Below are 72,089 nucleotides of genomic sequence, written 5' to 3' on the forward strand. Positions count from 1 at the left end.
AGGTTACATGTCCCCAAGAATGTTTGTCTAGCAAGAATTCATGGACCAATCTGGCAAACCTAGATCCTGTATTATTTTCGGTAGAATGTATGATGCTACAAGCTACTGCATTTCTTCTGGTATTATGAAATATCAGGCCCAGTCATCCAGCTCTATTAAACATTAAAATCTTTACCCAATTTGCTAATTAAACCTCATGTATTATTTAAGATACATAAATATACTTATGTAAATACCTGCAATACCTCGACTGTGGAAATGTGAAACGAATTTAGGCCCAGATCCACAAAACTCCAACTCAGCTGACCTAATCCCACAAGTGCCTAAACTCACTCACTTAATGCCTAAATTTTCAGGGTAAAAATTCCCCGAGGTGCCTAAATGTCTGCCTCTGGATAGGCGCAATGCTGCATCACTCTAGGCCAGTGGTTTTCAACCTCTCATTTGCAGACCCCTAAAAAATTTCAAATGGAGGTGCAGACCCCTTTAGAAATCTTAGACATAGTCTGCAGACCCACAAGGGTCCACAGACCACAGGTTGAGAACCACTGCTGTAGGCACCTATCTTCCACCTAAGCCCCAGGGCGACCCACAAACCTTGAGAAGACAAGCACTCCTCTGCAACTCCTGATCTGCCTGGCTAAAAGTTAAGGTGGGCATCTTCTCCTCTAGCCATTGTGTGTGGAATGAGACAGGTGCCTAACTCATTCTCAGAAACGTAGGTAAATAAGCTGCCTGACTCCAGGCGAGGGTTCCTGGTTGTGGATTGCAAGCAGAGGAAGGTGCCTCCCTACAGCCTGGAATTAAGTGCCTAGCTCCATGAGAGGAATGGGACTTATGACATACCCGTCTCACCAGCGTCTCCAACTAGATAGCTTAGGTGGCTCCCTACCTAACATGCTGGCTTTAAAAAATAAATAAATAAATTTAAAAAATCACATTCTAAGGCACCTATCTCTCCACATTCATTGTACAGGAGCCTAGGCACCTCACTAAGGCTTTGTGAGTAGCATTGTTGTTCCTGTGACTTCCTAGGTGTCTAAAAGGCACTCGTTGTGACGCTCAGTATTGCGTTGCCTAAGTCCCTTTGTGGACTTTCAGTATCATTTCACTTATTTTCTTGACAAAACTGAAGAAAACATAAATAAGATAGGAAATGCCTGCAGTTTTTTCAGCCTTGGGCCTAATGAAATCTGATGTGATAAACACCTTCTTGAAATAACTGCATGCATTGTACTAATGTTAGCTAATCTATCCTCCCTGATTCCATAGCTTTCTGGACAGGAAGTCTAAGGGTTCATCTCCAGTGAAAGGGCTATAATGATTTCTAGACTTTTTTCTAACCTTATTTCATATTCACATTTTGTCAGAGGAATTCAACCCTCTGCTGTGAATATTCATGGGCTTAAGTCAAGGGAAGAGCTTATATTAATTATTTCCTGTTCTAACAGCATTCTATGCTATTCCTTTTTGTTCTCATTCCAATAACATAAAATTCTAAGATTTCAGTGAGCCCTTTATCATCTGGACTCATTTGACATCAGTGAAGATGTGCCACTTCAGCTATGACAAGAGAAAGGAGCTAGATACTTACTAGCTAGGAGAAGTGAACAAATCACAAGCCTGTAGTAATCAGAAGGCAAATTTTACTAGCCTAATACTGCAGGGAGCTGTCTCAGATTTAAAGGGCCAGCAACCAGTGTAAACCCAAATGAGGAGCTCAGTGATGATGAAGCACTCAGAACGCAGGTCGTTTGTAGGTGAAAGGGGCAAAATTCCTATCTTTTGAGGGCTAGAGATCGGATATCCTATTATGTGAGCTAGGTATATTTTCCTTTGACATCACATAGAATTACTATCCAGATCATTTGTGGATATCATTGATGTCTTTTACTTGAGGCTTACCACCCTAGCATCAGACTTTTTTCTAAACAGTTTTGTCCAATATGAATTAGAGTAAGTGTTTTGTCAACAATCCTCTCATGTGATGATTTCTATCTCGTACAGGTAGTGGTTGCAGTACAGGTAGTTTCAGTAGCATTCAGGCAGAGGTACTGATTCCCATTGTCATTTTTAAAAAAAGTGTCCCTAACATCTTAACTGCAGAGTCTACAGAAAAAAAGTTAGATCTTCACCCAAGGCTATCCCATGGCCAGCAATATCTTTAGATTATATACACTTATATCCTCCTATTAGCATATTACATAGTGCTATTTATCACATCCCAACTAATACAATTTTGCTTCTTTACCATACAAAAACATTTCTATATAGACATATATTCCTTTGATAGTCCCTACCATGTGCAATACTATGTTTATTGACGAGCTGTTAGTCTCAAGTATTATTATAATGGACATTGCAAAGGTGTAGCTCACACTAGTATCTTAACTGTAGAATATTCCCTTTGTTTATTCTCTGAGTGTTGTCTCTTGTAAGATATCACATCTTGTAGAAAGGCTGAGAACTAGGTTACTACTTGTTCTCTTGGCATGCTGGTTTGCTGGAGATCACTTCTTATAGGAAGGCTGTGTGTCCTATCTTTGTAAAGTGTTCTGGTTACATACTGTCGATATATCTCAACTGGATCTTATTTTAGAGAATGTCATCTACTCTTACGGTTGCTAGCTCTTCACTGGGATCTCATTATCCATAATGCCACATTTAAGAAAAGGTCAACAACAAATCAAAACAACATTCAGGTAGATCGATGCCATAAATGAACCTTGAAAAAGAAAATGCACCCTCATACTAGGAGGAAGGAAATTCAGCAGAATTTTTAGGTAATAAAAGTCACCTAAGCCCTGAGAGTGACATTTTTAATTGATTATTTGAAACCAAAGCTTCTAGCTTTATTTAATCTTAGCTGTACCCTCTGAGCTTTGACTGCCGGCACTGAGTATGCTTTAACTACATTTTAAGGTCATTCCTGGACAAAGGCTACCAAATCTAGTGATTACTACTACCATGAATAGGTCCACTGAAATCAGTAGTAAACAGTGTGCTCGGCAGCTATCTGCAAGATAGAAGATGGTTGAATATGACATACTGCAATGAAGACTAATCATCAGAAACAAAATTTCTTAGTATAAGGAAAAAATCTGTGTTTTTAAATTGAATTTCATCTGAACTGCCATCCCTCAAAACAATTTTGTTTATTATTATTTTTAAACTAATTGAGTGTCAGGATCCCAACCAGGGCAATTGGGGTCAGTGCAAGTGCAAACCTCAGGCTGGCAGTAACTGAGGAGTTCATAGTCAGGTTCTTGGCCAGGGTCAATACCAAGGGTCAGAGCCAAAGTCAGGAGGCAAAGTCCAAATCAAACCGAGGTCAAACTCAGGAATTCAGGAGCAAGGTGCAGATACGGTCATGGCAACTACAGGAAATCCACACTGTTGCCTGGATACTTTATGGAATGCCCCTTAGGTTTATATAGGGTAGGGAGCTCTAGATACTGTAATATGTTTAGTGAAGATTTCTATAGGATTAACAATTAGCTCCATGCTGATGGAATTTTACAGTCATATTTGAATAACTTCCACTTCAGTTACTTAAAACTTCACCTTTACTTTTTTATCAATTACTGCTAACATATGCAGAAAAAATCCTTTAGGGAAATTATCAATTGCTAGTGGATCTTTTCATAAGACTCTCCAGTGTCACTTGTGAGCTAGGTCTGCTTAATACAATTCTACATCAATAAGATATAAATGGACATTAATTAAATTCATTCCTGATACCTAAGCTGAGCATATCACTAAATTGGAGTAATTAATCAGATCCTCCAAACATTTACCATTATGGTCTAATTTTCAGCAATCACAGATTGGACTAAAACCATTAAACTCTACACATATGACAAAATAGCTGTGAAATCATTTATGACTTCCCGCAGTTTTTCTGATTGTAAGCACCTGGAAAAATTATACAAACCCAGGCTATATTTATCCTTTTTTTGTTGGTTTAAATAACAGTCCCGGAAAATACTCAGATAAAAATCTGATGGTGCCAAAAGGGGAGATGTTTTGCATCCCACCCCACCAGTCCGGTGGCTACTGACACCTCCCTGTGGCCAGACAACTCTCCACCCCCTTCTTCCTTCCCCTCCCCCAGTGCAGACCCCAGCCCACACAGAGGCCAAATTTGCATACAAATTTCAGAGGTGCATGCTCATGCAAAACAAACGGCTGAAAATTATGCACTAATTTTAATGAAAATGTTTCACTACTTTTGCACATCTACCCTTTAAAATCACACTAGATGGTGAAGTGGTTTATGGGGAATGGGGTATAACAGGCCAAAAGCAGGAATTAGAGCAAAAAATAAGCTGCATTTTGATTCCTAGTTGATGTCTGCTAGGAAATTCCAACAGACACTTATTCTCATTGATACACAAGAACCAAAGGGGAAAGACACTTAGAAGTTCAAACCCACAATAACTAATAAAAAAAGATATTCAGTTTTATCAGCTTTGCATTGGTTACCTGTACACTGGGAGCTGGGGTGTGATTCCCAGCTTGCATAGATGTACCCATGCGCTCTCTGCTCAAATTTGCATGCTAAAAAGAGCAGCGTGGCCAGGCTATCACAGGCAGCCTCTCGGGCTAGCTTTCCAAGTACATATGCGGGGGGTCCAGGGAGGTACTTGCATGGAGAGACTAGCCTGAGCCACCACCCATGCTACCCCAGCTACATGCTACTTTTAGCTTGAGCAGAGTGAGTCTGGGTATATCTATGCGAGCTGCGATTCACATCCCCAGCTCCAGTCTAGACATAGCCATACAGTCACATCTGTTTTGGTGGAAGGTATCCACATACATTGTTAATCCATTGCCAAGGTGCCAAAGTCTACTGATAAAGGGTTAATGCAATTTAACCCAATTACTAAATATGTTCCTGGGGAGAAATCTGGTAGTAACAGACACTCTGTCATGGAGCCCAGTATCGCACTCAACTACCCATGAACTCAAAAGTGACGTAAAGGCATATGTGGATGCACGCAGACCAGCATCAGAAAAGAGACTACACGAGCCACAAAAAGCAACCTCAGCAGACACACCACTTCAGGAAGTTCTAAGTAACATTAGGGCCATACTTATTGTGACAGGGTCGAGCCAGATGGCTACAGGAGAGTAATAGAAGGCAGATATATTAGCCCCAGGTTAAGGAGGTCCCTTTTCCCTGGGTAAGGTAACAGGGAAGGTTCCAGAACAATCAGGAACCTTCTGGAGACAATTAAGACAGACAGGCTGATTAGAACACCTACAGCCAATCAAGAAGCTGCTAGAATTGATTAAGACAGGCTAATCAGGGCACCTGGGTTTAAAAAGGAGCTCACTTCAGTTTGTGGTGTGTGTGTAAGGAGCTGGGAGCAAGAGGCACTAGGAGCTGAGAGTGAGAACGTGGACTGTTGGAGGACAGAGGAGTACAAGCATTATCAGACACCAGGAGGAAGGTCCTATGGTGAGGATAAAGAAGATGTTGGGAGGAGGCCATGGGGAAGTAGCCCAGGGAGTTGTAGCTGTCGCACAGCTGTTCCAAGAGGCACTCTAGACAGCTGCATTCCACAGGGCCCTGGGCTGGAACCCAGAGTAGAGGGCGGGCCCGGGTTCTTCCCAAACCTCCCAACTCCTGGTCAGACACAGGAGGAGTTGACCTGGACTGTGGGTTCACGAGAATGGCCAAACTAAGGGCTGCCGTGAAGCTCCAAGGCGAGCAAATCCACCAATAAGTGCAAGACCCACCAAAGTAGAGGAGGAACTTTGTCACATTATCTAAAGGACACTAAGAAAGTGACAAGAGACTACTTTGTGGCACATGGACAATTAAGCAAGTCAAATGGACTCATGATTAAAGATGATTGCATTGTCATTCCAAATGAAATAAGAAGAGAAATACTAAATCTCATCCATGAAGGACACCAAGGATTAACTAAATGCCATGAGCAGGTCAGACACAAAGCCAGCCTCTTCCCAGTGTTTGTGTTTGGGGGGGCTGAGGTGGGGCAGACAGAAAATTGGGGTGGATGTACTCCCTCCTCCACCCTGCATTTGCCATGAGGCCACACCCTTAGGTTGGAAGCCAGAGCTAGGCAGTGGGGGGTTCTGCCTGCTCACAGACCGTAAGAGTTGCCCTGGCAAGGGGACTGGCTCCAGGGCCGGCAGAGCCTTTGGGAGCAGTGACTGTAGGGAGCAGGGCCCAGGAGCCCAGTCTGGAGTGGGTCAGTCAGGGCCACTGTGGGGAGCCACAGACTCTCCACCTACCCTGGGTGGTACGCCCCCGTGGTCAGGGACACGGGCCACAGGCTGCTCTCAGGCCCCCTGGCCCCCTGCCTGGGCTTAATTCTCCACTGCTGCCAGCAGCCACTCTTTCTACTCTGTCTTCAGAGCTGGGCGGCTAGAGTGTGGCAGCTGCTACAGAGGGTGGGGGGAGCTAAGGCAAATTTTGGGATGGCTACAGCCCCTGCAAGTCCTCTTCCCTCCCCACCCCCACCCCTAGTACCACCCCTGGTGGTGGCTGAGTATCAGCAAGGACATAAAGAATAAAGTACCTGCATCTGAACATTGCAGAACTAACAGACCAACACAACACAAAGAACTTTTAACAGCACCTCTACCACACAGAACTTGGACAAGACTAGCTTTATGTGAATTCAGAGGACATCATTGCCTGGTTGTAATGGACTATTTTTCCAAATATATAGAAATAATATACTTAAAAGACATATTATGTTGCAGTGTTATCGAGGAGCAGAAGTGCATTTTTATTCATGTTGATATTCCAGAACAACTAGTGATGGACAACAGACCACAACTCACTGCAGCAGAATTTAAGTAATTCCAATGATATATGGTTTTGATCATGTTACTGGCAGCCCACGGTACCCACAAATGAATAGAGAGCCTGAGAGAGAGCTGCACAGAGAGTCAAGAAAATCCTACAGCAAGAAGATCCATTCCTTGCTCTTCTGAGCTACAGATCAACCCCACCAGCAGCTACTGGATATAGTCTAGCACAACTCCTGATGGGAAGACAACTCAGGTTCTTTTCCAAAGTTGAACACTAGTTCTGTCTCCAAAGTGGCCAGACATGAAGAGACTGGACAAATTGGATAAAAATGGAAAAAGAGCTTATAAACACTTTTACAACAGATGTCACTCAGTTGGAGAATTGCTGGGTCTAGAACCTGGTGACTGTGTTAATGTCAAACTGGATGGAGAAAAAGGAGAACTCCAGCTGTCGTAAAGAAAAAGAATGATTTGCCCAGATCATGTGTGACCGAGACTGACAGTGGAGTGTTCAACATCTACAGTTTGTTCCTCAGAAAGAACAACCGACAAAGAAAACCCCACAGGAGGCAGATACAGAACAAGAAGAAGATTCAAGGGACTCCAAACCAACCATAGCCAGTCATTGCCACTAATGGCTAGCCAGATCACCAAGTTGTTACGCATTCAGGATGTGTAATTAGAAAACCAGTACAATTCAGAGAAGTTTAACAGACTGAGCCATACTGAATTTCAAAGAAAGTGTAAATTTTGTACATGTTAGGAATATAGGACTTAAAAGGAGGAGATGTAATGGAAAGTTAAACTATATTATGTAGTTCAGCCAATAGGTGGTGCTGTGTGCAACATATATTATTTAAGCTAACCTCAGTCATACCAGGCAGAACATTAAAGATCTTTAGTGAACACATCTGGCATGGATTTCTCTAAGAAGGAAGCTCTGTGGCCACTCCATATGCAGTACAGAAGCCTGACCTGCTAGTAGAAGCATTGCAGCCCACCATATACAAGAAATGAATCACACCCACCACCCTGATAGATTATGGCTGGACAACTACAATGCAGCACGAAGGCATCTGCCCTTAAGATACTCCAGCTAATTCATAACAGTAACACATCTCCTCAGCCACATGGGCTACCATGAGCACATCAAACCTGTCCTCCATTCTCTGCACTGATTTCCCATAGAATATTATTGAGTCAAGTTCAGTCTCAGCCCTTAACCTGAAGGTTCTCAACCTCCTGGGTCCAGCATATCTAACAGCTGCAGGACGAAGTTTCTGGTCAGCAACTCTGCTTCTCTGGCACAATGGAACTTTCCACCACAAGAATAAAGCGTGTTTGTCCAGGAGACAGCTTTCTCGGAGGCTGCTCCTAGACTGTGGAACGAACTCCCATAGAAACTAAAATGACCATGAAACTCACATCTTTGGCTCTAAGCACAAGGCACACTTCTTTGACCCTGCCTTCTACAGTAAAGACACATAACAGTGTGCACATATTTGTTTTTAAAAATCCTACCGAAACGTTACACTGTACACAGAATTTTCCCCCTGGGAAAGGATGAGAGAGAAAACAAAGCATGATTAACAGATGTTAGTCACATTGCTTAATGCCTAATGGAAAGTGCTCAGATACACTAGTGATGAGTGTGATACAAGAGCCTATATATAATACAACATAGTAGAATCTGAAAATAAAATTTGTATGCATCTTTCTGCAGTTCTGAATTTGTTTTTCTTTTTGTGGTTTTGAACTCGATCTTTATGATAACTGATGGGAGTATAGTTGGTTTCAATACTCTCCCTCACTCAGCGGTAGAATTGCTGGGAGAAGATAATTGATGGATTATTGGACAGTGTTACAAGAAGGTTTGCAATGCTCCTTGTTGCAGAGAACCGAATTATTTGCTTGTCCTTTCCCTTATTGTATTGTCTATGGTTTTCTTTGGAAGGTGAGCATGCTGGAAAGAGGGTAAGCACTCTATCCTGGCTTTTGTTTTCTGCATTCCCAGGTTCTCTTACAATTTGCCTGCTCTGAGTTGCTTTTGGTGGCCTTGATCACCCTCTTCCACCCAAAATCAGCACAAAGGGGCCCTCATGTATTCCCCTTCACACCTCTGCACATAAGGGCTGGCTCAGCAACCTTAACAGCAACACCCCCCTCTCCCTCCACTTTCTGAGTCTGGGTTAACGCTGGAGGAGGAAATTAAGTTGAGGCAGGCTAGGAGAAGGCATGGAGGGATGCACTTGGTATCCCCTCCTGTTGCTTTAATCAGAAAAGATAAATCAATCTGTGGCTGTATTTTTTTCCCCACAGAGCTCCCTTTGGTTCCGCAGGGGCAGCCACAGGCAGGTAAAGTCCCTGGTTGAACAGCTTCAATTGAATCACATTGCCCAAGAGCTAGCGGGGACACAGAAGGCTACTGCTGCTGCAGAGTTCCTGGACTACTGTGTGGATAGCTCTGTCCTCATGTAGGTAACACAGAATTTATGGGAGTCCCTGGGGTTCCCCAGGGGGAAGGGGGTGGCCCTGGAGCTTTTTCTGCAAGATAGGGAAGCAGGACGATGGATGGGCAATCTCAGTGAGCATATTATTGTAGAAATGGCCTCTGAAGAAGCCTCCCCTTCGGGTTTCACAATGGGCACGGATGAGCTGGCCCTCTCCGAAGACTGTTTGGGTCTGCCTGTACTCATGCTATCTATGATTATGTATATATATTATAGTTGCATCTAAAGGAGCCAGTCAAGGATCATTACTTCGGACAGATCTGTTTTTCCTCAAGTAATTTCCTGTGATGTTAACAGCAGACTGTTGACATAAGTGTGGCTTTGTAGGCGTCCATTCCCACAGGCGATGGTTCTGTTCCCTAGTCCATAATTTTGGTCACCAAAAAAAAAAAAAAAAGTTCTCACATTACTAAAATTAGTCCAGTGGGTGACTTCTCTTTCCTGGATCTAGTCATTCTGGTGCAGATGCCTCACAAATCCTTACAAGGCCAATTACATTTAGAGACTTGTGACTTCCTACCATGCTAAAAAAGAACAGGATGTGGGGGGAGGGATCAAATTGATGTAATAAAGGGGACTGTATTAGAGCGATGCACATGCGGAAGAATATGTAACCACTCGGGATTTAACCCTAAGCACTAACAGGAAGTGTTTTGGGACATGATTATGAAATTAAATGCCTGATTGTAACAGAGACACAAGGCAGTAAACAGGACTGCTGAGACTTTACTGTAATGTGTCTCAATGTTTGAGCTTCTGAAACCATCATCTCCACCCATACACCCCTAGTATCCACTGTTTGAATTTTCTGGAATGTTTACCTTTTACCAAGTCCAAACACCATAGGTATTGATTCCACTGGACAGGGGATAGAAGGTTCATGAATCTCCTAAAGAACTGGGCACAAGCTACCCTTCTTCTCATCATAAGAATAAGGATTTACCTAGACTGCTTTCAGCACATTCCCAGGATATGGTGACCAGTCAAATATTGATTATGCTATCTTAAATTTTGCATCCTCGGCTATTCTTAAAGGACCTCTAATTCCCGTCACATTGCAGTAGCTGTAAATCCTGACTCCAGAAAAATGTATTTCATGCGAGTGGAATGTCAGCTCAGAGCAAGAAGCAGGAAAGGCTGCACCTAAGGTAATGGGGCCAGACAGAGAACTTGGAAAGAATGAAATAAATCAAATAAAACAACTGAGCAGAAAAAGAGGGAAGAGAAAAGAAGAGTGGAGCAGAAGGTGGTGGATACTGTGAGGACAGGAAGATGGAGGGAAGAGGAAAAGGTGGGGAGAAGAGTTGTCAAGGGGAAAATGTTCATTACAAAGTCAAGGTCAGACACAGGAGCTTTTGGAGAAAGTATGGAGTGGCACAACCCATCTCCTAGGAGTATACAGCAGAACATTTATACAAATGTACACTTCAATCCACGTTGAATGTGTGTCTGACCACTGATGAAATTTGAAAACTCAGCAAGTAACTTTGCAAGTATGGGTTTCTGAAGCTACTGAAGAGCAACAGTTACAAGAAAAAATTATTGCAAAATACTAGCTTTAGGAAGACAAGGCTTACAACACTCAGGCCATGCATTCTCTGTAGAGTTAACACAGGCAATAGGCACCTGGATCTGAGTACCTGAATTAGCTTAGTTCAGGTGTGAGCAGCCACACTGCAGAGCCAGATTCAAGTTACTGCATCTTCACTGGTTCTGCACTCCCCATGTGTATTGCTAGGACCTCTATGGACAAATGCCATGATTCTTTCCCAGTGAATTGTGGGTGAACATGTTTGTCCTTATGGACACATAGGGGAAATCCTGGGAAGACACTGGAGAACAATCTGCGTTTGCGTGATTTAGCCTGGGTCCTCACTGCAAAATGGGTGGGTTACCAGCCTAAGGTGAAAGCAGAACCTGGGCTGTAGCATGTACCCTTGCAATGCCTGCTAGACTGGGTTGAACAATGTCTATCTGCTTTCACTTGGGTTGGTAACCTGCCTACTTTGCAGTGAGAATGCAGGGAATCCAGTGCTGATTGTCCTCCAAGGCCTCCCCGCAATCCCCCTCTCCCCCCGCATGTCTCCAGAAGGACGGACAAATTCTTCCACAATTCACTGGGAAGAAAGACTCACAGAGCAGCACAAACAACCATGGGATGTGTTCCCAGACATCACAGCAACACACCTGGGTGAGTGCAGCATCAGTGAGGTTGCTGTAACTCAGGTGGGTATGGCTTTGCAGTATTGCTGCTCACACCCAGGCTAGGCTAACCCAATTGCTCAGATATGGGTACCAATCATCCGGTCTAACAAACACATATTTTGCCTCTATTTGGCACTGGTGCAACCACTACTGGAATACTGTATTCAGTTCTGATGCCCACAATTAAAGAAGGATGTTGATAAATTGGAAAAGGTTCAGAGAAGAACCACATGAATAATTAAAGGATTAGAAATTATGCCTTGGTGATAAAGAGCTCAATTTAGCTGAGTCTAACAAAGAGGTTAAGGGGAGACTTGATCACAGTCTGTAAGTATCTACATGGGGAACAAATATTTAACCACACCCTCTTCAACCTAACAGAGAAAAACTTAACATGATCCAATGGCTAAAAGTTGAAGCTTGACAAATTCAGACAGGGAAATAAAGGTGTAAATTCGTGACAGTGAGGGTAAATTCGTGACAGTGAGTCAGGTGAGCATTACCTCATCGTGGTCCCAAACTGACCAAGGGAAGAAGGGGTGACTCACTCAAGAATCCAACAGATTCTTTGTTGCTGCCTAGGCCAGTGTCCTTTGTTCCTGTGATGCTGGGCTGGGTTTGTCCCATACCTGCCCTGATGAGGAGTGAACTGACCCTCTGCTTCAGGAGAAGTTTTTCCTGGACTTGTTTTAAGCTATGGAGGACACATTTTCAGCTTCATAACTATATACGTGAAATTACAACCTATAACATCACTATAACAACAATGCTCAGTGCATCATGAGCCTTCTGAAGACACCCGACATGACAAACTTCGCATTGGATACCACACAATCATATTATAAGGATGAACATGGGGGTGCAGGGTGTTCCCCTGAGAGTTCCACTGAATAACAAGTACTCCTTTTCATTTTGCGAATACAGACTAACACGGCTGTTACTCTGAAACCTATATTTTGAGAGAAATTCGTAATCCCTAAATCAACTAGCAAATAAAACATTTTGAGATCTACTAATGAAAAGCACTAAATAAGAGCTAGATATTATTTATTTCACTGCTCTGGTAATCTGATCACTATATTTCATGTCTGAAAGGTCATAAACATTATTTTTAAGAGAACCCAGAACAACTTGTACAATATTTAACAATAGGTTTGCAGTATTCAAATGAACTTGTCATTTGTATGATAATTAGCTGAATCACCTCCAATGGCACAAACAAAGCAGTGAGTATCTGTCTTGAAACTGAACTGTAAACTTAAAAGAGAACAGGTAGTATTCCTCTAACGTCCTGAATGTATTTTAAAAAAATCAAAGCACGGTTTTGCATAACCATTTTAATAAACATGTATCTGTGACATAATTAAATTACACCACACACTAAACACATAAACATCCTGAAAGTGACTTGACACTTCTCAGAGGTCTGATGACATTAGAAACCACTCAAGCTCTATCCTGGAGCTATCATGCTGTCATCAGAAGTTATTTACCATCTAAGTATAGTTCATTTTGGCATGGTCTTAATATGCATAGTTATCCATGCATTACAATCTGTCTCTGCAATTAATTGTGCTATCACAAACATGGCAAAGAGTCCTATGGCACCTTATAGACTAACAGACATATTGGAGCATAAGCTTTCGTGGGTGAATACCCACTGCTTCAGATGCATGTAGCGGAAATTTCCAGAGGCAGGTATAAATATACAAGCAAGAATCAGGCTAGGGATAATGAGGTTAGTTCAATCAGGGAGGATGAGGCCCTCTTCTAGCAGAAGGGAGGAGAAACTGCTTTTGTAGTTGGCTAGCCATTCCCAGTCTTTGTTTAATCCTGAGCTGATGGTGTCAAATTTGCAAATGAACTGAAGCTCAGCAGTTTCTCTTTGAAGTCTAGTCCTGAAGTTTTTTTGCTGCAGGATGGCTACCCTTAAATCTGCTGTTGTGTGTCCAGGGAGATTGAAGTGTTCTCCTACAGGTTTTTGCATATTGCCATTCCTAATATCTGATTCGTGTCCATTTATCCTTTTACATAGGGACTGTCCAGTTTGGCCGATGTACATAGCAGAGGGGCATTGCTGGCATATGATGGCATATATTACATTGGTGGACGTGCAGGTGAATGAACCGGTGATGGTGTGGCTGATCTGGCTAGGTCCTGTGATGGTGTCGCTGGTGTAGATATGTGGGCAGAGTTGGCATCGAGGTTTGTTGCATGGATTGGTTCCTGAATTAGAGTTACTATGGTGCAGTGTGTCATTGCTGGTGAGAATATTCAGGTTGGTGGGTTGTCTGTGGGCGAGAACTGGCCTGCCTCCCAAGGCCTGTAAAAGTGAGGGATCATTGTCCACGATGGGTTGTAGATCACTGATGATGCGTTGGAGAGGTTTTAGCTGAGGACTATATGTGATGGCCAGTGGAGTTCTTTCTTGGGCTTGTCTCGCAGCAGGAGGCTTCTGGGTACATGTCTGGTTCTGTTGATCTGTTTCCTTATTTCCTCGTGCGGGTATCGTAGTTTTGAGAATGCTTGGTGAAGATCTTGTAGGTGTTGGTCTCTGTCTCAGGGGTTGGAGCAAATGTCTCAGTGCTTGGCTGTAGACAATGGATCGTGTGGTGTGTCCGGGATGGAAGCTGGAGGCATTAAGGTAGGCATAGCGGTTGGTGGGTTTTGGTATAGGGTGGTGTTAATGTGATTGTCACTTATTTGCACCGTGGTGTCTAGGAAGTGAACCTCCCGTGTAGATTGGTCCAGGCTGAGGTTGATAGTTGGGTGGAAGCTGTTGAAATCGTGGTGGAGTTCTTCCAGGGTTTCCTTCCCATGGGTCCAGATGATGAAGATGTCATCAATGTAGCGTAGGTAGAGAAGGGGCGTGAGTGGATGAGAGCTGAGGAAGCGTTGTTCCAAGTCAGCCATAAAAATGTTTGCATATCGTGGGGCCAAGCGCGTGCCCATAGAGGTGCCACTGGTCTGGAGGTATATATTGTCACCAAATTTGAAATAATTGTGCATGAGGATAAAGTCACAGAGCTCAGCAACCAGTTGTGCTGTGGCATCATCAGGGATACTGTTCCTGACAGCTTGTATTTCATCTGTGTGTGGGATGTTTGTGTAGAGAGCCTCAACATCCATGGTGGCTAGGATGGTGTTTTCTGGAAGATCACCAACGCATGGTAGTTTTCTCAGGAAATCAGTGTCACGGAGATAGCTGGGAGTGCTGGTGGCATAGGGTCTGAGTAGAGAGTCCACATATCCAGACAGTCCTTCAGTGAGACACACAATAGCAGATTTAAAGGTAGCCATCCTGCAGCAAAAAAACTTCTGGACCAAACTTCAAAGAGAAACTGCTGAGCTTCAGTTCATTTGCAAATTTGACACCATCAGCTCAGGATTAAACAAAGACTGGGAATGGCTAGCCAACTACAAAAGCAGTTTCCCCTCCCTTGGTGTTCACACCTCAACTGCTAGAAGAGGGCCTCATCCTCCCTATTTGAACTAACCTCGTTATCCCTAGCCTGATTCTTGCTTGTATATTTATACCTGCCTCTGGAAATTTCCGCTACATGCATCCGACGAAGTGGGTATTCACCCACAAAAGCTTATGCTCCAATACATCTGTTAGTCTATAAGGTTTCACAGGACTCTTTGCTGCTTTTACAGATCCAGACTAACATGGCTACCCCTCTGATACTTATCACAAAGATAACATCATATACCAGTCCTATTGAAATTGGCACAACTCTAATGACATCAAAGGAATTACACTAGCATTGAATTTGACCCTATATCTTCATCTGTTCCTACTGCTTGTTCCTCAGTTGTTTACAACAGTAAACAAAAGAAAGGGAAATGTAAAACATATGTGGTCCTGAAGAACTGGCATCAGAATAGGATGTTTTTCATGAAACTTCAGCCTTTAACTCCTTAGTATCAGAAGTTCCCAGCAAGAAGGCTAGTACTGAAAATGAATTTTCCAGGAGTCGATAGCAGGATAGATTACAGACAGTGAGCTAAATACTGTACTGTACATAATCAACAAATCTCTAGTTTGATTGCCTAGTCTGGTTTTCATTATATATCTTGTTCAAAATGTAATTAATTTTTTTTACTATAGATTAAGTTCATTCATTACATTTTAGCTTCAAAGCTGCTAAATATACAACATAAAATACTAACTGTTGTTACAGCAGCAGAAATACACATTTGTGAGAACTTATAAAGCACAGATATTGAGGGGAGGAAAGCTGCCAAGTGGCCTCCTGCTCCAATATAATTAAGTCATAATACATTAAAAATTTCTGTCCGATATCTGAGTCGTACCAAGTGAGCTGGTTTCAGAAAATTATTATGAAGGAAACTACAGAGCAGACATCAAATCCACGGTGAGATGGTTGGCTTTCCACAAAACATCCCCCACAGTATCCCCATCCAAACACAATAGTATTGCTTTGTGGAATTGACATAAATCCAAATAAAGGTATAAACAGGAGGAGAAAACACCAGCCTTGGCTCATGGACCTTGCTGAATAAACTGTAGGAAAAGACCAGATTGATAGATATGTTAGGATAGTTTATGGCAGCGGTTTGCAACAGGGGGTCCACAGGTGGGCCACAGGGCTCCACGCACCCTTTCAGGTGGGCCACGGGGCTCTGTGGCTAAAACCCAGAGGCCGAGCCCCAGCACCTCCCATGGGGCTGAAGCCAGGAGCCGTGGGATTGAAGCCCCGATCCCCAGTGCCCCCCACAGGGCAGAAGTCCTGAGCGCATGGACAGAGTTGGGGGGACATGGGGGTGTTGCCCCCCCAAACTACAATGCAAGAGCTTAGGTGAGTCAGGCGGTGTAGGTGACACTCCTTTCCTGGACCCCGCTGTGCGGAGCTGGATCAACCCCCATGGAATCCTGCCCACCCAAAATAGAAGTCAAACTATACCTATGCCTGAGCACCCCAGCCCAGAGCCCCGAGTTCCCCTCCTCCCGTGCTGGGCCCTAGAGTTTTATAGCACATTGTGGGGGGCCTCAGAAAGAAAAAGGTTGAGAACCGCTGGTTTAGGGGACACCCCTAAGCAACTATTCAAGTCTGGTCTAGGCTGAAAGAAGCTGATAGAGTTTACTATCTGTTCAGAGGTCTTTATGAAATAAGTCAGCCAAATAGCCATTCTCATTTCAGTCTCTCTATTCTGTTGGACATGCAGTCACAAAACAAAAATAATTTGCCCGAATCTGTGAGGTGCTCTGCACCCATTGCTGTCATTGTCTGGTGATGCTCAGCAACTTCCAGAACAAAGCACTTACAGTATCAGATACCATCACAGCTACACAATAGCTCACATCCCATTGCAAAAATGTCCCTTTCTGCACCACCAAGGGTAGGGCAAACCTTCAAACCCTAGCCTAACTCTGCCCCTGCCAATCATTTTAAGAATTTTTATCAATATTTTATGCCAATTATTTTCTTTCATTTGACTCCTGGTGATGATGCTATTCTAGTGAAACTTCAGTTACAGGTATTTTGGTTTCCACCTGAGATTAAAACACACACACAACTTTAAAACTATCAGACATAACATAAGATACATAACTACCATGAAATATAATTTCAGGGGGTTGTGTAAAACCTAGAGATCACTTTTGTCTAGGGTGTCAGTTATTTTGATTAGGATGCTTTAGCATACTGGCAACCAATGTAGCCTGCAGAGGGCATATTCCAAGAAGCAAGAGAACACCCGTGTTCTCCAGTGTTGTAGCCTTGGAATAAATTTCAAGGAAAGACTAATCAGGAGCACAGCAGTCAAGCCTGGATGTGACAAAAGTATGTATGATTAGGGCAAGATCTACATCCCAAGAAAAACTATTGGATTTTCCAGGTAAGACAGACTTATCAAGCATGACTATTGCCTATGGTCACAACATAGTCATATGCTGACAGAGAAATCAATGACAGGTTTCAGAGTAACAGCCGTGTTAGTCTGTATTCGCAAAAAGAAAAGGAGTACTTGTGGCACCTTAGAGACTAACCAATTTATTTGAGCATGAGCTTTCGTGAGCTACAGCTCACTTCATCGGATGCATACTGCATACTGCATCCGATGAAGTGAGCTGTATGCTCAAATAAATTGGTTAGTCTCTAAGGTGCCACAAGTACTCCTTTTCTTTTAGAGAAATCAATGGTGATGACAAATTCCACAGCTGTTCCACCACTGGGAGACCTGACTTATGATTAAGGGGCAACCACCACCAATCAGTATCTCACACTGCAGCATCTCACAACACAGCAAAGACTATAGAATGCCCCAATGGCCACTAGTTAGTCTTTGCTGCATTGAGTTTTAACCAGTTGTCTTTAATCCCAATGAAAAAAAAGTTGGCTGGCAAAGAAACAGTCTAATAGCCAAGAAACAGGCAATAATAGAATTGAAAGTGCTGCATGTAGTGCTGCATTTTGCCATCCACTTACTGTTGTTATCTCAGATCACAGTTTCATAAGATCTCCCCCATTAGCCTTTATGTATGGTTAAGAGTAGACGAATACTATGGCACCCTATAGGTACAGATGAACAAGTGCCTATGAACACTCCTCCTTTCCAGGAATTATCAGAGCCATTCCAGAACAACCCACCCATTCCCACCAAGAACCACAGCCTCAGACAGACTTGGTCAATGGCTGTTGGAAGATTTAGCCATCAGCAATGGCAGTTTATCAGTGTTGTTGTCGTAGTCCTGTTGGTCCCAGGATATTAGAGAGACAAGGTGGATGAGGTAATATCTTTTACTGGAACAACTTCTGTTGGTAAAGTTGGTCCAATAAAAGGTATTACCTCACCCACCTTGGCTCTCTAGTTCCTTTGCCCCCAGTCTGCCCTGTTTAGACTGCGTCTTGTTCCCCTTCTCAGCTCTCTAATTCATTGTCTTGTGATTGGCATGAATCCCAAGGGAGCGAGTTTGGCATAGCATGCTGCTTCAAAGTACTTATTATAGCGAACAGGAAAGTACTCAAAACACCATCGGTGTCCATTCCCTTACTGTGTCAGTTTGATTCTGACAAAAAAAAATTGTGTCCCTCTCCTCTCCCCCTTACTTCTTAAATGCTGTACTTTCTCCAAAGAGAACAGTGACACCCTTTATGTTCTGGGTCAGTGACCAGGTTGAGCAAGACCAGTGATTTATTTATAGGAAGGTGACTAGAAAAGTCACCCCCTCTGTCCAAAAGAATGAGCTGTTCCCTGGCTTTTAACATTTGATAGCTCCTCTCACTCTCTGTATATTAGTCTTTGACCTGCATTATCATTTGTTCGACACATTACAAAATGTTGTTTCCTTGGATCTGCAGCTTCAGGACATTTGCGTAACACAGCCACTCTGGACAGTTCCCATCTAGGAGTTTTACAAATAAATCATTGGGCAAGAAACAGACCAAAGCCAGCCAACTTTCTGGAGCTTGCATATAGTAATAACTGGGAAATTCCAACAATATAGAAATCACTGGTATATGTTCACAAACCAAAACCTCTATTCTGAAATAATGCCTTGCCAGAAAGCACAGGGGCAGCTACAGAGATTTGGAAGGCTTGGCCCCTACATGGGGGAAATTATGGGCTAAAGCCCCCCAGAAAACAACCTGTTGCTCAAATCCAGTCGACTAGCGGTTATCTTCCCGCACCCTCCTGGCTCCATGGTGAGGCTTCCCAGCAAGGGGCTTGACAGGTGACTGTTGCTGCCTTCCGGCCAGGGTGGGCCACAGACACCTGCAGATCCTGCCACTGAAGGGCTGGAACTGCGAGTAGCTCCGCTGAGTCTGGGGAGGATGCAAGGCCCCATCTCAGGGGGCCCACCCCCACTTTTAAAGGCTCGGGTTCCCACCGGGGCTGTGCCTGGCGCTGGGGCGGGAGGGGCAGGGCGCAGGCCGTTTTGAAGCCGCCAAGTCACTTGCCCTGTTCAGGACCCAGGCAGAGCCCCGCCCCGCCGCGCCTTGGCACCAGTTAGGCCAGTTTCAGGGCCGCTCTCCTGCCCCAGCGCGGGCGGGCGGGCGGCCGCGATCAGCCAGAGCAACGCGCTGCCCCTCCCGGCCTGGGTCCAGAGCCAGCCCCGTGCCCAGGGCCCCGCCGCAGGGGCCGGAAGGCCCTGGGGGCTCCTGCAGCGCTGTGTCCGCAGCCAGGCCCGGCTCGTGCAGCAGCCGCAGCCCGCTGCCCCGCCAGACCGGGCCGGGCGCCAGGCGTGTGGCGGTGCCAGCATGACCCCTCTCGCCCTGCACAGCCGCGGGGCTTTCCCGGGAGCGCTGCCGGGAAACTCTCACCGCACAGGGGACAGACTTGCAAAATCTCTTCCTCCCCCACCCCCAATCCCCGCTGCTTGATAAATGCTTCCACTCCGCTCCAAGCTGCGAGACGCGGCTCCGCAGCGACGCGATCCAGGCTGGGGAGGCGCTGGTTTGCCTGCCGCAGGCATCATCCCTCACCGAGAGTCGCGGGCGGGGGAGGTAAGTAAGTTTCTCAGGTGTCCCTCGCCTCCCGCAGCTCCAGCGGCGGGGGACTGCTCGCCAAATTGCTCCCTGCCCTTTCTCTCTGAGCCGAGGCAAGTTTTGTTTTTGCCAAGTCTGCACTGCTCAGAGGGCCATGAACTCAAACTTCTACAGTGGCCCGAATGAGCTTGCCCTGACTTTCCCCCGTGACATACATAGGGATGGCTTGCTTCCTCTCTCTTTCTTCTCTGTTAATCACCTTTCACAAAAAATGTTCCTCGCGAAAAGAGGTGATGGATGGGGCAGCACCAGAGATTTGTTGGGACTTTTTTTTGTAAGATAAAAATTAATGGTGGACAGGAAATCAGCTCAGTCTGTTACAGAGTTCATAGTTTTTTAAAAACACAAAATCTGATCCCAAGTTTATTCAGCCTTTTAAAGGTATTCGTCATATTTAAAGGAAGTAAGCAAAGCACCCAGAAATACTGCTTTTGTTTAAAAAGTACTGACTAGACTGAAAAAGCAGAGTTTCTTTGTAACTACAATACCAGAAATTTTGTTTTGGATTTTAGCAATCAAAGCAACGACATGCCCATGTTTCAGAGTAACAGCCGTGTTAGTCTGTATTCACAAAAAGAAAAGGAATACTTGTGGCACCTTAGGGACTAACCAATTTATTTGAGCATAAGCTTTTGTGAGCTACAGTGTAAGGTGACATTCCCATGGTATTTGATTTTCCTGATCCTGTACTTATAACTCATCAGTTGTCGAAAGGATAGCTAGATACTGCAAATTTCTTTTTCCTTGTGCAGATTCAGCTATGGACTTCATCGTTTCTATGCTCAGAAATCAGTGTTCCAATAATGTATTCATGTTTAAAATGTATATTTTATAGGTTGATATGCAAATGTCTCCATTGTTGCAGAAGGAAAAGGATTTTTCCTTAACAATGACTTGTACCAGACTGTTAATTCAGAGACCACTTGAGGCTGTCAGAACTATTCTTATCTTTGATATATGAAAAATTTCATATTCCCTGTAAACGTGCAATCATATAAAATGTCACTCAAAGTACAGCAGATTTTTTTCAGATTCTTGTTCTTTTATAAAAGAGTGCATTCCATTGAGGCTGTAATTTGTTAATTTATTTTTTTGAGATATGACTTTTCCAAAGTTCCCAGATTTGTTGGTAGTAATGATTCAGAATTGCATGAAATTGTAATAACCAAAAAAAAAGTACTCTTACCGCACCAAAATATTTCAATAGTCTATGTGAAATCAAGTTTACTAGTACTTTCTTCTTCCAGGGTGAAAAGTACTTAACATGTTTGTATAGCAGTGGGCTGAACAGAATGTTCCAATTACTTCCATTCTTAGAACACAGAAGACACGTAGTTGGCTAAAGTAGCTCCCTTAGTGATACACAGGAGCATTACAGAGTACTTTAAAGGATGATATCGTAGATCTGTACATGCTCAGCCTACTCTTTTTTTTTTATCCAAGTCCCTTTTCTTAGTTGATTTTGAGATTGTCTTAGGACAAAATGGAAGGCGAGAGCAGCTTTAAAACATACTCACTAACAGAAATGGTAGAAAAAACATTTCATGTGAATTTTTTCATTTGATTTTCAAGAAATTTTCTGGATGACACGATTTATTTCAATTTGAAATCAAGTTTTAATTTCATTTTTATTTTTGAAAACTAGCTTTTTCCCATTTTAGGGTATCCCTCCTCATACACACTTTGTCTTCCTTTATTCTTGTTTGTCACTGAATGCAATAAAAAACAAACAATGTCCAGGAACCATCCTACCCTGCTCCCACCCACACTCCCTTTTTCCACTCTAACTTTTCAAAACTTCTCCAACTTTGGAAAAAAAGTTACCAACTGTCAAACAGAAAAGTTAAATTCAAACTTTGCAAAAGTTACCAAGTTGGAGAAGCTCTGAAAAGTTAGGTGGGGGGGGGGGAAAGGAAAGAAGGAAAAGGGGAAAAATGAAAACATATGGGAGGGTGTAGTGATGTGACAACTCACCCATGCAGCATCTCCTGCTGGTCATCCTGAGAATTAGCTCTTCCAGCCCAGAGCACCCTCTGTAGGCCAGTGTCTCGCTTGCCACTAGCCCCCGTGTCCATCACAGACCCCAGTGACCTCTATCCTGGAGTGCTGCCCCAGCAGTACCCCCACACTCTGGGTCTTCCCGCCCTGGAGAACCCCCAACCCTCTAAACCCACCTTGCCTCAGTGGCTACTGCCAGTCATCATCTAACCCCTGCTCACTGGGGCAGACGGCAGTGTAATGGCCACTCATCGTTGGCAAGGGGTTAGGACCTACTGCCTTTGCCTATCCCCAGGCTGCCCCTCTGCAGCCCCAGTACCTTTTTAGGCCTTTAACAAGGCCAGCAGCCTGGGGGTTTACCAGGCTGGAGCTCCCCAGCTCCCTTGCCCTATTCCCCAGCACAGGTACCCTTCTCTCCCAAGCAGCCAGCTCCTTCTCTCTCCAGAGCTAAAGAGACGCTGCGCTAGGTACCTTGTTCCTAGGCAGCTCGTCCTTCCTACTTCAGGGTTAGAATGAGACTCCTTCAGCTCCTAGCCCCCAGCCCTCTTATAAGGGCCAGCTGGGCCCTGACTGAGCTGGCCACAGCTGTGGTCAGCTACTCACTCAGCTTTTCCCAGCTGCAGCCCTCTCCAGGGCCCCCTTCAGGGCCGGAGCAGGGTGACCATCCCGCTACAAAGGGCAGCCTTAGACATTATTTGTATTATTGTACTCAGTCACTAAAAAGGAGGGGCAATGGAGATGGGGGGGCAAAACTTTTAAATTCTTTTCATCTTTCAAAACTAAAACAAAATTTCAATTTGAAATGTCATTTCAAAATTTCCCCATCAAAAACAGAAGAAAAAAAATCAAAAGTGTTATTTTCCTACAGAAACACATTGTTTTCAATGAAACCTCATTTTTCAATGGGAAAAGTTTCAGCCAAAAAATTTCAGGCTGTATTCACTAAACACACAGAAAAATCCTGCTCTCAAGTGAGGCCAGGGGTCTTTATGCAACAAAATCCATCTGAAAATTAACTATAATACTGGATTTTAAATCACACACACACACACACACACACCCTAGTTGTAGCTAGGCTTGAAAATCTGTTTTGTGGTAGAGGGCATGTAAGGAACAGCTTAAGATCAATTCCTGCATGGGAGACTCACTATCCATTTATCCACACCTGCCATAATAAAGTGTCTGAACCTTCAGTCATTTTACACACAAAATTCCCATTCACACAGTACTGTTTTTTACTTTGCATTGCAAATGAGGGTGAATTGGAATAATAAGGGTATTGCACCTGATATCACTCCATGAGGTTGGCTAGTCATTCATCATGTTACTATGGAGAGGAGACCTAACTTTCAGAGCACTGTACCTCCAGAACTCCTGCAGGGCTTCGAGCTGCCACCAAAATGCTAAGAGCAGAACAAACCCAAATCAGCATTATGTCTTATGTATCATGTTCTAAAGTGCATGGAAAAAGGAAACGTGGTGTTTCTATAAATCTCTATTGCCTTAGCACCATTATTGGGTGGCAGCAGTCTTCAGAGGGAAGCCACCGTAGTTTCTATTATCTAATTTAAGTAACTCGTGGTCTCTGAGTCAGGCTCATCCCTGGTTTAATTCCACTTATTTCTTTCCACCTGAAATGTGTGAGATTGTGGCAGAGGTGATGCTTTTGGTCTTAGAAGGTTGAAGTTAGTTTAAACCTCGCTAACAGGGGGCTTTAGGGGCTATAGGTACAGTTGTAATGAAGAAACAATGAATGATATTAGAGAATGACAGGGTGGCTGGAAAGCCTTGGTTTATGTGCACAGACACCTTTGTGACTGACCTTATTTGGTCAGGAAAGGAGTAAGAACGAAAAGATTTCTTTCTGATACCTCCAGTCCTTCTGATTCACAACAGATTAAGAAGAAAAAAACCCACAAGCTGTGCTGCAGGAAGTAATTGGTTGTTATTTTGATAGGAAATTTAGATCAGAATAATTTTGTTTTACATTAAACAATGGCATATTTTAAGAGATTATTCTTTTTCTAAACACTCTTCTCAATCTGCATTTTATTAATCAAAATGACAATTGATTGGGGCATTTTTCTTAATAAAACAGCTCGAATGGTAGTGCTTTACACTGTTGTGTCAGAGACCTGACTACAGTATCTAACAATGGTATTTAAGAGCAAAATTCTCTTTTCAGATTTAAGTGATGGAAGTACTGACTGATATTCTGGTGTCCCTGCTGGAACAGACCTTCCATTAATGTTAATGGGAAAAGAGAATATCAGAATTTAGATTTGCGGTGTGTACTTTAGGAGAATTGTCCCCTAAACATCTGAGCAGTCAAGGTCTGAGAGCAATTCCAAGGCATTGACCCAAATTCTGTCCAAACTGTTTAGCCTCCCTGAAGTCAACTGAGATCCATTGGGTGTAAATCAGAGCAGAACTGAGCTTAGTCCAGCTGCCAGGAGGTAGAAAACAGTGTGCCACATTGCTTTGGGACTGTCCACCTAGACACAGAACTGGGTCATCCTCTGCTGCTGTTTTAACAAGGAGACGCAGGAGGAAGTAAAGAACTGAGTTGTTGTCATAAACATGTTGTTAACATTATGTTACTGCTTAATTACCAACCAGGTATGAATAGCCCTGTCTTCAGCTCTTCTTGTTCCTATATTGTGAGACACCACCTTCAGAATATCCTAGTTCCAGTGATGCCTGAAACTGTTTTGCCGTCCAGCATGTCCAACAGACAACCCCTCCAATGTGTAGTGTCATAAAGCCAGACCTCTAAGGAACTTGTTCAGAGTGTTGACATCACTAATGGACAGAAGAAGATAGATTGTAATAAAATACATAGGGAACTGTTTACACCATTTATCAATCAGTTTTTAGCAAGTGATCTCATTGGATCCAGTGTATTATAATTGCTGCCATATTTATATAAATGGCATGGTTTGGGCTGTGAGAGGTCCAAAAGTATTTATTATTATTCATTTCTCTTCTTGAGTATATTACACTATTTTTGGAAATTGCACATTTAAATAGTTTTTCTATATATGCAAAATATTTGCAAGTGTTGCTGTTCTGTTTTAGAAAATATATTCAGGGAAAATGTCAAGAATTTCAAATAAGAATTGATTTAACCCTGCCACTTCCTAAATTCCAAAGTAATTCAGGAGTTCTGCAATTTTAGACATACAGATTAAGAGGCCCAGATTATCCACTCCACTTTGTGTTGTGCCTCCAGTGCAAAGTAGTCTGAAAACCAGCACGGTCAGTAACTGAAGGAGAAGCCAAAGGGCATTGAGCCTGCATAGAAATATAAAGGGCTGGGAAATGAGTGTGACCAAGATTTCCCTGCAGCATTGACCCCTCAGAGCCATTGGCAACTGCCATAATTTAGAGCAGTCTTCAGATGACCAGACCAGTACACAGTGTTAGAAACCTGGATATGGGCAGTCCTGCCTAGTTGTCAGAGCCGGACTCGTGCTTAATGATTGGAGCAGACATCCAGAGCAGGGAAACAGAAGCAAGGGTCAGCACTAGAGTCAGAAACCAGATGCCAAAGCCAAGGGTCAAGGTAGAGTCAGAGACAGAAATCCAAGGCAAAGGTCAGAACTGGGTTTCCTGGAATCAGGGAACACAGGAGCAGGACTGGGAAAAGGCAGGAGCAGAAATTAACGCATCCACAGGCAAATGCTTTGAGCAACCAGTGCCCTGCTGCTAGTTTTAAGAACATATCTGCTGATCCCCTGAGCCAGTTGTGCTGTTTAACCAGTCAGGTGACTGTGCTCTTAAATTGCCTGGGGATTAAGCTAGCAGGTAAACAGACTAACTGTGGCCTGACACCCAGGAACTCAGGGAAGGTAAAAATGGCTTACACTAGCCACCTTTGGGCTGACACTATGAGCTCTTCAGACACATCCAGGGAGTACAGTCATACTATCACACTGGTAGCAGAAGTCTTTACAGGTTAGTTTGTTAAACATTTCATTTCTGTAACAACATATTCCACATTCCTTAAAATTAGCATTAAATTTATGTTCATATTCCGCAATCAAGAATTATTACATAATTCCTTTATGGGCACTGCCTACATTAGGTTAAAAGGTGTTGTAAATATGCATTACGTTAAGAAATACCAAAAAGTTACAGTCTGCACTGTCCGGGGAATTTTACAAGAAATGACTCTTATAGTATGATCTGATTGCAACATCTGTTGACAGATCTTTAGTCAGGTCTGTTGGACCAGTGCATTCTCTAATGATTCTCCCCAGCAGGGATAATAAGCCAGAAGTATTGCAGCCGGTTCAAATTGTCTTCCTCACTTTGTCCCTTTGTGGGGTGCCTCACATTTGCAAATGATTCCAAAATCCCTGCTTTCAGCAATACTACCTGGAAAACATGGTTTACAAGGTGTCCCAAAATGCACTGATACAATCACGGTTGTTAGGTAAGCTGTGTGTGTACATACCAAAATGGATTGTCAAGAATGATGTTACTATGTGGACACATAAAATTGCTGCAAGGCCAGGGGATATATAAAACATCTTATCACTTTTTGATTTCATAGTTATAGCAGCATTTGTTCACGCAAGCTTTTCAGCAACTACTTGCAAGGCTGACTGCTAGCCACTGCTTGGGGCTTTTCTTCATTGGCAGTTATTTCCCCAACTCTTCTGTTTGCAAGTATCACAGGTATAACTTGTACTTACTCAGGAGTGCCACCCATCACAAGGAATTTGGGACACTGTACACCAGTTGCAACAATAAGTTAGAAAGAATTGCATCCAGATAACTACTCACACAGCTGGTTCAAAACCAGTCACTTTGAGGGAGCCAGCAGCTCGGGAGGGTTAGAAAAAGAGAAAAACGAGCCAATCTGACAAACAGCAGAAAAGGAAATCCAGAAAGGAAAAGGTGATAAAGGGAGGCCAAAATGGGCAAAGCTGAACAGAGCTGCATACGGAGGCTTCATATCAAGCTTTGAAAACTACAGAAGGACTCTGGTGGACATAAACAGGGAAAGGGGATCATAGAAGGGAATGCTGAATTGAGAAGGTGCTGCCTTAGTCCATTCAAAACAGAACCTTCAAATGGATGGAAAACAGGGACAGCCCAGAGGATCTCAGTTGTCTTGGTTAGCAGGAGATGGCTAGATGGTGCCGCAGACCTCAGTTCAAATATTATATTGGGTGACAACATTTCAAGTTTACTTTGTTATTAATCTGGCCAGATTTACATGTAAGTGCTAGAACCAGTCCTTCCTTAAGACTCTGGAAAGAGGAATGATCAGTTTCAGAACAGCCTTGGTAATATTTTCAATGTAGTGATCACTTCTTACAAAAGTTACAGCAGAACTGGGTCTTTGCCCCTCAATTTACCTTGAATCCAAAGTACCCTGAATCTAAGCACATTTTTGTGGTTGCAACGTGACTGTGATGCAGGCTCTAATGAGAGAGAAACTGGATGAGTTCTTCAAGATTCTGTCAAGGACATAGAAAATAAGCAAGAGGGAAAGAAAGGATTATTTCTTTCTTAAAAATAGTATTTTATCAAAATATGGCAGTCCACAGCATTGTGCAAGCAAGAATGCAGATAAAATGAATGTACTGTAAAATCAGTTCTGGACCATATCCAATGTGTCTTTGATCCTGATCACGTGTTCTGTTTGTTTTGGCAGGCAAAACTCTTGCTTGAGCTATTTCTCTTTTAATAATTCCAACTTGTTCTCCCTCTTTCTCCCACCCTGCAACTTTATATTTTGTGATGGAGAGCCAAGAAACCCCACTGAAGCCTTTCCACAACAGTAGGTAGCCTGCAGTTTAATGTAGTCTATTCATCTGCATTCCAGAAGCAGTAGATAGCAAACCGGAATGGGCCTGATTTTCCTCTCAATTGCACCAGCACAGAAGCAACAGTAACTCCACTGAAGTCAACAGTTATCCTCGTGTAGGTGCGAAGAGAATCAAGCCCATAGTATGTTTCCATAGCTGAATGGGTTGTTTTCTGTGTATTGTTCAAAGTGACTGGTTTTGAACCAGCTGTGTGAGTAGTTATCTGGATGCAAGAGCACAGCCAGCTAGCTAGTTCATGGATATGTCTAGCAGTGTCCTACTGATGGACTTTCCAAATATTCTACCACCTCATAGTTCAAGTCTCTGTAGAGACCAAAATAATATACGAGGATCATAATTCAAACACGTTGCTCACTTGCTCTCACTAACCTGTCTTTTGACAAGTAGAGAATATTATATACATATATAGAGCTATATGTACACCTAAGGCACTTTTAGGATACCCATAATTATAATATTACTGAATATTAAGCACAGGTTGCCCTATTGGCATAGCCCCACATTGAGGGAGCAAGCAGGAACTCCCAGAAGAATTGTTATCTGGTGCACAGGGGATTTGAAAATGTGGGTTTAGGTGACTTAGCCAAGATCCCAGAGCAAGCCATTGGTCTAGTTGTAATAGATCTCCCAACTCTCAGTCCTGTGCTTTAACTAGGCCTCAGACTTCTGGCAGAATCATTTTCTATTCTGTGTGCAGCTCACGGAATTAAATTAGTGCTTGATACTTTTAAGACTCTGAACAGTTTGACAACTCTGAAAGTGCAGAGGAAATAACTTGGCTTTTAGCTGGGTCTTGTGTATTTATGGGAACAGTCTGAGGCAGTGAGATTTGCAGCTTTCTCACTACTGTGTTATGATTTAGACAACATTAAGCACACCTATTAAGGCCTATACTTCATATATTTGAAGAATCTCCAGACAGCTTTAGTGTTCTCCTAATAAAAAGCAGATGTGGGAAACAGAATACCGGTGTGTTGTCTGTAGTAGGATTTATCATCTCCAACAATTCTTTTGATCAGCTTTGTCAAACTCAGAGCTCTGGACCTTTTTCTGAGAGTAACTGCCCAGGAAAGGACCTCATTTACGTAAAAGTAAATTAGCCAATAATTGGTTATAATATGTTTTTAAGCCTTTGATCCCTCACATTGTTTTGTTCTCTTCTGTGTGGGTTTTATATGAGAAACAATGTAATTCATAGCATAATAATCCAGTTTAGTCACATATAAGTCTCCCAGTTGTACATGAATTAGAAGACAGATTATATGTTTTTAAGCCTTTGATCCCCACAGGCCCAGAGTACTTAGTTCCAAGGTGTCAGGAGTTTTTCCCCATGCTGTTAGGTAACTATAAACAACCCTTTTTAAATTTGAAGGGGTAGATTTGGTTCACAAAGGTGAATCTAGAAAGCAGGTTTGATATGACATTTTTATCATGTCTCCTCTATGACTTTCTGTAAATTTACCCTGACGAACCTCAGGCCATGTCTACACTACAAAATGACGTAGGGTGCAGCTCGTCCACTGGTCACCCATCCCCCACACTCCTCCTTCCTTGTCCACCTCCTCCCCCTCACTGTTCACGGTGGGGTCTGTGACTTGGGCTCCTCCAAAGTATCCATGGTGCTCTTGGGGATGGGTGTCTCCACCAAGGATGGCTGGCATGCAGCTTTTTATAAAAGCAGCAGGTATCCAACTCCACACTAGATTGATTGTTGACCTCCCTTGCCTTCTGGTATGCCTGCCGCAGCTCCTTGGCTTTCACATGGCACTGTTGCATGTTCCTGTTTTAGCCCTTCTCCCACATCCCCCGAGCAATCTGCTCATAGAGGTCCACATTTCTACGGCTGGATCAGAGCTGTTCCTGCACAGCCTCTTCTCCCCACAGGCCCAGGAGATCCAATACCTCTTGTGTACTTTAGGCAGAAGTGTATCTGCAGCATGCCGCCAGCATGGTCAGCTAGGCAGTTACACTCAACAATGGAGAGCTGCTAGGTGTGCTCACCTCACCAGAAAACCAGGAAAAGGAATTTCAAAAATTCATGGGGCTTTAAAGGGGACGGGCAGCTGACCCCTGGGCACAGGAGTTCACAATGGTGACCAGAGCGATCAGTATGGGGCATTGTGGGACAGCTACTGGAGACCAGTAATAGTAAGCATAAGTAATACAGCGCTCACAGTGACACTGTGTTGACCTAACTACATTGACCCTGAGTCTACGCCGCCCACAGAGGTGGTGTTAAGTCAGCGTAATGGGGCAGTTACGTCAGCAGGAGCATCTGTCCTCTGGTGTCCGTGCCTTGTCATGGCAGGACAACTTGCGTGCTCTAATGATCCCCAGAGTCTGTGTCGGCGGGGGCTTTTTGCTCCTGGTAGGTTCAACCATGCCGGATTGGTCTGTGGGGGAGGGGCCAGACAAAACAGACACCGTTGTTCTCCAGGTTGGGGGTCAGGCATAGGGCTAACAACCCTGTCCCGTAAAAAACAAAATATGTTACGGAAACAGCAACAGAGAAATTAACCATTAATGTATGTGATGGCTTTCGGGAGTCAATGACCTGTATGACTGCCAGTGGTGAAAGCCAAAAGGAAGCCACTGGCATGAAGACTGAAGTGCTCAACACCAAGAGAAAAACGAAACTTGGTTTTTGGAACATACAGACAATGTACAAAGCAGGAAAGCTAGCTCAGGTCAGAGCAGAGATGAGATGCTACAGCTTACACATCCTGGGTGTCAGCGAGAGCAGATGGATGGGATCAGGAAGATTAACAGCAGCCTCGGGAGAAACTTTGCTGTTTTCTGGACGGGATGATGGACAACATCATGAGGGTGTTGCCATCCTTTTGAAGAAGGAAGTGGAGTATTCCCTGCTTGCATGGAAATCCATCAGCAGCAGAATTATGAGAGCCAGACTGAAAGAGAAACATAATAATATCACCCTGATTCAGTGTTATGCTCCAACAAATGACAGTGATGAAGACGTAAAGGACAAATTCTACCTTACACTACAGGCGGAGTTAGAGAGAGTACCACGCCATGACCTAACTATCACCATGGGAGACCTGAATGCCAAGGTCGGTAAGGACAACACAAACAACGACAGAGCAATGGGAAGACATGGGTGTGGCACTGTGAATGAAAACAGAGAAAGGGTTGTTGATTTCTGTAATATGAATGACCTAGTAATCGGTGGAACCCTATTTGAACATTGTGAAATTCACAAGCTGACATGGTGTTCTCCAATTGGCAGAGATAAGAACCAGATTGACCATATCATGATCAATGGCAAATGGCGACACTCACTGACAGATGTGAAAGTGAGAAGGGGTGCAGATGTTGGCAGCGACCACCACCTTGTGACAGCCTCCATCAAGCTAAAACTGAGAAGTGTGGGTCCACCAAACAAGGGACATAGATGTTATGATATAAATAAGCTAAAGTCCCTTGAAATACTGAAGGCCTCTGTTATGCAGTTAAAGAACAGGTTTCAAGCACTTGCAGACCTTGATGAAGAGGAGGGAAATGCAGATGAGGAGATCAACAAGAAGTGGGACAAAGTAACAGTAATTTATAAACAGAGCAATGAAGCCTGTTTAGGCTACAGGCAGGCGAGAAGGAAGGAGTGAATTACACTCAGCACATAGAACGCCACAGAAACCAGATGAGCCCTGAAGAAAAAAGTTTTAGACACAAAATCCCAGAAGCTAAAGGCCAAATACCATGAGCAGTATAGCAAGGCACACCGGGAGGTCAAACGCCTTGTGAGAGCAGACAAACTGCATTAAATTGATAATCTAGCAACACAAACAGAGGATGCAGCTGCTTGTGGTGAACAAGGAACCGTCTATAAAATGACGCGGCTTATCAGTGGTAAACGGCAGACACCAACAAACAATCTCATCAGGAACAAACAAGGACACCTACTAACAACCGAAAAAGAACAAGAAATGCACTGGACAGAGCCATTTCAAAGAATTGTTGAACAGGGAGCCACCTAAAGAGGAAGCAAACATCCAGGAGGCAGAAGAAGATCTTGATATCAACACAGACACTGCAACTAAGGAAGAGATCATTCAAGCCATCAAATGCTTAAAAAATGGGAAAGCTCCTGGCAAGGATAACTTGAATGCAGAATTGTTCAAGATAAATCCTAAATTAGCAGCATCTATCCTGGCCCCTCTATTTACATCAGTCTATGAAAGGGAAAAAGTGCCAGATGAGAGGACCAAAGGGGTTATAGTGAAAGAAAGAAGGAAGAAAGGAACTCAATGGATTGTAATAACTGGCATGGTATCACACTTTTATCTGTGCCAAGCAAAGTATTATGTAAGATCATAGTCCCAGCATATATCAGAGGCAGTTAATAATGTTCTCAGAAAAAAGAAAAGGAGTACTTGTGGCACCTTAGAGACTAACAAATGTATTTGAGCATAAGCTTTCGTGAGGTACACTTCACTTCATCGGATGCATTCAGTGGAAAATACAGCGGGGATATTTATATACATAGAGAACATGAAACAATGGGTGTTACCATACACACTGTAACGAGAGTGATCACTTAAGGTGAGATATTACCAGTAGGAGAGTGGGGCGGGGGGAGAACTTTTGTAGTGATAATCAAAGTGGGCCATTTCCAGCAGTTGACAGGAACGTCTGAGGAACGGTGGTGGGTGGAATAAACATGGGGAAATAGTTTTACTTTGTGTAATGACCCATCCACTCCCAGTCTCTATTCAAGCCTAAATTAATTGTATCCAGTTTGCAAATTAATTCCAATTCAGTAGTCTCTCGTTGGAGTCTGTTTCTGAAGTTTTTTTGTTGAAGAATTGCAACTTTTTGATCTGTAATCGAGTGACCAGAGAGATTGAAGTGTTCTCCAACTGGTTTTTGAATGTTATAATTCTTGACGTCTGATTTGTGTCCATTTATTCTTTTACATAGAGACTGTCCAGTTTGACCAATGTACATGGCAGACGGGCACTGCTGGCACATGATGGCATATATCACATTGGTAGATGTGCAGGTGAACGAGCCTCTGATAGTGTGGCTGATGTGATTAGGCCCTATGATGGTGTCCCCTGAATAGATATGTGGACACAGTTGCAATGGGCTTTGTTGCAAGGATAGTTTCCTGGATTAGTGGTTCTGTTGTGTGGTGTGTGGTTGCTGCTGAGTATTTGCTTCAGGTTGGGGAACTGTCTGTAAGCAAGGACTGGAATATCTCCCAAGATCTGTGAGAGTAATGGATCATCCTTCAGGATAGGTTGTAGATCCTTGATGATGCGTTGGAGAGGTTTTAGTTGGGGGCTGAATGTGGTGGCTAGTGGCATTCTGTTATTTTCTTTGTTGGGCCTGTCCTGTAGTAGGTGACTTCTGGGTACTCTTCTGGCTCTGTCAATCTGTTTCTTCACTTCAGCAGGTGGATATTGTAGTTGTAAGAAAAGAGCAAGCTGGTTTTCGGAAAGGGTGTGGATGCACAGACCAGATCTTCAGTTGGCTAGGACTCTATATTAGGAAGCAACCAACAACAACACTGCAGAGCAAAAAGCAGATAAGCAAATCATTAAATAACTTATATAAGGATTCTTTTCCAAAGAAGTCAATCTTTACCAAAAAAAGAAAGAAAATATTACGGTAGAAAAGCCAGATGTCGTGTATTGATAAATATTTCTTTGGCATTCATCCTATAGTATCTGAACACCTAAATAAAAAACTAAAAATAATTCTTGTATGTTTTCTCCCAAGCATTATGTACTGTCATCACATCACCAGACTAACATCACAGAACAAAGCTATGTTATGTTGCCATCTACTGGCTGAACAGAAATATAGTGGCTCTCTAAATAAAATTTACAAACCCAAATCCAAAAATCATGCAAAGTCACCATGGTTTGAAGTTTCATTACAAAAGGCAAATTGTCCAAGAAAGGCTCACAAACAGAGGCTAAAGATCCATAAGAACCTGAAGAGGAATCAACTGTATTTTTCCCCCTTCCTCTCCTGTAACAGGACTCAGGTCCACTTGTTTTTAGCTATTGCTGGGTGAGGGAAAGGCAGTGGCTTACAATCACTTCTTCTCACAACATCTGTTCTTGGTCTCCCCAAGAAAGTGATGGAAGCCTTTTCCTTTGGAACACTGAGAATTAGACATGCATAAAGATTCCATTTGCTGCTGTGGATGTCAGGGAACTGGCGGTGGCTCCCTGATTCTCTGTACTAGGGACTTGGAAGTTTCCACTCCTTTTGCACCAGAAGCAGACTGCGTTAGAAAATCTGTCTCAAATGCTGGAAACAATCCTATACTGGTAGAGAATTGGACTGTATAACATCATAGGTTCCGTTCACTGTCTTACATGAATCTGATTAATATTGTTTAAATCAAACTGATTCAGTTTTAGAACAGGATGAAAATGGAAAACCATTTTTAGTGAAAAAAATTAAAAAATTGAAGTCACCTGCATTCTGCAGGTTTAGAAAGATTTTTTTAAAAAATTTAAAAGATTTTGTTTGGAAAACTTCTATTTTCAATTTTTGGGGAGATTCTTCACACTTTCACTTCACACTATCCCTCTCTCCCTTCATTCCCTTTGGCCACTGAAAAAGGGAAGTGCAGGAGACAAAGGGTGAAAAGGAAAAAAACAAACTGAACACCTTCCCTGTGCCACACACACACTTACTTTTCATTTTCTAGTTTGTTTGGTTTTGGGGGAGCTGTGGAGAGTAATTGAAATTTTCTGAACAATTATTTTGAAACTTTAACTTCGTTCTCTTTTTTTCCCCTTCCCAAAACATTTTAAGGAAAGACACCAAGGGATATTTCACATTAAATTACTTTCCCTGGTGTTTTACAAATTATTTTCCTCTGAAGTTTCTCAGAGGAGGGGTGAGCAGACAAGTTACTGAATGACTGAATTGGAATAGGGGGATACATGTGTGTCTAGATTCCAGGAAACAAAAGATTAGATTCCTCTAACACCTGTAAAAGCACCAGCCCATGTAAACATAAGAGGAGTGTTTTTAGAACAAGTGAATTACATCTTCACATTCATTGTACAAATACGACAAATAGTTATAAGAGAGTGTGAAGCTTCCCAATACAGGGCACAATCCTGCAAAGTTTTGAACTCCCTCCTCAACTCCCAGAGCAGTGATTGGGAGACAAGTTCATTATATTAGTGTTCTTCTTGCTAAATGAATATTAACAGACATGAAATGCTGACTATTTTAAAATAGTAGGTAGTACACAAGCTTCCACCTTTCAGAAGACACTGAGCATCTCAGAGGATCAGGCCCTGGCTAACAGCATGAGAATCACTTTAAAATGTATCCAATGATTTTGCATCAAACGTAGACTGTAGAACAGTGATACTCAGACTGAGACTCGTGAGCCACAAGTGGCCCTTTAATGTGTCTGCTGCGGCTCTTGGCAGCACGTGATATTAAAATATTGTGTGATTTCATTATTAGCCAGTCTAAGTTATTAACCAATCAGGATGCTTATACTATATTGTTAATCATTGTAGTTGATAAAATAATAATACTTGGTCAGTCATTTTGTTGTGAGAATAAATGAAACAATGACTTCACGCTCCTGTGGCTCTTTTAGGTAATGTTGATCGCCAGTTTGGCTTGTGAATCACTGAGGTCGGAGTATCACTGCTGTAGAACCAGAACAGCATGATAGCTTATGCTACAAAGTAGTTATTTAGCATTAGGTCACAATGTAGCAGAATTCTCCGATAAAATATCTATAATTTAGTGCCCATTTTTATTTATTTATATATTTATAGATTGGTAATATATCTTAATGAATAACATTTAGAGGGAAGTAACTAAATCTATTTCCATGTGATTTTTTTTCATTGCTTCCCACTTTGCTGAATCTATTTCATAAGGCTGCAACTCATTTTAATTGAAAGAGTAATAAAATATGCATATATCCAAACCACACAACTCCAGAGTTGTTCAAAAGAAGGCTAAATTTAAAGTGCATATTAATTTTTTCTATACAAGTGGTAGGATGAAACCTGTGTCATTAACTGGATATTAATTATGGCTATTTTGAAAGATTCAGCATTAATATTCCCTTCAACACTAGTGTAAGACTTCATGTTCATCAGCACTTAGGTTTTTTTGTTTCTTTTTTTTAGCTAATTACAACAGAATCTACAAGCTCCAACGAAGATCAGAATCACATTGTGCAAGGTGCTGTGCACACATGCAGCACAAGACAGACCCTGCCTTTAAAATCTTACAGTCTAATAGACAAGACAGACAAAGGAAGTATTATTCCCATATGACAGCCTGGGAATTGAGGCACAGAGAGATTAAGTGACTCGGCCATGGTCACACAGGAAGTCTGTGACAGCGGCGAGAAGTCCTGGGGCTTGGTCCTAGAGGATACTGAGCATTCCGTCCCTCATCCAGGAAAGCACTTAAGCAAGGAACAATCAGTTGCATGCATACAAAATGGGAAATGGCTGCCTAGGAAGGAGTACTGCAGAAAGGGATCTGGGGGTCATAGTGGACCACAAGCTAAATATAAGTCAACAGTGTAACACTGTTGGGGGGAAAAGCGAACATCATTCTGGGATGTATTAACAGGAGTGTTGTAAGCAAGATATGAGAAGTAATTCTTCCACTTTACTCTGCGCTGATTAGACCTCAGCTGGAATACAGTGTCCAGTTCTGAGCACCACATTTCAGGAAAGATGTGGACAAATTGGAGAAAGTCCAGAGAAGAGCAGCAAACACGATTAAAGGTCGAGAAAACATGTCCTATGAGGGAAGATTGAAAAAATTGGGTTTGCTTAGTCTGGAAAAGAGGAGACTGAGAGGGGACATGATAACAGTTTTCAAGTACATAAAAGATTGCTTCATGGAGGAGGGAGAAGAATTGTTCTTCTTAACCTCTGAGGATAGGACAAGAGGCAATGAGCTTAAATTGCAGCAACAGAGGTTTAGGATGGATATTAGGAAAAACTTCCTAACTGTCAGGATCATTAACACTGGAATAAATGGCCTAGGGAGGTTGTGGAATCTCCATCATTGGAGATTTTTAAGAGCAGGTTAGGCAAACACCTGTCAGGAATGGTCTAGATCAGTGTTTCCGAAACTTGTTCCGCCGCTTGTTCAGGGAAAGCCCCTGGTGGGCCAGGCCGGTTTGTTTACCTGCCGCGTCCGCAGGTTCAGCCGATCATGGCTCCCACTGGCTGTGGTTCGCCGCTCCAGGCCAATGGGGGCTGCAGAAATCGGTAGCCGGTACTTCCCTCAGCCCATGCCGCTTCCTGCAGCCCCCATTGGCCTGCAGCGGCAAACCGCAGCCAGTGGGAGCCACGATCGGCCGAACCTGCGGACGCAGCAGGTAAACAAACCGTCCCATCCTGCCAGGGGCTTTCCCTGAACAAGCGGTGTCTCAAGTTTGGGAAACACTGGTATAGATAATACTTAGTACTGCCACGAGTGCAGAGGACTGGACTAGATGACCTCTCAAGGTCCCTTCCAGTCCTATAATTCTATGATACTATATGCTCAACTTTAATCATGTGAATTGTCCCATTAAGTCATGCTTAAAGCAAAGCATATGCCTAAAGCTGTTCTCAACACCTTATGGGATTGAACCCTGAGCCGCAAGGCGATATAGATGTTATTCTTCATGTAGAGTCCTTGATATTGATGTTGTATTAAAATACATCAGCTGATGTAGTAAAGTATATTAGTAGGGATTACAGCTAAAGCTGAGGGAAACTCACTAGGTCTTTTGGTCATGACGCTTGTTAGTTTTGATTTTCACACATTCATACTGATTGAGTTGCACTCTGAGTTTTAATTTTGAACCAAATGTGCACAGGAAAGCCAAAACTCAGAACAAAATCAGCATTGCCTGTAGGTTTCTGAGGTTTTGAGATACCCAGATGAACCACCCTGTGAACTTATCACAGAAGACTCATTACAAATCATAAACCCAGAGGTGAAAGTAGGCCGGTGCGGGCCAGTACGGCATACTGGTAAGAAGTGGCCACCGGTACCGGGCCGCAGCAGTGCTTTAACATTGCTGCTCCTTCTCCCCCTCCCCTCCCAGGGCCACCGACGGGTAGGCACCCTACCGGCAGGGCCACCGACAGGGCGTGAGGGGAGCAAAAGGGGCAGCTGCCCCAGGGCCCGGCTATTTAAAAGGGCCAGGGACTCTCAGCTGCCACTATTGTGGCAGTGGCCAGAGCCCCGGGCCCTTTAAATCATCACCGGAGCCCCAGGCAGCATGGGCCAGGCAGCGTGAAAGGGCTGGATGGGGGAGGCTGACCTCAGCCCCACCCCTTCCACCTGAGGCCCCGCCCCTTCCGGGGGCCTGGAGCCGGGCCCCTGTACTGGTAAGTAATTTATCTTACTTTCACCCTTACATAAACCTTAGTCTAGAAAAAAAAATCGGGCCAATTCAGCAACAGCTGGAAATTTTACTGAATTTTGCCAAAAAGCTTGGGGGAATAATAGGACTGAAAAGGGGTTAGATGGAAGTCAACTCATTTCATTTCCATATTTGTTCTTTTAACTAGGCAAGTTACAGATGGCTTGTAGCTTCAAAGCCAACTTTTTCCATATCACTTAGTACAGTGCTGTATTCTTGGATTATGTCTTGCAGGAACAAATGTTAAACTACACAAAGTTACCAAACAAGATTTTACAATGTATGATATTTATGAAGACATTAACTACTGACTAATTTATCTCTGGTATTTGTGTGCCATCAAATCACTAAGGTGATAATCATAAGCACTGTCATTTTTCATTATGTCTGACACCCAGTACTTCCTAACAAAAAAAGCTGAATTCTCCTTACTTTATTCATGCAAGTGGTCTCACCGCATGAAATGGGACTAGTTGTGAGAGTGAAGCAAGGGGATTTTGGCCTATCAGCTCTAAGGACCCAATCCTACAAGGTACTGAGCAACTTCAATTTCAGCTTTACTAGGAACTGAAGATGCTCAGAACCTTATAGGAGGCTGTCAGCACCTACTTGGATAGGGCCCTAAATAGTAAAGCAAAGGGAAAAAAATTCTTTTGCAGACTTCCTCCTAGGAAAGAGGAATGGAGCGTTCTAGAAAGGGATGAAAGAGAAAAGAGCCCAGTGTGCTATAGAGCAAGGGTGCCTAACCTGAGCCTGAGAAGGAGCCAGAATTTACCAATGAACATTGCCAAAGAGCCACAGTAATACGTCATCAGCTCCCCCCCCCCCATCAGCGCCTCCCCTTCCCTCCGTGCACCTCCCAATCAGCTGTTTCATGGCATGCAGGAGGCTCTGCAGGGGGAGGGCGGAGGAACGAGAGCATGGCAGGCTCAGGAGAGGGAGTAGGAAGGGGTGGAGCGGGGGCAGGGCCTGTTGCAGAGCCAGGGGTTGAGCAGTGAGCACCCCCTGGCACATTGAAAGTTGGCGCCTGTAGCTCCAGCCCCGGAGTCGGTGCCTATACAAGGAGCCGCATATTAACTCGTGAAGAGCCGCATGTGGCTCCGGAGCCACAGGTTGGCCACCCCTGCTATAGAGGAAAAGATACACAGACAGCCTTCTTTAAAGGCGTTTTTGGGACCGGAGCCTGCCGCCACTGAAGTCAAAGACAGAATGCCCATTGACTTCATTAGGAACAGGATGGGCCCTGAAATACAGTCATTTAATCATCATTGCTCTCTGACACAAGCCAGTGCAATATTTATAAGCCTATAAATACCTCTTATACTTTCGGCTCCTACAAACCAGTTTATTACCACTATACTATGCCATAGCCAGCCCAAGTGTGATTACTGTCACCCTGAAGAGTTGTAAAAGACTATGTTATCTGTCCTTTGTTTCAGGTGTGGGTGAATTCAGTTATGTAATCTCTCCTACTCCAGTTCTCAAGAATCATATGGCAAGGCCTACATGAGGAACATTTAGTTTTGAGAGTGCTTGGCCTGTAATTGGAGGCATATAAACAGAAAACAATATTTAAGGTCTCTAGAGGTCAGAACATTGCTTGCTGGATCATTTGGGCAAGTGCTTAGCCCCAAACAATCATCAGCAAATTAAATGTTTGGTATTCTATTTTAAAGAACACTGGAGACACTTTGTAGATTTGTTTCTTATTGCTGTAGCTTTCATTAAATAAAATGTTTATAATATTAATTAATTCTGCATGTCACAAAGAAACAGCCATTTGATTTCCATTCAAATCTCAGTTAGGAAAGGGCATGACTGCCACACAGTTCATTCAGTGCCACCTTTCTGACTTCTTACGGTTGGAGACTCTGGAAGATTTGAGTGGGATACTGCCATATTTCAAACAAAGTTGATCATCCATTTTATAGTACAGAATATGTTAAAAAAGGAATGTTGCATTTACTATATAGTGGCTTAGAGCAATTAATCAGTATTACACATGCTGCTATTCTGCTTTGAAATATAAGAATATCCACAAGAGGGAATTCTACAGCCTTCCTCCCCTTTGAGTCTCTGTAAAGGGGTTCACTCATCACAGTTGCACTTCCTTAGCAGTATCTGGGAATTAGCTTTCACCCTGTCTTGTACCCCCTTCTGCTAGTTGCTCATACTGTGGCCCCTCTTTCTCTCTGTGCCTCAGGGTATTCCCTCTTTGTGACTTGTCCCTCCAGCCAGGTCACTATATAGTCCTCCCCTTTCAAGGTAACAAAGTCCCATCAGACAAGCTGTCCAAGTGCCACCTCAGACAGACAGTCTTCCGTTTCACATCGCCAGGTCCTGTGCCACCTTCCCAGTGGCCAGTAGGGAAACCCAGGCCATCCTTCTACACTGGGTTCCAGCTCAGGAACCCCATAACGAGCAGTCACAGTCTGTGCAATCCCACTAATTTCTGCTGTTTCCCTGGGCTTCTTCTAACCCAGCCTCTCTCAGGCTTTCTTCCTCGTAACTTCTCTGGGTAGACCCTTCTTTCAGGGCTAGGATCAAGGGCCTATTCTCCTCCCTGGATGTCCTCTTCACCACCTCTCTGTACCCAGAGAGTAACTGAAGACTCCCTCCCTTTAGCCCTCTTCTGCTCTCATCTTCCTGGCTTTATGCTAACCAGCCTGCTCCTGCCCAGCTGGGCTTCATGATCCGTTAAGCCTGGCTCTCCCTCCAGGTGCACCCAGGTACCATAACTGACCTCTCAGGCTCACATTAACCCTTTCAGGGCCTGTGGGTTACACACCACATCACAGTCTCTGAGGACATCAGCAAACCCAACAGAGAGTGATTTTTAAACATGTCCAAAGGAAGTACAATGTAGTATCACATGACAGAGCATACAAATACTAGCTTCTTAGAACTTTCCACTTATGGGTCCTTTTGAATAGGTTTCCTTTGTGAAATATGTATAGATACGTAGAGAAAGGGTGGTGGTGTGTTAGGACACTACCAGGGACTCAGGAGACCTGGCGTCAATTCCCTGCACAGCCACAGTCTTCTTGCATGACCTTGGGCAATTCACTTAGTCTCTCTGTGCTTCAGTCCACCGTCAGTAAAATGAGAATAATAGTCCTTTCCTATCTCACAGATGTGTTGAGAGGCTACATAGACTGTAAGCTCTTTAGGGCAAGGACTGTCTTTTTGTCCTGTATTTGTAGAACATCTAACACAGTGGGGTCCTGGTCACTGGGGATCCTAGGTGATACCACAATGCAAATAAAGAATAAAGATAAAAAAGATTGTGAGGCACTTAGATATTACAGTGAAGTGGGTCATATAAATACCTACTAGATCAATATTTATACATTGCTTATAATAGAATTATTATAAGTAAAGGAAATACACTCTAATAGCCTAGTACCTCAGTAGTCCCTTCTCCGGGGGTTCTTTCCTAATCAAACACTTTGGCACTGAAGAGCAATAACAATAAAACACTGAGTAGGGGAGGGGAGCTCCCAGCTTGCTCCTTTTGTAATGTCTCTTCTTTGAGTTTTCCTGCAAAGAGCCTCCAGGTTCTGATTTCTGTTGGTACGTTCCCCTTTAACTAGTTTCTGGCAACAAAGTAAGCAGAAATGACCCAGAAACGTGGGGCAAATACTATTCCTTCCTCTCTCTGTATCCTGCCCTCTCTCCCCCTTTTCCCCTCAGAGAAGAGAACTGAAACAGTTCTTCCGCATCTAGGGTCTGCTGGGGGGCAAGGTAGGGCGCTATAAGCCCATGAAAGAAATTAACTTTACTTTTCTTTATAAAACGGCACAGTAAGTCCTCTGACAATGTGTGTTATTGTTAGACTGTCCTGTTAAATAGTCCAAGAAACAAAGAGAACTCTAATATACATTTTGGTATAATCAAAGCACCATGCTAGTTTGTCCTTTTCAAAGTATTCCTGTTTTTCCCTATTACTGTTTTTTAGATATGGAGAAAAATTCTTCCAACATGATCCCTCTTGCTGAAAACTCTCCTAATAAACAAGAGACTGTGTGTATTTTTGGAACAGGAGATTTTGGAAGATCTCTGGGGTATAAAATGCTCCAGTGTGGCTACTCAATAGTGTTTGGAAGCCGAAATCCACAGACTTCCAGTCTGATTCCCAAAGGCACAGAGGTGCTGAGCCATGGAGAGGCTGCTCAGAAGGCTGACATTATTATTGTAGCAATTCAGAGACAACATTACAACTTTCTCACAGACTTAACTGAAGTTCTCCATGGAAAAGTATTGGTGGATGTAAGCAACAACCTCAAAATAAACCAATATCCTGAATCCAATGCAGAATACCTTGCTCAACTGGTGCCAGGCGCTAAGGTAGTGAAAGCATTTAACACCGTGTCAGCATGGGCCTTGCAGTCAGGCACGTTGGATGCAAGCAGACAGGTAAGATGAAAAAATAAGAGCTTCTTGTAAATTATATCATATGGCAATTTCTGAACAAAACAGCAAAATACATATAAATAATAGAGAAAAGTATCAGACAAGGTTCAGGTGCAACTTTCATTATGATCCCCTGTGTTCAGTCAAATAACTAAGCCAAAAAATCCTTTCATGCTCAAATATGATGGTTTGATCTTAGCCTAGAAATAAATCTCTATCCCCAACATTTAAAAAATTGATTTTCCCTGCCTTTTGATCGTTAAGCACATGTCCCCGACCCTCAAACCACAGGAAGATGTTAACAGAGATCAAAGAAGGGAACAACTGTTATGTATCTACAGTGTTGGGAGGATTTTAAAATCATCTAAAATGTTAGTAAGTTACAAAAGAGGAATGTTAAAAAGAGGGAGAAGACCAGGATGAAATGAGGGTTGTAGGAAGCTGAAGATGGAAAAGACTAAGGAAAGGAATTGAGAAGAAAGAACCAAAGAATCAAGAGAAGAGGGAAAGAAGAGAGGAAGAAGCATAATGAGGGCACTTGGACAATGCAGGAGGAGAACTGAGACAGAAAGGAATGTAGGGTGGAGAGGAAATATCAAGTTGTATAAATCACACTTCCATTCTGGTTACTTTCAGGTAGTGGATAAGCGTGGAAGCAGATATGTCCCTTCCCACAGAGTTCAGAAACAAGGCTGGACTTATCCGGAGTTTAGACGTTTTGAGGGGAGGGGCAGGGGGCAAGAAGGGCATGGAGATTCTGATACTTAGGCAGCTTGGGATGGCTGGAGGAACTATGGAGTTTGTTAGCCATCTTCATGGTTCTCTGATCCTTGGTCCACTGTGTGCTGGGGTAGGCCTGAGAAGCAGCTTATTGGAACATCAGGGGTTACTTTAAGCTGCTCCAGGTGCAACTGTTCCCAAGGGACTGCTCTGGCAGCCAGAAACCATCAGAATTCCCTTACGCCATGTGCTGCCTCAACTGGTCACTTAAGCCATCATTAAACCTGCTTCGTACTGCCAGGGTAGAGCCAAGGATCTGGTGCCTTGTACTCCTGTCCAGGCTTATCTCTGCACAGATGTAGCTCCCTTCAAACTGCACTATGGTCAGAAGCTCCAAAAATCCCCATTATTGTGGATCTGAATGAGAGCAGATTGCCTTTTTTCTCCAGACTCCAAGATGAGTACTGTCTTTCCCAAAACACCCCCCGCCCATCCCTTCTGGCTGTCCTGTGCACATGATAATTGGCTGGTGAGGGTACGCTTTTCTATTACCCTGCATACCCATATGAGAAAGGCTCCCTCTACATTGTTCTCAGAATCCTTGAAAAGAAATATTTATTTTAATGACAGGTGATCTATATTCCTATTACCTGTATCCTGATTGCTCTGGGCCCCTTGGGAATCACTGCTTTATATGTGTGGGGCAAAAGTGGAAGATTGTGACCATTTGTATAAAATCCTAGAGAACCCTATGCCAGTAAGATGCAATTGTGTTTACAAATTGCTTGACAAAGTTGTCTTCCAAAGCATGTGCTAAAATCCAACAGTTCTAGCTAAATATCATTAAGTATTATATTTTGCTATTTTCATATATATGATTGTTTCACTTTAAACCTCCCACCTCCCCAATGAAAAGGTTTTACCTCTGATTCCGATTCTCAGTAGCAGAATGTTATCGTTTGACCCTTGCATCAAAGACTAGCAAGAAAGCCAATGATTTCTAGAAAGTTTGGAAATACAGTCAACTTAAAGGTCTTATTTTACAGGTCAATAGTAAAAAAGTCTGTCCCAAACATATGTCAAAATAAAGCCCATTCTTTTTGTTGCAGGTGTTTGTCTGTGGAGATGACAACAAAGCCAAACAAATGGTGATGGATATTGTTCGGACTCTTGGTCTTACACCATTGGATCAAGGCTCTCTCTTGGCAGCCAAAGAGATAGAAAATTACCCCCTGCAGCTCTTTCCAATGTGGAAGTTTCCCATCTACTTGGCTATTGGCCTAAGTGCATTTTTTTTCTTCTACAGTTTGATCCGTGATGTAATCTACCCCTACATATATGAAAACAAAGACTTATCATTTTTTATTGCAATTTCCATTCCAAATCGGGTCTGCCCCATAGTGGCACTCATCCTTCTTGCTTTGGTTTACCTTCCTGGCATAATTGCTGCAATTCTCCAGTTACACAGAGGTACAAAATACAGTCGTTTCCCAGAATGGCTAGACAAATGGATGCTCTGTAGAAAACAGCTTGGATTAGTAGCCTTGGTTTTTGCTTTTCTACATGTTTTGTATACTCTTGTTATCCCTATTCGCTATTATGTAAGATGGAGATTAAATGTTTACGTCATATCTCAGGTAAGTTTCTGTTCATTTCTCCCCGCAACCCATGTATGCTACTATTTTGTAGGTTGAGTTTCAGAATTTCATGTCAAAAGTCATATTTGTATTGATTTTATGCTAGTGAATTTCTTTGTATCTTTGGTGTTTCCTCTAGGCATCTGTATTTCCAAAGATCACTGGTGCTGTGGTTAAATGGGGGACTTCTGATCTCAATCCTCCTTCTGGCTAGTGTAGTGATTAACAACAGGTGCAGAAAAATATTAATTATAAATAATTTTGAGGTACATGTTCCATATTTCTGCATATCCCTTTGAGAGTGGCACATTTACTGACATTCAGAAAGTCATGCCTTATTTTTAAAAATAACCATATTCCCTCAATCATCAATAGGTCTATCAAAATGTACTGTTCACATTACAAAGCTATATTAATGCTACACTAAGGCTGTATGCAACACTGTATCTGCTGCCTCTGAGTGGCACATGCTATGGAAGGCCCTGCATGCTGGCAGTTCAGGACCCCACTCTGTTCATGAGACAATCTGGTCTGCTGTTTCAGATTCTTTTAATCTATTTACAAAAAGCCTTTTCAGTTCACCTTAAAGAAACCTCATGTTAAAAGGCATTTTTCTGTCCATTGGAGCTGCAGCTACTGTACTATTAAAGTATATGTGATTTTTTTTCTTCTTCAGATAAAGGACAACAGAACAAATCCATTTAACAACACTACGGGCTGGATTAGTGACTCTTACTTGGCTTTAGGCATCCTGGGATTTTTTCTGTTTATCTTGCTGGGAATAACTTCCTTGCCCTCTGTCAGCAACAGCGTCAACTGGAGAGAATTTCGATTTGTACAGGTGAGAAATATACCTTCTTTCAACTAAAAAACTAAGTTCATGTCCTTTCTCTCTGCTGCATTCCCTGCACTCTGCTGTCAACTTTTGTGTTTCCGTGGTAGCTCATGATGGTGGCATTGCGGCCGCCACCTACATAAAGTAAAATTAGGAAAACTGAACTTCCAAACAACAAATGAGAAGGTGCAATGACAAATGTGTTGCTTTCAGAAGATGGTTGTACAAAACAGAGTGATCAGTTACATCGAGTAAACCCCAGAAATATTCAGCCACTGATTAAAAACCCATGTTCTTTCACTAATGATTTTGACTCATGAAGTATTTACTCCATGTTGAAATTTCAGTTAACATTAGTCTGGAAATTCACTGTGTTGAATAAATTGACAGTTATTGTCACTGTGAAGTGCCAACAATATTCAGGCAACATACAAGCAACTATACCATCACTTTTTGCCATTTCATAAAAGAAAAGTCAATATTAACAATCCATTTTCCCCTCTCAACACTGGAAAAATGTGGTGATTTTCTAAGTGATTGTCATAAAATGATGCACTCTATCTGGCAGGAGGTAGCTTTTCTTTAGACTCTCCCTATAAGCCACCCAGCCTTCCCCCCGTCTTTGTGAGATCATAAGCATCTCTTAAAAGGAATTGGGCAAAACATGCCCCATCCCCCAGAACAATCAGAACTATTAGCCAAAAATATGTTTATGTGGGTGAGGGTGAGAGAGTTAGCTCGGATTTCATCGCCGCATTTACCTCATTTTCAAACATAGCAATTGGACATCGTTCAGAGGTCCCAGGGTTTGAAAATCAGGACATACATATTTGTAGCAGTACTGATGCTATTGTGCATCAGTAAAGGAATGGAGTGTATGATTAAAAGGGTATTGTTCCTTTAAGGGGACAGGCTGGAGACTAAAGCCTGGGAATAATCAAAGAGGCCCTGGCAGGGCTGAGTTCTATAAAAGGAACGGGAAGCAGGGAAGCACGGGAGAAGTAGATGTCAGGTAGGCTGATGTGAATGACAGTTGCTCTCATAGGCACTAGGAGACAGACCTGGAACTGATTCAGAGACTTGGGTATGGACTTTAAGTTTGGGCAGCTTGAACCAGGGCTCTACCAGCTGTTTGTTGTAATGGTTCCTGGGCTGAAGCCTGTTTAAAAGGGGAGATGGTATTTTGTTTAAAAAAAAAATTTGCTTCTTCTTTCCTGGGCTGTTAAACTGAAATCTATGGCTGCTCCGCTTGGGGCAATCAAGGTGGGGCACTCCAGCAGCGTCATGCTGGGCTGCAAGGGGGTGCTCCTTGACTGCCTGCACCTTTATCGCATCCTAGTCAGATGAGAAGTTTATGCTCCATTTATGGAAAAAAAATTAAGGCTACAAAATGGCTTTAATCTATAAACTGTAAAATGGTTGGTCCACTGAGGTGGTCAGTGACGGAGAACTTTTTGCAGCACAAAGTATCAACATTTAATTCGGTATAGTGCCATCAAGTGCCAGTCTTAGCCAGGCTGAAATTGCCCCTGCTCATGTGTACTTGTTCTGTCTGCCTCCTCTTCAGCCCCTTTATGTCTCTGCTCCATCTTTGACCCGTTCCCTCTCTCTGTGTTTGAATTCTCTTGTAAGTCTGTCAATGGCACTCATCTGGCACTCAACCGCATCATCTGCCCCTACTGCTCACTCGTCCTGACACTGCTTGTCCCACCTACAAAGATGTGGGCTGTCCACACTGCTAGACCTACTTCACCAGATATCAGAGAGCCAGTGGGGCATGTCGCAGTTTGTTTGGCTGTGTTAGCAGCCATCCCTGCTGCTACAAATCCTGCCTCCCCACTCGTGTTGGACACCTATAGGGAGCCTGCCTTTCCTCTAGTGAGTCACCTGTTCTAAGGTCCAGCTCATGTGCAAGCAAACTGGTAAACTCATGGCACATGATATCATGTGGGTATAAATAGTACAACCCTGGTGACAGTGCAACACTGATTACTGTTAGCACTTGGTTCATAGGAAGCATTGCAGCACTGGTTGGCTTCAATGCACCCATTCTGGGTAACGGGGGGGGAAAGTCTCCTATCAAGGAAGCTTTGGTGAAGAAACCTGAATGATATGAAAACTCTTGTTGGATTATCATTATGGCCTCTAAAGAGCTAGGGCCTCTGGATTCATTTTCACCAATTTTCATGAAAATTACAACCAGCTGGACCTAGGTGTGACCTGGCAAAAATTATCAGAATTGCCAAGCAAACATTTTGAGAAGTAAAAAGCTTTGGTTAAGAATATAAAGCAATTTCACCTAAACAGTCTCAGTTCAGTCCCAATTTTGGTTATATCCCAATAGTTATATAGTTTGTAAATAGCATTTACTGTAAAGTTTACTTTACAATCTTAACTGATGCTCTTTTTTTCCCCTCCCAATAGTCCAAACTGGGATACCTGACACTGATTTTGTGCACTGCACATACGCTGGTCTACGGTGGGAAGAGATTCTTGAACCCTTCAATGTATAGATGGTATCTTCCTGCAGCATATATGCTTTCTCTCATTGTTCCTTGCATCGTCCTGGCCGTTAAATTTGTTCTGATATTCCCATGTATAGAACGACCACTCACACAAATTCGACAGGGCTGGGAGAGGAACTCCAAAGGTTCAAAACAAGCAAATTACAATGATAGCAAGTCAGCAGTATAATCACTTAGTAAACACCCAATCTGTATATCATTGCAATGTCTCAAAAACTTAAATTTTATATTAATGTCCTATCCCAGTTTTACATGCAGGAAAAGGCAAAAAGGAGGAAACTTTGCCAGGTCTGAGCAATTTATTGATATAAAAAATGACATAGGTCCAATCTTAAACACAAATAAAGCCAGAAGCCACTGGGAATGCTCTGTGACCCATGAGCTGGCTTCATCTCCCTCTCATTTCACTTTATAAACTCACTGCTTGTCTGCCCCTTCCCACTCGCCTGGAGTCAAGACAGGAGGAAGAAACTGCCTGATTTCCCTCCTTTTATTAGTATGGAATCCCACTCTGGATATGGCACCACCAGTTGTTAGACTGGCCCTGCCTGGACCATGGGCAAAGAGGAGCTCAGCTCTTTGATGGCTTTGCTTTCTCTCCATTAACCTCTGTTTCAGGAGAGGTCCTTAGCTACACGCCATGTATACCTTAAAGATAGCTGGCCAAGATTTGTTTGGTTTGTGTACAGAAATTTTACTGTTGGAAGTGGGTGGGCCAGTGGTCCTTGCTACACTGGACTACTGCAAACTCAGGCATCAGGCTGCTGGGAAGCGGGGAAAAGAGAGACTTTTCAAAATCATGGATAAGGAAAGTGGTGTCAGGAAAAGACAGACCTTGGTTATGGTGGTTACAAATGTGTGATTCTCCATGAAGAGTGACCAGTGATTGAGATTGTGATTATGCTGCATTCTCAAGTTAAATCAATTCGTCATTTTGCTTAATATGAATTTGTGGCCAGATTTGTTTAGTCTATGCTTATAATGAGTTATAATCTCTGGTGTAATATGCTGATTTATTGGAATTTTTTGTTATAAGTTCAATAAAGAGGAGGTCTTTTGCTTTCCAAAATCCTGGGGTTCAATATGACCAAGTGTTGCTCAGCAGCAGTTATATTGTGCATATTTCAGTGACAATGAAGAAAATCCTCAAAATAATTGATTTCTGAGAGTAATTTTGGAGATCTTGCAACACAGAAGGACTGTAAATGCTCTATAGATGTATGCTTAGCCACCAAGTCACCTGTGTGTGACAATGCTGCTGATAAACAGGGAGCAGATGGTGAATGATGACTTGGTACTAGAATTGAGGTGACTAGAGAAACCACCAGACCTCTTTGCACTGGGAGGGGAAAGAAAAGAATGAATAATGGGTTTTAACAGGAACAGACTTGCTCACCAACTCTTCTGTCGTATCACCACTGTTTCAGAGACAAGATCAACACATACAAATGGGTAATTGTAATAATGAAATGACTAATTGAAATTTCAAATGGGTAGTATCAACCAGGCCAGAATAAACAAAAAAATCATTATCTGACGCTTTCCAAAACCTTTACAATATGAGAGTAATTTTACTCCACTACATCCACCATAAAGAAAAAAGTACTTAGCATGTACCTGACTCCTAAAAAAGCGTAGGCCTGATGGTGGAATGATAAACGAGACAAATGTATTAGTGACTGGCCCAGCCAGATTCCTTATGTCTAGTCTAACACCAGTGTTATCCGCCTGCTAACTACAGCCACTAGTCACTGGTGCAAACTTCATATTTCAAGGTGTATTAAGCTATACATACCATTGGTGCAATTAAGTAGTTTTCTTTCCCCTTTTAACTGATAGGTGAGGGTCCACAGAGGGTCCATTTAAAGTTGTTTCAAATTAATGTTAAGAAATTATTGACTGAAGAAAGTGCAAAAGTCACAGTCCTAGCTCAATGTCCTTTTGGCTAAGTAAAAACACAGAAAAGATTATCCTTAAAATTCAACCCTCTGACACGCCAAGGGTAAAGTGGCTGGCTGTTTGGAGAAGAAAAGCTGAAAACAAAAAAGTAATGGATAAACAGAAATCTTACACACCTACAGTCTAGGGGCAAATTCTGCCTTCAGTAACACCTGTGTCAACAGAGTTACTTCAGACTACAGAGCACAAAAGTATTTCCAAGATACACCAATTGCTTGTAACTTCAGGAAATTACTGTTAAGAGCTCTGTAAATATAGGTGCAATTTCAGGAATTCCCCTTTCTACCTGTCACTGCGAAACTCCTAGGGAATTATCTCTGGGCTAGAGTATAAACTTCACTAATGAGTGCCAAGTAACAAAAGTCCAGTAGGTTTGATTTACCAAATACAAATATAGTGTGTACTTCATTGCCCCTTGTTTTAGAGAGCAGGGCTCCACAGATGCCAACTTTCCATTGTGCCGGAGGGTGCTTGACCCCTGGCTCTGCCCCAGGCCCTGCCCCCACTCCACCCTTTCCCTAAAGGCCCCACCCCACCTCTTCCCAACCCTGCTCCACCTCTTCCCACCCCATTCCCCCAAGCACGCCGCATCCTTACTCCTCCCCCCTTCCTCCCAGTCTCCTGCATGCTGTGAAACAGATGATTGCGGTGGGTGGGAGGTGCAGAGAGGGAGAGAGAAGCGCTGATTGGCAGGGCTGCCGGCGGGCACGAGGCGCTGGGGGAAGAGGAGGCGCTGATAGGGGGGCTGACGGTAGGTGCTCAGCACCCACCATTTTTTCCCCATGGATGCTCCAGCCCCGAAGCACCCACAGAGTTGGCGCCTATGCAGGATTCTATGTACAGGGTTCTTTGTGTCAGGGTACTCAATACAAGGCCAAATCCTGTAGTCTTTACTCAGGCAAAACTCCCACTGCAAAGTAGTCCGTCTTAGTACAAAATTACAGCTGCATGATTTCATACAATCTTTGTAATCAGTAAGGGTTGTCACAGATCCACAGGATCAGTGCTATGGCCCCAGCTTTGGAACAGTCTCTGGGAGGACCCCACTCTTTCTTCAGGGTAAGCCGCGCAGCTTCATTGCCTCCTTAGGCCTTCAGCACTCCTGTTTCACATCATGAGCACCATTCAGCAAGTCCCACTTTGAGGCAGGACCCTGAGGAAAACTTGTACAGCCTTAAGGAACAATGCACCTCTGCAAGCACCTGCAGCCACACTCCACCAGCGTTGTGAAACAGTAGGGTTTATTAGTTGACTGGAACACAGCATAGGAAAACTTTGGTTAGTTTAGAGAAATTAAGGTTATAGAACAATCCATTCTGGGTAGCCAGAGCCCAGTCAAGCTGCAGTGAGTCCCCATTATTCAAGCTCTGTCTGTCCCTCTGTCTGATCTCCTATGTCAGACTCCTACATGTGCCCCTGACTGCTTCCCACAGCTGGCCCTTAAATTCCACCTCACCCCAGTTCTTTGTCCCCAAGCTGGAGAAATTCAGCTTGAAGTCCATATCTCTCTGGATCATTGGTTCCTAGGTGTCCAGGTCCAGGCTATTGAATTTGACAGTGTCTTCTCAAGAGCTCCATTGATATGGAATCTAAGGCTCCAGAAAGTGAGTCACCCTTTGCACCTGTGTTTTAGCTTGCCCCAGGAACAAACAGTCCCTTTTCACCCACTTGGTCAAAATGCAGCATATAGGGGACACGGAGGCACATATAGGCTTCATTAAAATATTTTTTTTTAATTCCCACTTCATCACACGGGCTAAATAGTACCACCAAATGACGTAAGACCATGGAATATACACTTTGCTTCATGGGAGACTGAGAGTAGGGGGCCCTTTCTATAAAGATTGATATAAAATTTGTTTTGTGACTAGTATATGAACTAAAATGATTCCTTTTTTTTAAAGTGAGACATATTTTTAGTAAGGGTTTGTCTATATGAGGAAGTTAGTCCAGAGTTGCTAGTATGCTTTTAAATTCACACCCTAACTTACTCCCCCTGTGAATGTTCTTACTGCACACTACAACTGCGCTTGAGTAGTTTAGCTTAATGTGCTTCCAAAGTGCACTAAACTACTGCACACAAAGGCATTCTCAATGGTCAGTAAGCGTGTCCACATGGGGAGTTAGTGCGGAGTACCTCCCACACATTACCTGCTGTGGCCTTTTTCCGCATGTAGACAAGTCCCGTGAAGTTTCATAGCTGTAGTCTGCAATTTTCTCTTTAATCTAAGTTCTTTTGCATTACTCCAGCTGGAATCAGACTAAAGGAGTAAAGCCCTAGAATCTGATGTGGTCAACCCAATAAAGAATGACATCTTGTTTAGTGTTGGGGATGGTGAAAAGTAATGTGGGTGCAGGCAGCACTAAGGGATTGATCCAAAGCCCTTTGACTGATAGAGTATGGTCCAGGGATGTTTCCTGTAAAAGTTTTTTCAAGTCTTCGCAACGGCCCCGAGTGGTGGAACTGCCCTCCAACAGGACATATTTTTCCTGTCTGAGCTGGAATGATTTCATATCCCGTTGTCCTGGGGCAGAATTATTTTAACTATTTATTACCAGAACATTTTAACAGAAATCGTAATGTGTAAGTATATTTATTTTTCTGTAGTAATCTTTACGTATTTGAACTATTCCACAACAGCTTTAAAACAATAATGATCAGCTGTGTAAAACAGCACCTGTACATTATACATATGGTTACTGGCTGAGTTTTAAATATGCCAAGTATGTTAGAAGTGTTAAAATTAAGAGCATATAGATTTTGGATTGGGTGTGTGCTGTTCATCTCTCAGAAGCCTAGAGAAGCCTTTGTGTGTGTAAGTGTCTAATGCCATCTTACGACTCCCTGCTGTAACAGCACATTAGCTTTCTGACTACACTGTTAAATCCAAATCAATGAATGGGTGCTTTAGAAAATATGAAATGCAGCCCTTTAAGCAATCATTAAAATATAATAGGATACTGGTGAAATTTACAGACTACATGGAGATCAGCACCTCAAGCTAGGTTTAGGGTTCATAGCACGGGAACGCTTTACTCTGATGAACAGGGATCAGCATAAGATCTTTTAAAAAAATCTACATACAGAACAGTAGGTGTGACTTAGGTTTGCTTTTGTCTTTTTACCAGTAAATGTTATGAATATGTTTACGGAATATCTGTTGGAACCAATAAAATAATACTTTTCCTATTAGTAACAAGACCTGAAAACATTTTAATTGCATCAACTGTATGTGGGGCTTGAGACATTTTGGGGTGTCAAGTATGCACCAGAACACAGTGCTACAGCTGGTACATGGATAATAGTACTGTTGGGACTACAGAGAATTTGGCTGGGTTGATCATTAGTTACATTTGGTTCCACTACCATTACACCAAGAGTCCCACAGTTTGCACCCTATTTTATCCTCAAGCAAGATCTTATGCAGGCTATAAATTGACATCTCTGAAATTCTTCCTAGCATCTGAATTCCTTGGCCAGAGCTTTCTAACCCTTGCTTCTAGGCTCAATACCAAATCCAAATTGTGACTTCTCAGGAGTCTTTCTGTAAAGAACCCTCTTCTCCTGCTTGTCGTGCTTTTCTCAGGGCCTCATTATTGTCACCATCTATTAGACAAGGTGAATTAGAAAAGTGTACCTTGTCCCAAATTCAGTGACCTCTTCAGATCCACCAACCCAGATACTGGAGTGATGAGTGGTATAAATAGGTAGATGGAACAATTTTTCTTAACATGCTGCCCCTGATCAGAAACATTGTATTTTTAACCCCTCTCAGCTGCTGTTTGCTAAAATTAGCAAGTTATTAAGTCTTTAACATGCAAGCAATAGCCTCTGTTCATTTCCTTTTTCACACACTCCTAAAGCTTTTCTTTAGTTCAACTTTTTTTCCATTTTATTTGCTTTTGCCCTGATCCGCACTTGTTTCTAACTCTGCCTGGTAAACTGAGCAGTTCTTTCATTAAAAGGAAATCTACAACTCCCAGGAGGTACTTGGGTATCACATCAGTTGAACAAATAGCACATATCTCACTGTTACGGCTTCTCTAACAATGTTCTCGATTTTGGGGGCCCAGAATTGCCCTAAAGATGTGGTATAGACATCTTCACATAAATGATGGTCCAGACAAGACTAAAGCCATTGAACTATTGATTTCTGAGGAGGAAATTTATAAAACACAGCACTACAGAGCCCTGAAAAAATACAATTAATCACTTGTGCTGACCACAGGGGTGTGTGAATCTAATAACTTCTTAGAAGCATGCAAACCCAAACTGACATTTTTAGTTCATATGTGTTCACAGTCCGCCAGGTTTGCTTAGCTTGGGGCTCATTCAGACACAATCCCTCTAAGCACACCTTGTTGAAACTTAATATCCAAGTCTCCTCTCACTTACATGGATTTAGATCAAGAATAATTCTCCTGAAATCAACAGTCACATCAATATAAAACTGGTGCAAAACAAACCATTACCCTTTAGCATTTTACAGTGCCCTTCTTTTCCTACAGTTTTCATGAGTGACCAGCTGCCCCTTTCCTATATCCAGCTCATTAGAGAGTTCACCAAGTATAGTTCCTCTCCCTTCCTGCCTTGACTGACTGGAGGAGAAGACGTCCATGATAACAGGGGATGGACCAAACCTGAAATAAAAAATACCCCAAACTAGATCCAGATTTGAGAACCTGTGATGATATTAGAGTCTCTCTTAAAATATGAAACAAATCAAATGTCTCCCATTTTCATGTTTTATTATCAGAGAATCATAGAAAAGAAGGTCTGGAAGGGACCTTGAGAAATGACCTAATCCTTCCCATTGCACTGAGATAGGACCAAGTATACCTAGACCAACCCTGACAGATGTTTGTCTAACCTGTTTTTAAAATTCTTCCTGCCCCACTTCATTGCCAAACAATGGCCACTTCACTGGTGATTGTCAATCAACTTTGACACTTGGCTACAGGTGTCCCCTTGTCCTCTGCCTTTTAGAAACAGGTGTACCCACTCCCCACACTTGTCTGGTAAACACATTTCAGTCATAATTCCATCTTATGTTCATAACTTTATATATAATGTTGCTATACACATTTCACCCTGATATTATTGATGAGCAAGTTATTGTTTTTCAAATGATACCTCACAAGGAATATTTTATACAAAGATTATTACAGGATGTGTAGGATATGAATATAGGGGTGAATTCAGTCGCACCTTAGTGCTGCCCTCACCCACATTACTTTCCAGCATCCCTAACACCAAACAAGATGTTGTGCTTTATTGGTTTGAAAACATCAGATACTGGGGCTCTATTCCTTTAGAAAAGTAGTACTTGTGGCACCTTAGAGACTAACCAATTTATTTGAGCATGAGCTTTCGTGAGCTACAGCTCACTTCATCGGATGCATACTGTGGAAACTGCAGCAGACTTTATATACACACATACATATATATATATATATATATACACACACACACACACACTATATATATAAAGTCTGCTGCAGTTTCCACGGTATGCATCTGATGAAGTGAGCTGTAGCTCACGAAAGCTCATGCTCAAATAAATTGGTTAGTCTCTAAGGTGCCACAAGTACTCCTTTTCTTTTTGCGAATACAGACTAACACGGCTGTTACTCTGAAACCTATTCCTTTAGACTTATTCTAGCTGGAGTAATGCAAAAATAACTCAGATGATTCAGAAAATTGCAAACTACAGCTACCAAACATCATAGGGCGTGTCTACACGAAGGAAAAATCCCACAGTAGCTACCGCAGCTACCTACTCTGCACAATTCCCCATGTGGACACTTACGCCACACTCATTGATTTTAAGGCCAGAAGAGACCATCATGATAATCTAGTCTGACCTCCCGCACATTGCAGAATCTCCCCCACCCACTCCTGTAGTAGACCCCCTAACCTCTGGCTGAGTTACTGAAGTCCTCAAATGATGATTTAAAGTCTTCAAGTTACAGAGAATCCACCATTTACTCTAGTTTAATCCTGCAAGTGACCCGTGCCCCATGCAGCAAATGAAGCCCCCCAGTTCCTGGAGGAAATTCCTTCCTGACCCCAAATATGGCAATCAGTTAGATCCTGAGCAAGACCGGCCAGCCAGACACCTGGGAAAGAATGCTGAGAGCTTGTCTACACAATTAGACTGCAGCAAACTGGGGTGAGACTCTACCTCTTACTAGCCTGCTGTGGTCTAACTGGTCATGTGCACCCTACTGAAGCATGTTAACAATTCTTGATTGTGCTTTGAGCTAGTCCCCTTTCAAAGAGAACTAGATCAAAGCAACTTCAAGCCACATGCTCTTTATTTTCAAGTAGAGTACAACTAAATAAAAATACATTGAAAACATATTGATGAAGAACAAGGCTTTCCCTTCACATTGCAATGTCTTCAGTGCATCTGGAAATTGCAGTGGTTTGAAGGACAAGAAGAAAGCAATGCAATGTAGTATAGGTCAACTGATGCACTGTATTTACTATATTTTTGAGATATACAATTTTAGGAACTCCTCAATCCCCAATTAGTTTGTAAAACAGGGGTTCTATTGTAGTTAATACAATAATCTCAAAAATAATTGTCAAAGGGGGTGTTTCTAATGAAGTTCTGTAGGAATTGGTTCCTGGTACCTCGGCCCGTGCTGCTTCCCGCAGCCCCTTTTGCCAGGGATGGCAAACTGCAGCTAGTGGGAGCTGCAATCGGCCGAACCTGCAGACGCTGCAGGTAAACAAACCATCCCGGCCCGCCAGCGGATTTCCCTGACGGGCCACATGCCAAAGGTTGCTGATCCCTGGTATAGACACAACTAATCCTGTGTCTTTGTAGAGGGCTAGACGAGATGATCCTTGCGGTCCCTTCTAACCTTATGGTTCTATGATTCCTCCTGCATTCAGGGAAACAGGACTTTGTAAATAAACAGGATTGCACCAGAGAAATACCAGATTGTCCTCCTAATAGAAAGAACCCACATGACCCCAAATATTGGCTAACCTCTGGGGTCAAAAGGGGTAACAATATCTTCACCGGGAGAAAATACCAGGTACTAAAGGGGTCTTTAATTTAGCAGAGAAAGGCATAACAAGAACCAGTGGATGGAAGTTAAAGCCAAATAAATTCAAATGAGAAATAAGACCCAGACTTTTAACAGGAAGGTTGATTAGCCCTTGGAATAAACTAACAAGCGAAGTAATGAATTCACCATCTCTGATGTCTTCAATTTTAGATTGGATATCTTTCTGGAACATATTCCTTATTCAAAGACAAGTTATTGAGCTCCATACAGTGGTAACTGGGTGAACTTTTATGGCCTGTGTTATAGAGCAGATCATACAAGATGAGCTAATGGTCACTTCTGACCTTAAAAATCTATGAATTAGTCTATGACTGAACTGTGAATATGTAAAGCCCCGTATAAATGCTGAGTATGCTACAAATTAACATACCCTTCATGTACTGTTCGGGGAGATCCTTAAATGGAAAATGGAGATGAGAAAATAGGCCACCTTGTAATATGTATCCAATATTTGTAAACTAAAGAAAAACGGATTTTCCTCTTAGCCATTTAGAAGGAAAACTTTCAACGATCAGTCCAAATTACACTCTTGTTGCTAGAGCTATACCAATATTAATACTTAGTCAAAATAAGCTTTTTTGGCAAATGCAGTAAGTGAAAGGACACAATCGAATCTAAACTGCTGTTACAAAATAACACAGGAAGTAATTCGATCTCTCATCTGTGGACGAAGGAAGAAGTAAAAGGAAATAAGGTATGTGGAAAGATCAGTCAGTTAAAAACATGATCTTATCCCAAATGTAATAAGAGTTAAAAACAAAACACACCCACACAGTGGCAATTCATAGTCATTGGGCCCTCTTCTGTAATGTGGGATACCCCTGTTCAAATCACTCTTTCATGTCTGGCAGAGGGGGGGTACTGAACTCAGGCGTCCCACATCCCAGGAAGTGCTTTAAGCACTGGGTTAAAGATGTAAATGTAAGCGGGGAAATAGTCCCGCTATTGTGGGGTACTTTCCTGGCTTCTGTACTATCCTGGTGAAGTGGGCTAGCGAAAGGATCTGAGTCCTCGCTCCCACTTCCTTTACGCAGTGGCCTCCCTGCCCTTGAGGACTCCCCTTCCACTCTCCTGTCTGGCAGAGTCCTCGTAACCCCAACAAGGCTGGGCCCAGGATTCCTGAGGGGCTCGACCCCCAACCCTGCTGTGATCACCCAGGACAGGGGCTAGGGTGTCCCCACCCCAGGGTACTCTCTCTGCACTGGGCACTTCTCTGACCCAATGATCATTACATACAAGTTAAAGCAAATGCAAGTTATTTAATCAACAAATAATTTTAAAAAGAATAAGGAAAAATGGGAAAGGCTAAAGGAAACACATAACCCCACTCTGTGGCAGGGAACATCACAAAAAGTGTCTCTGAAATGTCAGGGCAGTTCACAGTCTGTTCCTTGTAAGTCCCAGGCCTCCTTCTCAGCCCCTGGCTGTGTTGCAGGGATGCTGTGGGTTGGACACTTGTTCTCGTGGTGGACGCACGCTCTCAGGCTCTAAGTGGTAGGACCCTTCTGCCCAGTGCCACCCTTGCCCTGTCGGGGTTACGATCCAAGCCTGGCCTGCAGAGCCTCTTGGCTGAGGCGTCTCCCTGTGCTGGGCCCGCTGCCCAGGGTCCCCCTCGGTCTCCCCAGCTGCTCACCACACCCAGCTCCAGACTGCTCCAGCCCCAGCTGCACCACTCGGTCTCTGCACTGCTGCTGCTGCTCTGCCTCCAGCTCCCTGGGCTGCTTCTTTGGCCCCTCTGGCTCTGGTTGCTGCAGCTCTGCTTCCAGGACAGTCTGCTCTGCAGGCTGCTTCTGTGACTCTGCTCCCAGCACTGACCTGCTTCTTGGGCTGCTTTTCTGGCCCCTCTGGCTCTGGTTGCTGCAGCTCTGCTCCCAGGGCAAGTCTGCTCTCTCTGGCCTGTGCCTCTGGCTTTGGGGCTGCAGCTCTGCTGCCAGGACAGGTTCTGCTCTCTCTGGGCTTCTTTTCTGGTCCCTCTGGATCTGGCACAGCTCTGCTCCCCAGCTCAGCTTGGGGCCCTGCTTTCTACTTAGCTCGGCCCCACTCTGTCTGGCCCAAGCAATTCCAGCTCACGCAGAGGACGGGACCTCCCTGGCCTCCTGACTCTCTGATTAGCCTGCCCGCCCTGTCATTCAGGTTGACCTGGAGCATTGGCCTCTCCCCATTGTTCCTGGGGGCTGTCAGTCTCAGGGTCCTGATTTTCCATCGACCCTTCCCCCTTTTTAGTACTGGGCACTAGCAACTAAAACACCCCCACTGAATGTTAGTAAGGGGGCAACAGTCCCCTTACATAAAGGTGGCCTCCTCCTCCCCTGCCCCTTACCAATTCTCCCCACCACCACCAAAAACAATCCATTTTTGGGTCCAAAAAACCATGTTTCATTTGACCTGAAATAGATTTCTTTGATTTAACCATTTAATCCCCCCCCCCTTTTTTTTAACAATTTTGGATTTGGTTCAACTCAAACTGATTTTTTTTAAAATTGGAACTGTCGGAGAACTGAAAAATTGGTTATTCAACCAGCTCTAGTTATCGGAGCTCAACAGGTGCTGAGCACTCTTGTCCAGATTTTACCAAGTATTTAAGCCCGTGGTTAAAGTTAAGCACATTTTGCTGGACTGGAACTAGAGTGCTTGAATTAAATTCCAAAAATCCATGCTCTATATTGCGGAAGGACAATACAACTGGAGAAGGGGGACAAAAACCCAGGAAGAAGACAAGGATACAAAACTTGTGAAGGAAAAGAAGATCAAAGCAGCATGGAGTGGAGACGAGGAGAAAAAATGTTTGAATAATGATTTCCGTAATTAAAAGTATTAATTGATGTTTGTTTATTATAGAAATAGCTTGTGGTTTTTAAATTATTAGATTATTCAAATATGTTTGGTGTAGTCATCAATATTTTTGTCTCAGTGATCAAGATGGATGAGAATGTGCTATAACCAAGTAAAAAAGTTTATGGCTGGGGTGCTTGCAGCAAATAAAAGTGCACAGAATTGAACTATTCATGTATATTTTTTAACTTTCTTGTAAATCTGTGTGCAAAATGAAGTAAACATGATGGACAATATGCCCCCTTGTGGTGGATGATCATCATTACATTTGATGAGGGAAATTTTTAATAGAACAGTTACAAATACAGTTTGGAGTTCTTCTGCAGATGTGGAACTTAGTCGGTGTAATCATGGAAATCCTAGACAGTGAGGTTTCTTATCATCATAAAACATTTATATCATAATGTAATATAATTGTTAAGTGTCTCTACAAAAAGCAGTTGTGGGAATAAGACAGAACTTGTACATTCTCTCTGCTCCAGTACTGCCCCTCCCCCCCCAAACTGCATGGCATGTCTCACCCAACTCCCTTTCTTCTTCTTAGTATATCATTGTCATGAACTGGTTCAAGCACTGGCTTTGTCATATTTCAAGCCAGCATCCATTTTGTTTTCACTGTTAAGACACATGCTTCCCGCTGTGGCCCAAATAACTCACCTGTTTTCTTTTACATTGAAAAATTGTGGTAAGCTCTCAACTCCATTTAAAAGCTAAAATGTAAAAAACCCTCAGGCTATGGAAGCCCTTGAGGAAACTTGCTCCCATGGCAATGTGGCAGATGAGAAAGTTTCTTTCTTTGCTTGAATAATCTTTTATCTTTTAAGTGAAAACAAAAAGATCCTTACACACTTCTGCACAAAATCCTGAAATTGTTAGTGCCCACACAGAGCCTTGTGGACTTCATTGCCACTCTGTGCAGGCACAGGAGTGCACACATGTATTATCAGTTGCAGGATCAGGATCTTAAGTTTGAAAGCAGCTCTTAAGTTAAGAGCACTTTTCCGAAGTGCTTGCTACCATCATCTGAGTGAGCTGTAGCTCACGAAAGCTCATGCTCAAATAAATTGGTTAGTCTGTAAGGTGCCACAAGTCCTCCTTTTCTTTTTGTAGTTCAGGGTACTGTAAAACAGAATGAGGCCAACAAGTCTCTGCTCCTCACTCTCTATAATCTAAAGACATGAGCAGGTGCAATACAGAATACAAAGCTGCATATGGTTATTATACACTAGCTGTAAAGATTCCTGGAGCAGGTAAGTTGCATAAAAATGTATATCATTTTATAATACTATACACAAATAATTATCAGAACTGCTACAATAGGAGTAATATCCTTGAACAGCTTGTAAAAATGCCAGAGCTGAACTTTACAAGGCATATGATAATAGACAGGCCATATGATAGCCTCTTTTTGATTGCTGTTTCATCCTATGCATATTTTCAACCATCTGTTGAAAAGAAGGAGAGAAAATAATCAACTATAGGGTATGTATTAATGAAGTATAAAAAGGATTCAGCTACAAAGAAATGGATAAGAAATGAACATCAATGTGACAGTGAACGAGAGTATACCTAACTTAAATATTATATAAGAAAAAATCATTTAAATAAACTTCATCTGTCCCTGATATTCATATGACCAGATTTTAGAGGTGAATCAAATTATAATTTCCCCAGATATTAGCTATATTTGTCCATCTGAATATGTCTGGATCACATCTCAAATGAAATGAAATGATCAGAGAACACAGCAATGTGAAAGATATTATCATGGAAAGCAGACATAATAAGATGCGATCGGTGGGCTACACAGCGTGGCTCACGGACAATAGGTGGACCACAATCATAGCTGAGTGGTACCCACAAGAACAGAAAAGACCACCTGGCCAGCCTCCAAGAAGATGGGAAGATGATATTGTTAAACATTTCGGATGAACATGGAGAAGAAAGGCGAGAGTGCAAGAAGAATGGCGGACGTGTTGTGATTGGCGCAGTCTTAACGACAGCTGAAGACCAATCAATCCAGGTGATCCAGGTGATATTGTCTGCTAATGACACTCTTTAATTTTCCCATCTCTATAAGCAGTGCTGCCTCTCTGCCTGGCCTGGACATAAATTATCTATCCCTTGCCACACACCCTTCCTCCCAGTGGAGAGAAGATTCTTGTGATTCACATACCAGTAAGCAGAAAAGAAAATCTGGGCTCGGGGAGGGGTGTGACTATCTGGGTGGGGAGGGGGCCAAAACAATTAAAACTGGTGTGATTATAGAGTGGTATTTTGACAAATAAAATTTTCAGAATTTTAAAATATTGTGCGCAGAATTTTTAATTTTTTGGTGCAGAATTCCCCCAGGAGTATACAGAAGTGGGGATTTCATTTTATATCTATGAGATCATAGGCTGACTGGAATCAGTATCTGAAGATGAATCATTAAATATTCTTAATTTTTTTGTGTATGAATTCAGAAACTGATACCATTTTTTTTAAAAAACGAAAGAGCTAGCAGTAAATGACCAAAAATGGCTGTATTAAAAATACTAGTGTGACACCTAGTGGACACTTTATTGGAAAGTGATAGTTACATTCTGTAAAGTTTTAGAAGTTCACAAAAATGAGAAATATGAGATAACAAACAGCTGAAGACAGGAAGCAAGAGGATCAACATAAGGAAAGGGGGCTTAGAAAATAGTGGAGAACTGCAATTATACGAGGGAGAGAAACCGAATTATTACAAAAGCTTTAGACAGAAGGGATAATTCTGTTCACTAGAATTGTAGTAAGAGGGTGCTGAAGAGTAAGTTACATGACAGGAGTTATAAACAAATCTAATGTTACCATGTTTGGGGGGCTTTTTTAGCATACCTAGCAATTTCAGTAATAAAAATATTCATAAACATGCAAAATTTATTTCCGAGAGTGTACTATCCAATCAATTACATGCACACAACTTCCACTGAAGTCAATAAGTTACACGCGCTAAGAATGGGATAAATGAGCCCTCAGACATTTTTCAAAACTACTCCGCATTTCTTTTATCCCTATTTCCCTAGGGAAATTTAAAATCAGCAGAGAAAGGGTTAACTGTGGTGACTTGCAGTTCTTCCAGGCCTGCAGCAAGGTAGGCTCTTAGCTTAACTACCACAGGTGAGGAACATAAACAACATGGGGCCAGATTTTTAAAAGACCTTAGTGCATGCTGAGTGCTGAGCACTTAGAAAATTTGGCCCCAACTGTATATGTGTTGGAGGTAAGCCCTTAGGAAAATTCTGGCCTGTAGGCATCAAGCTATTTTCACGTTTGTTAGAAAAGGAGCAAGAGCATCTATGAAGAAGGCTACCAAGTTTCATTATGCAACTTTTTTGCCTTTTTTTTTTTAATTACTTCAGTTAAAGAAACATGCAAAGCCAGAAGTGATCTAAGGTTTAATATTACAACTAGTATAGCACCTTCCATTGGAGGATCTCAAAGTGTCTATAAAACAATTAAGCTCACAGTATCTCTGAGAGGTAGGTATTTTCTCCATGTTAGACATGTGGAAAGTGAGTCACAGGTATACAATGACTTATCAAAGGTCATAGGTCTGTGGCAGACCCAGGAATAGAAATCAGGGGCCCAGTTCCCTCTGGCCCTGCATTTTTTTTTTTGTATAATCATTTACAATAAATGCAAAGTGCTACCGAATCTGAATGGTACTCCCTTGCACTGATGTAAATAACTACACAAAGAGCAAGGCAAGAGAGACTCAAACTCCACCTCTGCTAACTCCCATTCCTATGCTTTAACCACTAGACAAAGCTCTCCTACTTTTATAAACTGCCTCTCACTTTAGTTTTGCACAGAGTTGGCAAGGATCCTGGTCCCATTTAACCTAACCAAAAGTGTAAGGAAGTTTGGGTAAATGATTGCAATTTTGACCCTGTTTAAAATCCTCCAAACTTCCAATAAGAATTGAAGCTTTCTCCCTTTCCCCTAGGAAAATGAACTAGGAAGAAATACACAGATGATGTGCAAAATAAGTAGACAGGAAAATTGTCTTGGCCCAAAATATATAACTCCTCCATTTTCCTTATTTATTTTTTAAAGATGCAGTACAACATCCTTTGGAACCATTAACTTGCAAGTTACTGGGACTCAGAAACGAACTTTTCTGCCTTGTGACCGAAACAATACTTTAGCTTTAATTCAGTTATCTTTGTATAAGGTTGACATTGACCCCAGAGGAGTTTGAAAAGTTATTTAATGAGTGTACAGTGCTTTGAACATGTAAAGCACAAGATACATGCTAACTGTTATTATTTCAGGAACAGCTGATTGTACCTGCTGGCTCCTAAGTCAACAAGGGATAACAATACCACATTATAGGCAGGGCTAGCTATGCCTCCTATTATTAAGGTTCACATCATTCCCATTATCAGACTCTGTTTTCAGTTGCTTATAACTTTGCCAAATATCAACCATTCAGGGTAAAGGTGTACATGCTTGCTGTCTGCCTCTGGGTGATTTTTTTTTTTTTGAAAGTTTGAGCTAAAATGGCTCGGCCATTTCTGACAGCAAGGCTAGGGGAAAATACGCTGTTTTCCCCATGTTAAAAAATTCCATAGACCTTTCCTTTGAACTCCTCAGTATTCCATGCTTTGGACCATGGACTTGAAATTTGGCAGGACCTGGCCTTAGCATGGGGAAAGTTCCTTTTGCTGTTAGATGAAAATTCACTCAAATTTGGCCAAATTATTGGCCTTTGAAAAATTGTACAAGCTCAGTAGAAACTTTCAATTTTAGCAGCTGAACACTCCAAAGATTCCATCTGCTCTGAGCATGCTCGAGTCTAGGGTTGCCAAGTCTCCAGGATTGTCCTGGAGTCTCCAGGAATTAAAGATTAATCTTTTTAAAAAAGATTATGTCATGTGATATAATCTCCAGAATGTGTCCAACCAAAATTGGCAACCCTACTGAGCCTCATATAGCTCCTAGTGCTGACCGGATTGCTCATGCGCCATCCCCACAGTGCGAATGAGTACGCTCCACCCCCTCACAGCTCCTACTTTGACCAAACTGTGCATCCACTATCCTCACAGAAAGAAAAGGAGGACTAGTGGCATCTTAGAGACTAACAAATTTATTTGAGCACAAGCTTTCGTGAGCTACAGCTCACTTCATCGGATGCTGTAGCTCACGAAAGCTTATAGCTCAAATAAATTCGTTAGTCTCTAAGGTGCCACTAGTCCTCTTTTTCTTTTTGCGAATACAGACTAACACGGCTGCTACTCTGAAACCTATCCTCACAGAGCAATTGAGTGTGCCCCAGCCCAGGGCTATAGGGGCAAAGCTAGATTTTCACTGTAATGGCTATGCTGGTGCCAGGCACCTCTCTCTCCTGTACTCTCAGTGGTCCCCCTGCTGGCATTCAGGCAGCTTGGAGGAGGAAACCAACTGATATAGAATGAGTGGAAGAAAAGGAGTAGATTGGGACAAGGAACAGAAACTATTACTGGCACTGGCTGGGCAAGGAGACGCAGAGCTGGTGGGAAGGGGAAGGCAGAATGGTTGGGCAAGGGGACTGGGTCTCATGGAAGAGACTGGGACTGGGAGAGTGATTCTGTAAACAGAGGGGAGAGACTGGGAGCCAGTTGGCTGGTCGGGGAACACTGAGATCGGATGCAGAGTCGTGGGGAGGACTTGATGGACATGAGGACTCTGAGTAGGAACCATTGCTGATGAATCATGTGCGTGTCAACATGCTGGAATTTCTGTTTTTTTCAGTTTGCTTTTTTTAAATGTAGGAAATTACCCACAGAAAACGCTGTTAAAAGTAGTATGAAATCATGTAATTAAAGACTATATTGTAATGCATGCACACACAGGAGCGAATTAAGATTGCACAAGCAAATTTAATTCTGGAGTGTCCTAACTTTTGAGTGCTTGGCTTTGTCACCTTAATAATGCTCTTTTAACATAGCTTTGTGGGTAGTTATTTATAATGTTATTGCCTTCTTACTGAATTTACCTTTCAAATGAATCATTACATCACCTCTCGAGTTTATTCTCCAAGGCAACCCTTGCTATATAAATATTTACACAAACCCACACCCACAGGCCACCAGTCATCTGTTTGCTGGCAAGCAGTTGAAGCAATTGTAAAGGCAATCGGCAAACTTTTTTCAATTAAAAATTTTATGGCTTGCTGTCCAATGCCTTAAATATGCCAGGTAGCCATGTCAGCAGCTCTGACCTTTAATCCCTAATTTCCTTTCTATTCTTGCTCCACAGCCACTTGTACTGTACATCTGGGAAGGACAAATTCCTCACCCAGCTTGCCAGCTACCTTAGAGGCCTAAGCATGCAGTCACCAGCCCAGGACAGTCAAGTAAGTTACAAATATAGTGCAGTTTAAGACTTTTAATACAAGGGGGTTTGACGTTAAGGTTTGTATGCCCTGGTCTACACTAGGACTTTAGGTCGAATTTAGCAGCGTTAAATCGATGTAAACCTGCACCCGTCCACACAATGAAGCCCTTTATTTCGACTTAAAGGGCTCTTAAAATCTATTTCTTTACTCCACCCCTGACAAGTGGATTAGCGCTTAAATCGACGTTGGTGGCTCGAATTTGGGGTACTGTGGACACAATTCGATGGTATTGGCCTCCGGGAGCTATCCCAGAGTGCTCCATTATGACTGCTCTGGACAGCACTCTCAACTCAGATGCACTGGCCAGGTAGACAGGAAAAGAACCGCGAACTTTTGAATCTCATTTCCTGTTTGGCCACTGTGGCAAGCTGCAGGTGACCATGCAGAGCTCATCAGCACAGGTGACCATGATGGAGTCCCAGAATCGCAAAAGAGCTCCAGCATGGACCGAACGGGAGGTACGGGATCTGATCGCTGTTTGGGGAGAGGAATCCGTGCTATCAGAACTCCGTTCCAGTTTTCGAAATGCCAAAACCTTTGTGAAAATCTCCCAGGGCATGAAGGACAGAGGCCATAACAGGGACCCGAAGCAGTGCCACGTGAAACTGAAGGAGCTGAGGCAAGCCTACCAGAAAACCAGAGAGGCGAACAGCCGCTCTGGGTCAGAGCCCCAAACATGCCGCTTCTATGATGAGCTGCATGCCATTTTAGGGGGTTCAGCCACCACTACCCCAGCCGTGTTGTTTGACTCCTTCAATGGAGATGGAGGCAATACGGAAGCAGGTTTTGGGGACGAAGAAGATGATGATGAGGAGGAGGTTGTAGATAGCTCACAGCAAGCAAGCGGAGAAACCGGTTTTCCCAACAGCCAGGAACTGTTTCTCACCCTAGACCTGGAGCCAGTACCCCCCGAACCCACCCAAGGCTGCCTCCTGGACCCAGCAGGCGGAGAAGGGACCTCTGGTGAGTGTACCTTTTAAAATACTATACATGGTTTAAAAGCAAGCATGTGAAAGGATTACTTTGCCCTGGCATTTGCGGTTCTCCTAGATGTAGTCCTAAAGCCTTTGCAAAAGGTTTCTGGGGAGGGCAGCCTTATTGCGTCCTTCATGGTAGGACACTTTACCACTCCAGGCCAGTAACACGTACTCGGAAATCATTGTAGAACAAAGCATTGCAGTGTATGTTTGCTGGCATTCAAACAACATCCGTTCTTTATCTCTCTGTGTTATCCTCAGGAGAGTGAGATATAATTCATGGTCACCTGGTTGAAATAGAGTGCTTTTCTTCAGGGGACACTCAGAGGAGCCCATTCCTGCTGGGCTGTTTGCCTGTGGCTAAACAGAAATGTTCCCCGCTGTTAGCCACAGGGAGGGGGGAAGGCTGAGGGGGTAGTCACGCGGTGGGAGGAGGCAAAATGTGACCTTGTAACGAAAGCACATGTGCTATGTATGTAATGTTAACAGCAAGGTTTACCCTGAAAGAGTGTAGCCACTGTTTTATAAAATGTGTCTTTTTAAATACCGCTGTCCCTTTTTTTTTCTCCACCAGCTGCATGTGTTTCAATGATCACAGGATCTTCTCCTTCCCAGAGGCTAGTGAAGCTTAGAAAGAAAAAAAAACGCACTCGCGATGAAATGTTCTCCGAGCTCATGCTGTCCTCCCACACTGACAGAGCACAGACGAATGCGTGGAGGCAAATAATGTCAGAGTGCAGGAAAGCACAAAATGACCGGGAGGAGAGGTGGCGGGCTGAAGAGAGTAAGTGGCGGGCTGAAGAGAGTAAGTGGCGGGCTGAAGACAGGGCTGAAGCTCAAATGTGGCGGCAGCGTGATGAGAGGAGGCAGGATTCAATGCTGAGGCTGCTGCAGGACCAAACCAGTATGCTCCAGTGTATGGCTGAGCTGCAGCAAAGGCAGCTGGAGCACAGACTGCCACTGCAGCCTCTCTGTAACCAACCGCCCTCCTCCCCAAGTTCCATAGCCTCCACACCCAGACGCCCAAGAACGCGGTGGGGGGGCCTCCGGCCAACCAGCCACTCCACCACAGAGGATTGCCCAAAAAAAAGAAGGCTGTCATTCAATAAATTTTAAAGTTGTAAACTTTTAAAGTGCTGTGCTTAAAGTGCTGTGTGGCATTTTCCTTCCCTCCTCCACCACCCCTCCTGGGCTACCTTGGTAGTCATCCTCCTATTTGTGTGATGAATGAATAAAGAATGCATGAATGTGAAGCAACAATGACTTTATTGCCTCTGCAAGCGGTGATTGAAGGGAGGAGGGGCGGGTGGTTAGCTTACAGGGAAGTAGAGTGAACCAAGGGGCGGGGGGTTTCATCAAGGAGAAACAAACAGAACTTTCACACCGTAGCCTGGCCAGTCATGAAACTGGTTTTCAAAGCTTCTCTGATGCGTACCGCGCCCTCCTGTGCTCTTCTAACCGCCCTGGTGTCTGGCTGCGTGTAACCAGCAGCCAGGCGATTTGCCTCAACCTCCCACCCCGCCATAAACATCTCCCCCTTACTCTCACAGATATTGTGGAGCACACAGCAAGCAGTAATAACAGTGGGAATATTGGTTTCGCTGAGATCTAAGCGAGTCAGTAAACTGCGCCAGCGCGCCTTTAAACGTCCAAATGCACATTCTACCACCATTCTGCACTTGCTCAGCCTGTAGTTGAACAGCTCCTGACTACTGTCCAGGCTGCCTGTGTACGGCTTCATGAGCCATGGCATTAAGGGGTAGGCTGGGTCCCCAAGGATACATATAGGCATTTCAACATCCCCAACAGTTATTTTCTGGTCTGGGAATAAAGTCCCTTCCTGCAGCTTTTGAAACAGACCAGAGTTCCTGAAGATGTGAGCATCATGCACCTTTCCCGGCCATCCCACGTTGATGTTGGTGAAACGTCCCTTGTGATCCACCAGAGCTTGCAGCACTATCGAAAAGTACCCCTTGCGGTTTATGTACTCGGCGGCTTGGTGCTCCGGTGCCAAGATAGGGATATGGGTTCCGTCTATAGCCCCACCACAGTTAGGGAATCCCATTGCAGCAAAGCCATCCACTATGACCTGAACATTTCCCAGGGTCACTACCCTTGATATCAGCAGATCTTTGATTGCGTGGGCTACTTGCATCACAGCAGCCCCCACAGTAGATTTGCCCACTCCAAATTGATTCCCAACTGACCGGTAGCTGTCTGGCGTTGCAAGCTTCCACAGGGCTATCGCCACTCACTTCTCAACTGTGAGGGCTGCTCTCATCTTGATATTCATGCGCCTCAGGGCAGGGGAAAGCAAGTCACAAAGTTCCATGAAAGTGCCCTTATGCATGCGAAAGTTTCGCAGCCACTGGGAATCGTCCCAGACCTGCAACACTATGTGGTCCCACCAGTCTGTGCTTGTTTCCCAAGCCCAGAATCGGCGTTCCACAGCATGAACCTGCCCCATTAGCACCATGATGCATGCATTGGCAGGGCCCATGCTTTCAGAGAAATCTGTGTCCATGTCCTGATCACTCACGTGACCGCGCTGACTTCGCCTCCTCGCCCGGTATCGCTTTGCCAGGTTCTGGTGCTGCATATACTGCTGGATAATGCGTGTGGTGTTTAATGTGCTCCTAATTGCCAAAGTGAGCTGAGCGGCCTCCATGCTTGCCTTGGTATGGCGTCCGTACAGAAAAAAGGCGCGGAACGATTGTCTGCCGTTGCTCTGACAGAGGGAGGGGCGACTGACGACACGGCTTACAGGGTTGGCTTCAGGGAGCTAAAATCAACAAAGTGGGTGTCTTTACATCAAGGAGTATTGCAGGCAGGACTTCACGGAGGGTTCCAATAAGAAATGGTGCACCTAAGTTATCGTTCTTATTGGAACAAGGAGGTTAGCCTGGCCTCTGATTGATACATGGCTAGATTTACCTTGCTGCACCTTCTCTGTGAGTGACTGCAGTGTGACCTAGAGGAATGAGTCCCCTAGACAGGGGAGGAGGCAAATGAGTACAAAACAAATCTGGTCTATTTCTTGTTTTGACCCACTCCATCTATCTTTTACATCTTTAGCTGGCAGCAGACGGTGCAGAAGGACTGCATGCCATCCACATCTCATGGCTGCTCGGCAGAAGATGGTACAGTACGACTGCTAGCCATCCTCATCTCTTGCCTGCCTGGCATAAGATGGTACAATACGACTACTAGCAATCCTCATCTCTTGCCTGCCTGGCAGAAGATGGTACAGTACGACTGCTAGCAGTCCGTATCGCCTGCCCGCTCACCATAAGACGGTTCAATAGGACTGACTGCAGGACTAAAGAGAATGACCTGGTCAAGTCACTCCAAATTTAGTCCCTGCGCCCATGTCTGCCCAGGTGCTCCCAGCCGACATGGCCAGGAGCACCTCGGACACAACGAGGACGACTACCAATCGTATTGCACCGTCTGCTGCCAGAAGGCAATGGGTTGCTGCTACTGTGCAGCAAAGCCATACCACGTCTGCCAGCACCCAGGAGACATAGGGTGACGGTTACCTGAGCAGGCTCCATGCTTGCCGTGGTATGGCGTCTGCACAGGTAACTCAGGAAAAAAGGCGCGAAACGATTGTCTGCCCTTGCTTTCATGGAGGGAGGGAGGGAACGGGGGCCTGACGATATGTACCCAGAACCACCCGCGACAATGTTTTAGCCCCATCGGGCATTGGGATCTCAACCCAGAATTCCAATGGGCAGCGGAGACTGCGGGAACTGTGGGATAGCTACCCACAGTGCAACGCTCCGGAAGTCGACTCTAGCCTCGGTACTGTGGAAGCACTCCGCTGAGTTAATGCACTTAATGCACTTAGAGCATTTTCTGTGGGGACACACACACTCGAATATATAAAACCGATTTCTAAAAAACCGACTTCTATAAATTCGACCTTATTCCGTAGTGTAGACATACCCTATGTGAGCCCATGTCACGTTTAAATACTAATAATGTTGGTTATTGTGAGCAACCATGGTAAGCAAAATTAATATCTCTTGTTAAAAAACAAACAAACAAACAAACAAACAAAAACAACTCTTGTCTGATGCTAATAGTGGTTCCCTATATAAAAGCTCCTGCCTTTAGAGAATCCCACTTCCCCTCTTAAGTTGGGGACTCCTCTAGGTTAGTAGTGAATTTACTCTTAACATCTTTCTCTCCTATGTGTCATGAAGAACCTAGCAAAATTCATGTACTATAAAATAATAAATAATAATGTTTTGTTTCCCGGGGTAAGAAATTATTTTAATGAACACCTTCTCTTCAGTAAGCAGAGTAAACTCTCTAACATGGGCCACTCTGTTGGCCTTTTCCATTTCTAGACTCCTATCTTTTCACTAGACCAGTGGTCATCAACCGGTCAATTGCGATCAACTGGTCAATCCTAGAGGATCTCCTAGTCGATCGCAATC

At 43.2% G+C, this 72,089-nt stretch overlaps 1 protein-coding gene across 3 annotated transcripts; it reads left to right on the forward strand.

The window, feature by feature from the left end:
- The first annotated feature begins 19,685 nt into the window (after positions 1–19,685).
- Positions 19,686–49,456, forward strand: STEAP4 (STEAP4 metalloreductase). 3 transcript variants are annotated; one of them, XM_073334045.2, is made up of 5 exons: positions 19,686–19,979; positions 42,216–42,673; positions 44,500–45,027; positions 45,704–45,868; positions 48,287–49,456. In XM_073334045.2, exons 1-5 carry the CDS (start codon positions 19,856–19,858, stop codon positions 48,554–48,556), a joined length of 1,545 nt encoding a protein of 514 aa, XP_073190146.1. In that variant the 5' UTR covers positions 19,686–19,855; the 3' UTR covers positions 48,557–49,456. The 3 variants fall into 3 exon arrangements, with proteins under 3 accessions (XP_073190146.1, XP_073190147.1, XP_073190148.1); XM_073334046.1 differs by having other exon boundaries at positions 19,892–19,975; XM_073334047.1 differs by lacking the exon at positions 19,686–19,979 and adding an exon at positions 19,986–20,070.
- Positions 49,457–72,089: the final 22,633 nt, after the last annotated feature.

The sequence above is a fragment of the Lepidochelys kempii genome, chromosome 2, assembly GCF_965140285.1.
Source record: "Lepidochelys kempii isolate rLepKem1 chromosome 2, rLepKem1.hap1, whole genome shotgun sequence".
Lineage (NCBI taxonomy): Eukaryota > Metazoa > Chordata > Testudines > Cheloniidae > Lepidochelys > Lepidochelys kempii.

Coding starts and splice junctions, on each gene's coding strand:
- STEAP4 (XM_073334045.2), top strand. CDS start 19,856: ATGCTTCCACTCCGCTCCAAGCTGCGAGACGCGGCTCCGCAGCGACGC. Junction 19,980..42,215: donor GTCGCGGGCGGGGGAGGTAA/GTAAGTTTCTCA, acceptor ACTGTTTTTTAG/ATATGGAGAAAAATTCTTCC. Junction 45,028..45,703: donor ATGTTTACGTCATATCTCAG/GTAAGTTTCTGT, acceptor TTTCTTCTTCAG/ATAAAGGACAACAGAACAAA.